The sequence below is a fragment of the Gobio gobio genome, assembly GCF_949357685.1.
Source record: "Gobio gobio genome assembly, chromosome: 8".
NCBI classification, from domain to species: domain Eukaryota; kingdom Metazoa; phylum Chordata; class Actinopteri; order Cypriniformes; family Gobionidae; genus Gobio; species Gobio gobio.
In genome coordinates this window covers 23,278,342-23,350,430 of record NC_137114.1, presented here as the reverse complement: position 1 = coordinate 23,350,430, position 72,089 = coordinate 23,278,342, and the positions used below count along the sequence as shown (strand labels likewise).

Below are 72,089 nucleotides of genomic sequence, written 5' to 3'. Positions count from 1 at the left end.
GCTCTGAGCAGGGGTTTAGTTACCCTTTAAGTTTGCCAATGACCATTTGGATGATCCAGAGGAGTCATGGGAGAAAGTCATGTGGTCAGATGAGACCAAAATACAACTTTTTGGTCATAATTCCACTAAACGTGTTTGGAGGAAGAAGAATGATGAGTACCATCCCAAGAACACCATCCCTACTGTGAAGCATGGGGATGGTAGCATCATGCTTTGGGGGTGTTTTTCTACTCATGGGACAGGGCGACTGCACTGTATTAAGGAGAGGATGACCGGGGCCATGTATTGCGAGATTTTGGGGAACAACCTCCTTCCCTCATTTAGAGCATTGAAGATGGGTCGAGGCTGGGTCTTCCAACATGACAATGACCCGAAGCACACAGCCAGGATAACCAAGGAGCAGAGGTGTCAAGTAACGAAGTACAAATACTTCGTTACCTTACTTAAGTAGAAATTTTGAGTATCTATACTTTACTGTAGTAATTATTTTTCAGCCTACTTTATACTTCTACTCCTTACATTTTCAAGCAATTATCTGTACTTTCTACTCCTTACATTTTAAAAATAGCCTCGTTACTCCTATTCCATTTCGGCATGTTTTAATGCTGCCTTCACGTGCTATCGGAAATTTCCTAATTCCCACTTTAGTAGTCGTGATTACGAGCTTGTTGCATTCAAGTGCTTTGTTGTCGGAGTGAACAGGAATCATGGTTATTCTTGCCTATTTATTGGGAAAATCTTATTAAAACCAACATCATATGTAGTCTCCCATGCACCGACAACCATATAAACATTCCAGATAGTCCGCTTTCTGCTGATTCTGTAATTTCAGTCAAATGCAGGCTATTTTCGCTGAGTACCAAACATACAACACGCTTCATATGATTATTCTTACATGTAAATATGTACTACATTAATGTCAAGACAAGACGACCTAAAAAAAAACCAATAAAACCACACCTGCCACAGCAGTAGTTCTCCCCGCCACCATGTTTAAAGCTTATGACACGCCCATCTCGGGAATTGGGGTATCAAAATTATTTCCGAACTTCCCAGTGGTAAACACGACATCAGAGGGCGTTCATGTGCAATTTTTACCTAGGAAACTCATATTTACGATAATTCCGATAGCACGTGAAGGCAGCATAATTCCGGCTTGTCATAAAAAAAAAAAAAAAACTATCCAGATTTGATTGTGGTTGGATGAGAAGGATAAACACAAACCATTCCGACACCCTATTGGGTTGTAGGCGATCAATCACGCCTGCACTTGCACAAATCACACACCATGTTGCCAGATAGGGCGGGTTCTCGCCGACGAGCACGCACTTTCAGCCAATCAGCGATCAGCAGGCAGACGTGCTCATTCATGACTTTAGCCGGGTTTTAGCGCGATAACTCGTAGCTGCAGGGGCGTAGCTAAGGGGGGGGAAAGTTAGGACGATTCTAAGGGCCCACACACTTTTGGGGCCCCCAGAGATCGGTTTTATTAGTAGTAACAGTACTAGTAGTAATGTATTATAAATGTATAATCTACCAAAGAGTTAAAGACTTTGCACACTGAGTCCGAAATTTTCGCATGCGTTTTTTTGTATTAGTGATCCGAAAAATTCGTCACGCACAGAGACCTTGCACACTGAGTCCGATGCGTATTAATGAATGCGTTACGAAAAAAAACGCAAAACAACACAAAATGCCGTCTTCAAGTAGTGAGGATGATTTTTTTTGTCCTCTCTCTTAAAAAATGAAAAAGAGGAAATATTGGGTCCATCCACTTCAGCGATCGCGTAGAGAGGAAGGAGAGTTCCTCTTATCAAGGAGCTGCGAGATTATCCAGACCGATTCAAAGTTTACTTTAGAATGTCAGTGACTCCGTTTAATGCTTTGCTAGCGATACTGGAGCCACATATTAAAAAGAAGACCACAAATTTCCGTGAATCAATTTATCCTGAACAGAGACTGACAGCCTATGTCTAGGGATCTGCGCGCGCGCCCACACACACACACACACACACACACACGGTTTACAGGGACTTTGTGTGCTATAATTATAGCTGTGATATAATAATATTTGTAGTATTTTTGATACAATAATATTTGTATATGTAGGTATCTGAGCACTGGCGATTCATTCACCAGCATTGCCAGCAGTTTTAGGTTGGGCATCAGCACTGATGGGAAAAACGGATGCGAAAAACGCAGAAAATCAAACCTGTTCCGAATTTTTTTTTTGACGGACGAAAGTTTCGGAGGCAGTGTGCAAACGTAATTGACATAACGTGAGGTCGAATTTATTTTTTCAAAAATTCCGCATGCGAATTTCGGACTCAGTGTGCAAAGGCCTTTACAAATATACAAAAATGATGGCGCATTTCCGGCAAAATCCAGCAAAACGCTCCACTCATGAACTGCTCACACTCACCGGTAAAACTACGTTCACTCATATCCCACTCTGACATGACGTGCTATAATTGTTGCAGCCATTAAGGTATTTATTTTTATATTTATGTTTAAATATTATAATGTGGGTTTTTTATGTCTATGTTGTCGATCTGTCTATCTATGTTGATTATGAAAAATGAACAGCATGAGATAGGACACATCATAAGATGAATGGAGTTGATCAGACATGATTCATTGACCACTTCATTAAGTTTTGGATAAATTGTATCTTCATTTTAATCAATGTTTCATCAGCCAATTGGGGCATTCTGGGTTGAGCGAGCGGAGCTTAATTGTTCAGTATTATTAAATTGCAGACAAAGATTTTGGATAGCTAGGTTGGTGTGGTAGAGGGCCCAAGATCATTTTCTTTCATAGGGCCCAAATTTGCTAGCGGCGCCCCTGCGTAGCTGTATATTCCAGTGATCGCTATACCAGTGGAATAAATATACAGTTGTATCTACAGTAAAGAGTGGGAGAGTGACTCAACTCTCAAACGTGACTTACACCTGTGACTCGAAGACTCTTTATAAATATAACCGTGACTCGTGTCCATCATCATATACACACTGGACATCTGCAACTAGCAACCCGACAGCTGCTGAAAGATGTTTAAATCAACGATTAATCCATTTTGACTGTGCTAAGTGCATGTGCCATGTACTTCACGAAAGACATACTGTAGTTTTGTCAAAGCAAAGTGCAACGCAAAGGTAAGCGCATTGTTGTTATTTATTTGTTGACGGATTATTGTACGAATTACGCATTCTGGCAGTGGTGTATATGCATTAACGTGTGAAATGCCTGTTTATTACATTGCTTTTTCCAATCTTTGGGCACTTTTTGCACGTAAATTGGCTTCTTACTGTTGACATTGAAAATTATGCATGTGTGTTTTTCTGAGGGATTGCCGTTTTGACAGTTTCTACCTGGACATATAGTCATATTTGATCCGTTTTATTGGGATTTTTTTTTTCTATTTTGTTTATCATCAATGCTATGTTTTAAGGAGATAAAATGGTAACTTACTTTCAACATTGATTGGTATGGCAATAAAATAATATCACATTATTTTGGCAGTTAAAGTTTTTTTTTTTTTTCTTGGAGTGACTAGCCTATAAGTATTGTAAGAGGTGCAAAATTGTTATCAATAACCAGGCATGATATCAATAACCATTTTTTTTTAATATAAATGTACATTTGGTGAGGATTTTGGGCTGGAAATTGTCTACCCAATCTGGCCACACTGATCATACATTCAAAAAATGGTTATTGATAACATGCCTCTAAATTTTGACTTTTTGCACCTTTAAAATATTTATGGGCAATTAGTCATCAAATCTTCCGCTCCATGAAACACGTTAATGCTCAGTAGTACACATATGGTTCTTTAATGTATTTGCATTGTCCTAAAATGCGTTCATTTTCAATTGGAATATATGCGGCTGAAACGCAAGTGCATCTAAAAATGTTCAACATTAACTTTTTAATATAACATTATAGTCATTATGGCCTTTAGAAAAATGTTTTTTTGAGGAGGTGGGGTATGCACTGTGGCGCGGCCTAATCTTTTGTCCTTAAAGGGATACTTCACCCAAAAATGAAAATTCTGTCATCATTTACTCACCCTCAAGTTGTTGCAACCGCTATGAGTTTCTTTGTTCTGAAGATATTCTGAAGAATGTTTGTAACCAAGCAGATAGAGCAACCATTGACTGCCATAGTAGGGGAAAATACTATGGCAGTCAATGATTGCATATAATATGCTTGGTTACAAACATTTTTCAAACTTCAGAACAAAGACACTCATACAGGTTTGGAACAACTTGAGGGTGAGTAAATGATAACAGAATTTTCATTTTTGGGTGAACTATCCCTTTAATGGCATTTTTTCCCCTTACATTACTTTTACTTTTATACTTTAAAGGGGCTATATGCGTTTTTCTGAAATTTAAACTCGCAACTGACACCTGTGGCCAAAAAACAGAACTGCTCTCATTTTCTGCTCGCTCTCGCAGCGGTGGTGACGTCACATCCGCAGACAGCGCGGGAAAAGACGACCCGCCAGAAAATAGGAAAAATAGGATACAGGCTTATAGGTGCACCCACTGTGAGCGGACAAGGTGTCAGTATGCTCATCAGGAGATGTTTGAGTCATAAATGGTAAAATAAAAAGGCTATTGTTACGTTTATTTTGGGGAAAAAGTTGCATATAGCCCCTTTAAGTAGTTTTGAAACCAGTACTTTTACACTTTTACTTGAGTAAAAAGCTTGAGTTGATACTTCAACTTCTACAGAAGTATTTTTAAACCCCAGTATCTATACTTCTACCTGAGTAATGAATGTGAACACTTTTGACACCTCTGCCAAGGAGTGGCTCTGTAAGAAGCATATCAAGGTTCTGGCGTGGCCTAGCCAGTTTCCAGACCTAAACCCAATAGAGAATCTTTGGAGGGAGCTCAAACTCAGTGTTTCTCAGCGACAGGCCAGAAACCTGACTGATCTAGAGAAGATCTGTGTGGAGGAGTGGGCCAATATCCCTCCTGCATGTGTGCAAACCTGGTTAAAAACTACAGGAAACGTTTGACGTCTGTAATTGCAAAAAAAGGCTACTGTACCAAATATTAACATTGATTTTCTCAGGTGTTCAAATACTTATTTGCAGCTGTATCATACAAATAAATAGTTAAAAAATCATGCATTGTGATTTCTGGATATTTTTTTTTAGATTATGTCTCTCACAGTAGACATGGACCTACGATGACAATTTCAGACCCCTCCATGATTTCTAAGTGGGAGAACTTGCAAAATAGCAGGGTGTTCAAATACTTATTTTCCTCACTGTATATATAGGCCTATATATATATAGTTGCAAGAAAAAGTATGCAAATCGCTTGCAGAATCTGAAAATGTGAATAATTTTAACTAAATAAGGGAGATCATACAAAATGCATGTTACTTTTTATTAAGTACTGTCCTGAATAAGATATTTTACATAACATGTTTTACATATAGTCCACAAGACAAATAAATAGCTGAATTTATTAAAATGACCCCGTTCAAAAGTTTATGAACTCAAACACAACTATTAAAAAAGGTCCACACTGTGGTCCAGGGGGTTAATAAAGGGCTTCTGAAGCAAACTGATGGGTTTAAAAAAAAACAAAAAAAACATATTTAACACGTTATAAAGTATAATAGCTTCTGCCAGACCGCCTCCCGTATTCAATTTACGGAAAAAGCGTAGCTGGCGCGACGTATGACGTCACACAGCGTAAGCATTTTAAACTGAGAGCATGACTGCGAGAGGCGTTACACACATGGGGTTACACACCTTCTTCTTAAGTTCTTCCCTTTTTTGTGTATGCCTTGGGCATGAATTATTTAAATGAGGAATATTGAGGCGTGTACATTCCTGGAAGAAAACTCAAGACTACAATGGAGGTGTTTCAGGGAGTTCATAAACAGTGTAACTTTGTAACTCTGCAGACCTTTTTCATGTTCAAACATGAAACAACATCATGTTCAAACAACATTGCACACCAAAGTAAGTTGAAAATGTAAAAAAGCATAATAGGTCATCTTTAAGTGTGCAGTCGAGCTTGTTTGTGTTATTATTGTTTGCTAATGACCTTTTAAAAGACTAGTGTGACTAGTCTTTTTATTTTAAAAAAACCTTTTATTCAGGTTTTTCTCTTGCTCAATCAGAGCAGAGAGTCAAAGTGTGTTGATAAGAGCTGAAAATAGCCTAATCCCTCTCTGTCCTGGAGCTTCACTCCTTCTCCTGCTGTACCAGCCAGAGGACAAACCAGCACATCCTCCCTGCAGAAGGGATTAACACTCACAGGCTATTTCAGGAGTTAAATCATTTGTGAGATTCATCCACATTCCTATAGTCAGCCCATGAGCTGAGAAACGTGCCAGCCATGTTCACCGCATCTGGAAGAAGAGGGGTTTGACATTAAATATTTATACTTTTGTATGTTGGGATTTCAGGTTATTTGATTCATTTATCACACTGTTCGTTTGTCCATCCATCCATCAATCTGTCAGTTCATTTGCAGGGAATCTCCTCTGAAAGTGTGTTCCTGTAGATTGCAACATTACAATAAAGCAATGACCTACCATATTCAGATACTCAGTACAACAGCATGATTTCTAACTGTCTATACTGGGCGAAAGTTTGGAATATTTAAGATTTTTATTTAAAAAAATGTTCTCCAGTAAAAACAGTAACATTGTGAAATATTATTACAATGGAAAATGTAATTCTTGAGCACAAAAACATACTGTGTATTATTATGTATATATAAATAAACACACATGCATGTATATATTTAAGGAAAACAATTATATTGCTATATACAATATTTATATATAATATAAATTATATATATATATATACACAGTATATACATGCAAATATTTCTTAAATATATACATGTATGCGTGTGTTTTCAAATATACATAATAATTATACACAGTACACACAATATGTAAACACAAACTTTTATTTTGGATGCGATTAATCGTTTGACAGCCCTAGTGTGTGTGTGTGTATATATATATATATATATATATATATATATATATATATATATATATATATATATATATATATATATATATATATATATATATATATATATATATATATATATATTATATGTTAAGTGATCTTGTGTGTGTGTATGTTACAGGGTGTGTTTGTATTGTATTACTCTGTTTTCTAATCTAAATGTTCTTACAATAAGCATGTGTTCACTGTGTTTAGGCTGAAGTCTTTGGATAAAGGCATAGATGGTCATATGAAGAAGCAGTTATCCAGCACCAAATGGATGCGGCAGCTCCTCAAACCCCTGCGGGAGGCTCACTGTCTGAGCTTGGCATGACATCTGCCGAGGTATGTGACTGACTGAATTATGTATACTTGTGTGACCATTGACAGTGTATGGGTGTCTGTTCACTCTACAAGTATTTGTACAATTTTCTTACATTGAAACATTGTGTACTTTTGTGAGAGCGAAAGAGATGTGCATATATGCTGGAGAAAGAGAGATTTAATAATTCAGCAGTGTTATAATTGGCTCAGTCTCACCTCCGAAAATCTGCTCTAAATCACGCTATCTGTACAGAATGTCTCCTCGCAACCCTGTACAATAAGTGTGTGTGCGTGTGCCTGTAGACTTAAAGACTTTAAATCTTAAGCGCATAAGGAATAATGCACCCCAAAATTTTCATTTGAAGTCATACTCATGATGTCATTTCAAACCCATATATAAATTTTTTTCCCCCACCGAACACACAAAATATTATTTTTTATTTATTTTATTTTAATTATTATTTGTGTTCCATTGATAAAGTGATAAAGTGTTCATTGCTGCTAAAACCACACACACTTCCCTCTTCCCTGTCTTCAATTGTTGACATAATCGGAACTCACTTTCAATGATATCTGACATCAGGGACATTTTATGTGTGTTATTTACAAAAAAAAGTGCTTAGAGCAGCTTTAACATGCAGCTACATTTTTTTTCTTATGAATATAAGTGCTGGTCTGTGCAGAACTTGCTACCACAATGCTAAGGTGTTCTTGGCAGTTTCCATGGCTTTGTGGTTGCCTGTTGCTATGCCAATTTCTTAGTGGTTGCTATGATGTAGCCCTAGTCAAAAGAGCCAATTTCCTATAGGCTAACTGGAATATTTCATCCCCTAGATATGGCTCTGGTCCTTCGTTCTATGTAACTATAATAGAGGGATGTAACTTTAAAAAGCTGCTCATGTTGTTTTATTGAATGGCCACTAGAGGCAGTATCCATTTTATTTAGTTCTATCAGAGGTCACTGTCCATTCTCTTGTATATCATTGATTCCAAACCAAGGGTACATGTAAAAATAGAAAGAGAAAAGCAGAAAAGAGTAGCTCTTGTGGGGTGTTCCCAGTCTGCACTCTACAGTTGTCAGCATCTATCAAAAGTGGTCTAAGGGAGGAACAGTGGTGAACCGGCGACAGGGTCATGGGCGGCCAAGGCTCATTGATGCACATGAGGAGTGAAGGCTGGCCCGTGTGGTCCGATCAAACAGACGAGCTACTGTAGCTCAAATTGCTCAAGAAGTTAATGCTGGTTCTGATAGAAAGCTGTCAGAATACATAGCCGCAGACCAGTGAGGGTGCCCATGCTGTTCCGTCGCTTACCTGGGGAACACATGGCACCAGTATGCACTATGGGAAGAAGGGAAGAAGACAAACCGGCGGAGGAAGTGATGCTTTGGGCAATGTTCTGCTGGGAAACCTTGGCTCCTGCCATCCATGTGGATGTAACTTTGACACGTACCACCTACCTAAGCATTGTTGCAGACCATGTACACCATTTCATGGAAACGTTATTCCCTGTGGCTATGGCCTCTTTCAGCAGGATCATGTATATATATATATATATATACAATTGACAAAATATTATTTAAAAAAATATTTAAAGGTCCCATGGCATGGATTTTTTATTTTATAATGTATTCTGAGGTGTACTTATATTGTTAGTATGATTTTTACATCATAAAATGTCATAATTTAAAAATAAAAGGCATTTTTTTCTATACTGCTGTTTGCCCTGTGGCTGAATGCCCTGTTTCAAGAGGCGTGTCTGCTGTGAGACTTCAGTAAAAACGCCCACTGTTGTGATTGGCTGACATCTTTGCATTTGAAATGAGCGGAGGGGGCGTGGTTTAACGAGGTCTACAAGGCACGAGCTGCTGCCAGAGAGACGGATGGACCGGAGTTCACTTCACATCAGTTCTCAGCATGTCTCAGTTCAGTGAACTGTTGTAGTTACTAGAATATACTTCAGGTTATTCGTTTATTTCTAGTCGGAGGGGCTGTCACTCTTGTCAGAAAGTTAGTAACTCTAGTAAATGATGGATCAGCGCTGACTCGAGACGCGAACCGTTTAGAACGATTCAGTACGATTTGGTGAACTGGTTCGACCGGTTCACTAAAAAGAACCGGTTCAAAAGAACGATTCGTTCTTGAACCGGATTTCACTATAGTGGACCAGAGACGGAGCGATTTCTAACAAAGTTATATATTGTAACTACTGAGTTGTGAGAGCGCTGGCAGCGCGAGTTTATTGTGTTTGTATCTGAGAGTTCTGAATAAACACGAGTCCCAGTCACACCGAGTCCGTCTTCATCATTATTCACCAACTTTGTAACTCATGTAATGAACCATTACAGCTGTGGAGATGAACGAGTTACGAGTAAGTGTTGATTATAGCAGTAATCGAATGTAATCCAGTTTATTGTGGGGCTAGGCTGGCTTGCCCGGATACCCTCACGCTTACCCCCCTTCTGCTTAATCTCGCCCCGCGTTTGGTGCCTCCGCTGTGGGCCAGAAGCAGAACTGGGGGTTGGGGATGTTGAAGGCCGAGTCAGTGCAGCCCGAGCAGAAACGACTGTATGCACATTTAAGAACCGATAGACGCGACGAGGACGTACAAAAGCACTGACTCACAAGATAGAAAACACGAAAACACCGTTCTGTCGGGAGAGAGAGAAGCCGCAGCGTGTGCACGAATAATAAATAATTAGCTACACATAAGAAATCACTGATCACAGATCAGAAGGAACTGAAAAAGACTTCTGTTTTCATTTGTACATCCAAACACTGAGAAACTGCCAGCATTCACTCGTTCACAAGCTATGATCTCTCGAGCGTTTGCATGGGCGTGCCAGATTCTCTGGGCGGAGGAAAGGGAGGAAACCGTTCCTGTGTGGACGTCAAACCAGGAGACTTCAGGATTGGCTCGTCTGGCCTGTCATTTTCTCAAAGGCAGAGAAAGACAGCCAGAACTCGGTTTTACACCGATCAACATTTCTATCCACTTGGGGACAATATTCAGGCTAGGGGAACTCATTTTAATGTTGAAATACCTCATAAAATGAAAATTTCATGCCATGGGACCTTTAAAAAATATATATTTTGAAGGCCTAGTCTCTATTTTAACCTGAAATACTGCAATAATTTAAAAAAAAATGTGTATACTTTTCACTGGCAAAAATAGACCATAATTATTGCATAAATATTAAAAAATACCATCAAATCATCTCAAAATACAAAATTAAAAAGAAAAAATATTATTGAAGAAAAATAAATTGCATTGGTTTTACTGGGGGGGAGGAAGTTAAATTTTTAGGTGTCTGGTCACTTATTAACGGGAAGACGACCAATGCAACCCCTAAAGGAAGAGCAGCAGAGGGTTAAACACTAATACTAGCCGGAAAACTCAAGCTCACTGAAGACAAGTAAACAGATAAAGAAAGAACAAAGACATCAGACACAACTGAAGAACGGCACACACACTAGAAATACCACACACAATGTATCAAATAATCAAACCTATTAAAACATGTCTCTATAGTGTAAAATTAAATATACATTTATTCTTATTAAAGTTACGAAAGTGATTGAGGTCAAGATCAGCGAGAGATTCTCTTTTGTAGTTGTTGGATTCGCATCAATAACAGCAGGTAAATGTGGATGCTGTCACTTTAAGAGCGACTGCACGGGTCCAGTATACTTGTGCGTTTTCTGTCTCAGAGGTTTATGTGCACCTAAGACATAAATGACTGCAAATACATAATTTCCCTGCAAATACATGTCACGTGTGTGTGTATTTAATCGTTCAAGCAGTGTTCATTTCGTTGACGAATAATTTGTGTCATAATATTCATCAACAACCTTTTTTCACTGACGAAAACTAGACGGTAACTAAATAAAAACTTGTGTGGGATGACAAAAACTATGACAAACTTACTGTCATTTTCGTCAACAAATAAAAACGAGAGGAGAATGTTAGTGAGGGTCGATTAGGGAAGAGATGGGGTCAGAACTGATGTCCTGTGTCACAGATGCACACATTTGATCTGAACTGATCTAACCGCCCAGTCCCAGTCACGCCGAGCCCGTCTTCCTCCTTATTCTACCAACTTTGTCACACATGTAATGTACAATTACAGCTGTGGAGATGAACGAGTTACGAGTAAGTGTTGATTATAGCATTATTTTTAAATATTTTCCTATCATATGAAAAGCGTCAGTGACGCGCATTGAGTACACAGCGCAAACAAAGACACAACAGCATTAATTGAATGTAATCCAGTTTATTGTGGGGAAAGCTGGCTAGCCTAGCCGGATACCCTCACGCTTACCCCCCTTCTGCTTAATCTCACGCCGCGTAAGGCGTCTCCGTTGTGGGCCAGATGTAGTACTGGGGGTCGGTGATATTGAAGGCCGACCGGTCAGTGCAGCCCGAGCTTCGGCGTGCGTGAGGTTTATCTCTAAAGATGTGACTCTGCCAATGTTGAGCAGAAACTCACGACTATATGCACATTTTGGAACAGATAGATCCGACGAGGACGTACAAAAACACTGACTCACAAGATAAAAAACACAAAAACAGCGTTCTGTCGGGAGAGAGAGAAGCCGCAGCGCGAATAATAAAGTTCTGTGTGAACTTGAATAATTAGCTAAACACCAGAAATCACTGATCACAGATCAGAAGGAACTGAAAAAAGACTTCTGTTTTCATTTGTACATCCAAACACTGAGAAACTGCCAGTATTCACTCGTTCACAAGCCATGATCTCTCAAGGACAAACAAATATGGCGCTCGCATGTTATGACGTCATAACAGGAGAATTCAAGATCAGCTTGTCTGGGCTGTCATTTTCTCAAAGGCAGAGAGAGACAGCCAGAACTCGGTTTACACCGTTCAAAATTTCTAGCCAGTTGGAGACAATATTCAGGCTAGGGGAACTCATATTAATGTTGAAATACCTCATAAAATGAAAATTTCATGCCATAGGACCTTTAACAAATATTTATATTTGTATCATCTGTCCTACAAGTCCGGTATATGTTAATAGTCAATAGTCATGTTTTTTAGTCATTGCTTTTTTCATCTCATATGTTTCTGTGCGTGTGCCTCTTCAGCGAGTCTCTACAAAGTTTTCTTGTGTGACGACGTACAGGAAGTGCACTTAAATTCTAAAGCGCTGACGTACAGTTCAGAACTGTGGAATGTGCTTCTTTGAACAGTTCTATTGAAGAATTATCAAGCAAGAAGTGTGTGTGCGAATAGATAACGTGGGTGTCTCGTTCCCCCGTTTATCCGTGTGCGGTCTTTGTCTCCTGCCTTTACTCCAGAAGCTAAAGAACGTGATCTGTTATCTCTATTCAGCTCCTAATGTCAGCTAGTTCTGAACACAAAAGAGACACATATCTACAGGAGAACTGTCAATGTGTGTGTGAATACAGGCATCAGCATATCCTGACCTTTGTTTATGTGTGTGTGTGTGTGTGTGTGTGTGTGTGTGTGTGTGTGTGTGTGTGTGTACAGTGCAGTTAAGGGGGGTTATGATGTCATGGGACGAGTGATTGATGGACAAAATCCCCCAGATGGACATTCATTCTATACACAGAAACAAACATACACACCTATAAAGAGATAAAGAGTCCTAGAGACAAGAAAAGACAGGAAGAAAGAACAGATGAGAAAAATTAGAAGATGAGAAGAGGAGAGGCAAGCAAAGATATAAAGTATCCTTACACAACATACAAAAATTACTATAGTAAAGCACATTTAGGGCATATTTTATAACAATGTTTTCAGTGGCTGTTTGTTTTTCCCGCAGAATTGGACTGTTGTTTTTCTAGTCCACGGGTCGAAGCGACCCTTTGTTTCGCCAATGGAAACTTTTTTGAAAATGGCAATTATTTTTAGTGTAGAAAGAACATTACGTATTAACACCAAAACACATACACTCATATCTGACTGCCTTTGAGTGTTTTGCATCAGACAGTGTAGTTGCCCTGGTGATAACATTGTTGTACGGGCAGAGGTCATGCCCTCAAGAGAGGATCGCCACACACACAACCATTCTAACTCACACTCTCTCTCTTTCTTTCAGAACCATGGACAGCTCTAAGCGAGCAACACGATTGGTTGAGAGACATAGGGGCTGCAGAGAAAGAGAGAGAGCGAGAGAGAGAGAGCGATCACCAGGGGATGGAGTGAGTAAGCAGTGAGGGTTGGAGAGAGCTGGAGGGAAGGAGATCAGAGAGCAAAAAAAGAAGGTAGAGAGAGAAAAAAAGGATAGAGGAACTACAAGAAAAGACAGATGCTATAGCTCGTCTCTTTGCCTGCTGACGCCTGAGCTGGGTTCATCGTTGCGTGTGTGTGTGTGTGACGTGCACGGGGGTGTGTGTGACGGCAGCCGCGGCGGCAGCAGCAGGGGAGGACGGATCAAAGAGATTGTAGGACACGATGCATTTAGCAGCCTAACGTCTCTACGCACACACTGCAGCCGGCAAAAGGAGAACACGCTCACACTACGCGCATCCACACGCAACCCACCCCACACACACACCACGCGTGTGTGGGGACAGTGCAGATGAAGCAACCACCAAAGGGAGGTGTGGATATTACCAGAAGCGTTTGGTAGGGGAGGGGACAGCCTTGGTGGCCGTAGCCCAGCAGGAGCGGTCGTAGGTGGGGAAGGGTCGGACCACTGACCGCGGACAGTTTTCTTCAGAGCTCTGGAAACGGCAAAGATGGACATGTCCTTCGTCTCTCTCTTCCTTATGGCAGTGTCTGCATCCTTCGAGCTGCGTCGCTGTCGCCGGGCTTGTCTGTCAGCCGTGTGCATATCCGCAGGGGGATTCAATAACATGTGGTGTTGAGAAACGCACACGCAGAACATACCTGGAGATCAGCTGTTCCGATTCACTGATAACGTGAGTGTAACCATGTGTGTCTCCATCCAGGTGTCCCCCCCCCCCCCCCCCCCTCATTTCCAGATTGTCCTTTTCCTTATTTTCATCAGTTCTTCATCGTCCGTGTGACAGGAAGATTCAAACTGAACATCAACGGATTCCAAATCACCATATTTCCCACAATTCCCATCTGCATCTTTAGATTCATTCATGATTCATCATTCAACCTCTTTTTTAGCATCTGTACAGCATGAGGTCCATCTTTACACAACAACATTTCAGTTAAATTACTTAAGAAAATTCTCTTGTTATTTACTCACCCTCATGTCATTGACCTTCTTTATTCTGTGGAACATAAATTAAGATATTCTTAAAGTGTTTTTGGTCCATACAATGAAAGTCAATAGGGGTCCAATGTTGTTAGAACCTTAGTGTTCTTCAGAATATCTATACAGTCAAATAGGTTTGGAACGACATAATGTTTGGTTGAACTATCACTTTAAAAGAGTGTGTGCTGTGTGAGAATTGATCTGATTGGTTATTGGTGTATTTTCACGGTTCCAGTGACTGTCTTGTGTTTTAATGGTCCTGAATCTACTCATATTGGGTCTGTTGAGTGTGTTTGAAGGATATTTCGATGCCTTGGTTATGAAATGGCACTGTTAATGCTGTGGTGGTGAATTACAGGTTAATGGAATGAATAAGGAAGCTAAACTCCACTCACCAAGATCCATTGAATGTGGTGCTGTGGTCTCGCTGACCTATTTTGTGTGTGTGTGTGTGTGTGTGTGTGTGTGCGTGCCAGCAATAGAAATATGGCATCTTGCCACCTCATCACTCTGAAAAAAAGAAACTTAGTATTAGATGTTTTATTAAAATACATACAATCACATACACAAATGGTGATAACATATATTCGAGAAACATGATCCATCTGCGGCAAACATCTACAGAGTAGAGGAGAAGAATATCGTGTTTCATGCTTTCGGCATTACATCAGACACACACACACACACACACACACACACACACACATGGTAGGGATATCACGCCTGCCAGTGTAAAGCGGAACTAATGCATCTTCAGCACAGAATTAGGTTCCCAGCTTCCTGCATTATGTCAGCGCACTAGGATACTGTTGCCTGGAAACCCACAGTTCCTTCTCCTCAAATTCCATTTATAGAATACAGCTGTGTTCCTGTGTAAGTAAAAGTGTGTGTGATGGCATCTATGGGCTTGTGCAGGTGTGTGTGTGTGTGTGTGTGTTTGCTCTCATGGGTTTTTTACAGAACTGTGTGAAAGATGTTAAATGGAGGAAAGGCAGATGAGTAGGTGGGATTGTGACTGAGGAAGGGATGGAGATAAAGTGAGACAATCTGAGTTCAGAGTCTATATTAAGACATGCTGAATAATACAACAGAGAACAGAGCACTGGAGGACATCTTCTCAAAGTTGTAAAAATAAACATGACATACTCTCTCTCACACACACACACACACACACACACACACATGTTGGGTTTTCATGTTTTATGGGGACTTTCCATAGGCGTAATGGTTTTTATACTGTACATACCGTATATTCTATCCCCCTACACTGCCCCTGCCCCTAAACCTAACCCTCACAGGAGACATTCTGCAATTTTACATTTTCAAAAAAAACATCACTTAGTCTGATTTATAAGATGTTTTCCTCATGGGGACCTAAAAATGTCCCCACAAGGATGAGGATTTCGGATATTGCTATCTTTGTGGGGACATTTTGTCCCCATAACGTGATGATTACCAGTCCACACACACACACACACACACACACACACACACACACACACACACACACACACACACACACACACACACACACACACACACACACACACACACACACACACACACACACACACACAACCACAGGCTGAAAATTATTTCTATAGTATACAGTGTTCGAGAGCATGTCGGAAAAAAAAACAGTAGGATGGAATAAGACCTGTAAGTGGCACATAATGTCTGGCACATAATGCCAGATGTTACCACTGTTTGCATGTAATGTTAAGTAACTGACTGATCTTACTAGTCTTGACCGGTTTATATACTTGTATACTTAGTGGGAAAAATTATCCCCAGAAGTTAGTGAAAGATAGACAGACAGACAGAACAATCAATGGATGGATGGATGGATGGATGGATGGATGGATTTACTGAACAATAGATGGATTTACTGAATAATAGATGGATGGATGGATGGATGGATGGATGGATGGGCTGACTGAAATTTAGATAAATGGATGGATGGATTGACTGAACAATAGATGGGTGGCTTGATGGATGGATTGACTGAACAATAGATGGATGGCTTGATGGATGGTTTGAACAATAGACGGATGGCTTGATGGATGGTTTGAACAATAGATGGATGGATTGATGGATGGTTTGAACAATAGATGGATGGATTGATTGAATAATGGAAGGATGAATGGATGGATTAATTTAACAATTGATGAATGGATAGATGAATTGACTGAACAATAGATGGATGGAGGAATTGACTAAACAAAGGATGGATGGATGGATGGATTGACTTAAAAATGGATAGATAGATAGATGGAGGGATGGGTGGATTGACTGAACATTGGATGGATGTATGAATGGATGGATTAATTGAACAATAGATGGAGGGGTGGATGAATTGACTGGACAATGGAGGGATGGATGGGTTGACTGAACAATGGATGGATGGAGGGATGGATGGATAGATTGACTAAACAATGGATGGATGGATTGACTAAACAATGGATGGATGGATTGACTTATTAATGGTGGATGTGATGGATGGGTGGATTGACTGAACATTAGATGTATGGATGGATGAATTGACTGAACAATAGATGGATGGATGGATGGATTGACTGACTTAATGGATGGATGGATGGATGGAGGGAGGGAGGGATGGGTGGATTGATTGAACATTGGATGTATGAATGGATGGATTGACTGAACAATAGATGAATAGATTAATTGAACAATGGATGGATGGATGAATTGACTGAACAATAGATGGATGGATGGATGGATTGACTGACTTAATGGATGGATGGATGGATGGATGGAGGGAGGGATGGTGGATTGATTGAACATTGGATGTATGAATGGATGGATTGACTGAACAATAGATTAATAGATTAATTGAACAATGGATGGATGGATGAATTGACTGAACAAAAGATGGAGGGATGGATGGATGGATTGATTGACTGAACGGTGGATGGATGGTTTGACTAAACAATGGATGGATGGATTTACTTAATAATGGATGGATGTAATGGATGGGTGGATTGATTGAAATTTGGATGTAAGAATGGATGGATTGACTGAACAATAGATGAATAGATTAATTGAACAATGGATGGATGGATGAATTGACTGAACAAAAGATGGAGGGATGGATGGATGGATTGATTGACTGAACAGTGGATGGATGGTTTTACTAAACAATGGATGGATTTACTTAATAATGGATGGATGTGATGGATGGGTGGATTGACTGAACATTAGATGTATGGATGGATGAATTGACTGAACAATAGATGGATGGATGGATGGATTGACTTAATGGATGGATGTGATGGATGGATGGAGGGAGGGATGGGTGGATTGACTGAACATTAGATGTATGAATGGAGGGATTGACTGAACAATAGATGAATGGATTAATTGAACAATGAATGGATGGATGAATTGACTGAACAAAAGATGGAGGAATGGGTGGATGGATTGACTGAACGATGGATGGATGGATTGATTGACTAAACAATGGGGGTATTGGTTGAGCAATGGATGGATGGATTGGCTGAACAATAGATAGATAGATAGATAGATAGATGGATGGATGGATTGACTGAACAATGGATGGAGGGATGGATGGATGGATTGACTGAACAATGGATGAATGGATGAGGGATGGGTGGATTGACTGAACAATGGATGGTGGGATTGATATATTGATTGATCAATGGATGGAGGGATGGATGGATGGATGGATTGACTGAACAATGGATGGAGGGATGGATGGATGGATTGACTGAACAATGGATGGAGGGATGGATGGATTGACTGAACAATGGATGAATGGATGGAGGGATGGGTGGATTGACTGAACAATAGATGGATGATTGGATGGATGGATTGACTGAACAATAGATAGATAAAGTAACTATCAAGTATAAACTCAATGACTAACTAAAATATATTTGAAGGGTAAATACTGTATATCAGACATACATACAGAACGACAGACAGACCAACAGACAGACAGACCGACAGATAGTTGTATATATAACTAATCTATCTCTCTGTCATATCCTCTATCCTCATTTTACATAGCTAAGATAAACATGTGTGTTAAACATGCTAGCTCTTGCCCTTTCCCTGCAGTGAATCATGCTCTTCAGTGTTAAAGGATATTCCTCAGAGAACACCTTTGTGTGTGTGTGTGTGTGTGTGTGTGTGTGTGTGTATTCACAGCCCACCTGTACCTCCAAAGTTCATTGTGTTTTTTAAAGAAAGCTCTCAAGAGGACAGTATGCCATTGTGTGTGAGACACTCATCTCTCTCTCTCTCTCTCTCTCTCTCTCTTCATCTATCTTTCAGGCAGTCTCTCTGCTGTGCTGAAGGATGGATTCAGGGGAAGACGAGTGCACCCGTTTCCTACAGTACGTGGAGGACAGTGGTCTGAGGGCGTATGACGAGCTGGTTATCCAGAACGCCTCCGACATCGCTCGAGAGAGTGACCGCGTCCGCAACCAGACACAGTGGACATACTTACAGGAGAAAAACCAGAAGAAGAGACGGCAGGAGGAAGCTATCAAGAGGTACACATGGCTAGAGATAGACGGATGTAAATGTGAATATTGCACAGAATAAATGATATTGGCTATTACTATTGTTCATACTTAGGGATTTGAACAAACCCCTAAATCAAAGTATTTATAATTCAGCCGTCGTTCTGCACTCTTTTTGCTAGCTATTAAAGTGATCAAACGTATCATTTTATTTTATTATTAATAATAATTTAATAATTGAAATATTTTTAAGTAATCCTGAGGCCCCCTAGTTGGCCCCGGCCAATTGAGAACCACTTCCTTAGCAACCAAAGAGCAACGACATGGCAACCATCCACAATACCTCGACATCATGGCAGTGAGTTTCTTAACGAAAATGTAAAAGTCTAGTTAATATTAATGCCACTTGTATGTTGTGCTCTTTAACATTTGTTAGTCGGCCACGTGTGCAAAGAGCGAGAGAGAGAGAGAGAGAGAGAGAGAGAGAGAGAGAGAGAGAGAGAGAGAGAGAGAGAGAGAGAGAGAGAGAGGCAGGGAGATAAAGGTCACTGGTCCTAAGCTCATGAAGTCAATGAGGAAATAGCTTTGGCCATTCTGATGTGCATGTGTGCGAGCGAGAGCGACAGAGAGTAATTTAGAACAGACAGTTCTGCCAATCTAATAAAAGACAGACACAAAAGGATGCTCTGATCTATCTAACAGCGGCCCGAGGTGTGAGTTGGTGTGTGTTATAATATTCCACTGCATTTGTATTCTCCTTTGTTGTTATTTTGACTTCTAAGCAGCTAAATTTGGATCCACAAAATGCTGTATGCAACCCATTTTACTTCAGTAGTGATGTATTTCTGAGGGAAAAGGTATATAAAATGATAATAGCTGATATCCAAATAATATGTAATAAATCGGCTGCATGATTGTTTATATCGTCACAAAATGCAAACTGTTTTATCTCACAGTGATACATAGATGCATACAGTACACTCACATAGCAATATGTACTAGCAAATAATCTCAACAGCCTGATATTTGGGATACAAGTAGGATATCTTTTACGAGAAGGAAAGCGAGGCTGTGAGGGATAGACGTAGATCTCAATGGGATATACTGTTATTTAATGTGTTTTTGGATTGTTCTGCTGTCGAAAAACTGCAAATAAATATATTTACAGTACATTTCAGTAGACAAAAACTGAGCAACATGAGCAATGGAAAATTATAAGTTATCTAGGAGCTTTTTTTTTTACAGCGGATGCCATTGAAAACACGTTCAGTCTATCCCTCGCAGCCTCGCATTCATATCTGTCATGGCGCTGCTATAAATAAGGTCTATACAATTATGTTCAATTTTATCTGCATACATACAGTGTACTTACATAAGGCGATATATATAATATAGCATATCTCAACTGCTTGATTGCTTGTGCCGTCACAAAATGTAAACTATATGTCAATGTGACTATAAAACTATGTGACTATGTCAATATGGCAACATGTAAACTATATGTCAATGTGACTCTAAGTTGTTTATAGACCTACCAGAAAATCTTCAAACATTAGATAGTCCTTTAAATAGGCTACTACATAAATTGTATAAAGTAATCAAATATAAAAAACACTGCATAGTCTTCACTGTGTAAACTAAATAATCAATTTTGTAACTTTGATAAGAATAAATGTACAAATGTAAGTCAAGAGCAATGACATTATTGCCAAAGACAGCAGGAGATATATTAGGCTGCTGTCACTTTAAGACCGAATGCACTGATCTAATTTAGCCTACTGGTACACATACACTTTCTTTCTCAACTGTTTACATTCACTTAAGACATAAACGACTGTTTACAAGGATATTCGCAAAGACAGGCATTTTGACATGTAAGTGTGTGTATTTGACTGTGAACTCCGTTCAGTACTCACACGCTGTATGAGCAGTGTCTTATGTGCGCACGTTTCAGGTGTGTGTGATCCGAAACAGTCTCTGGGACAGCGTGTGCATATGCCAAAATGAGTCCTCTTTCGCTGCTTATTGTGCTTGAACAGTTTAAAATCACTTGTTTTTAAATAGCAAGGCTTAATTCAACTGATAAGCTTTCGTGGTAACGTCACGTCTGCATAACCCTGATGGACTTTAGTCCAAAATGTCTACCGGTTAATCGTGTCTACTGGTATATCGCCCAACCCTAATAAAGCATGAAGATATTAAGATATTATAAACAACATCATGATATTCTGTAAAACTGCTTTGAAACTATTTGTATTGTAAAGCGCTATATAAATTTGACTTGACTTTCATTTCACATTCCTTTACCCTCTCTGCCTGCTTCATTCCACTTTTATCCTTCCACTCTCTCTTTGTAAGCAACTTGTCCTCTCAACCCCCTCATTTTCTCTTCTGCTGCCCCTTTAACGCTATATTTCCCCTGTTTGTACCCTGTAATCGAACCTCAGATTCTTTCCTCCTCTTTAGCATCTCTCTGAGAGGTCTAAGTGGTGGGCCCCCTTTTCATCCAGCGTGGGTCCTCTTACCACAGTAATGGGGCGTAAGTAGGGTGTTCTTCATGAGGAGAGGAGGTCAATGACACACACACAGAGTGATCAAGTTCATCTGTGGTTTGTCTCTCTCTTGGAGGCGTTTTAGTGAGATTAAACAATCAGGATTACAGAATGCAGATGAAATTTCATTAATATAACTCATGAAAGAGGATCAAAACACACACGTATAAACACTGATGTGGGAGGGCCTAAAGTCATACCTCCTCAGCCTAGAGAGGGAAAAAAACAGGGTCTGTCACCATGGAGACAGAGGGGTGAGTTTCTATGGCAACAGTGGGCTTGGTCCTCGTCTCCCTCTCGTCTCTAAATTTAGACTGCTAGCCCCTGAGGACACATGCACACACTCCCACAACAAAAGGCAGGTTTGGATGTGTCACTCAACTGTTATCACACACATAGAGAAACTCATCCAAGGACACACACACAATGGAAAATCTGGATCTGGTGACCTTATGGGACCTACATAATACCATAAATCCTGTTACACCTCACCTCACCTCACTCTAATATATGAGTGTGTGCATGTTGGAGAGGCTTAAAATGAATTTGAATATGATTGGATTGGGAAATGAATATGAATTTATATGCACAAATGTTCTATAGATGCACCTACGCATGTTTCTCTGTATATAAGTATATATATTAGGAGTTTTTCTATACCATACTTCAATTTAGACAAGGAAACTTTCTTTATTGTGGTGTTAAATCAGGTTGGTAAATCTCACAAAGAAATGTCCAGGTTATATTTCATTTCCAATGTGACATTATTTTCATAACATGAACACAATTTTCAAATTACTGTTATAAAGTAAACCCAAAATAATTATATTAATACGGAGCAATATGAAACAAAACATCAAATCAAAACCCAAAAAGTCCAGGATGGTGGTGGAGTAGTGGCGTGCCAGGGCCATGGAGGAGAAGCGGGCCAGGGCCATGGAGGAGAGGAGGGCCAGGGCCATGGAGGAGAGGAGGGCCAGGGCCATGGAGGAGAGGAGGGCCAGGGCCATGGAGGAGAGGAGGGCCAGGGCCGTGGAGGAGAGGAGGGCCAGGGCCGTGGAGGAGAGGAGGGCCAGGGCCGTGGAGGAGAGGAGGGCCAGGGCCATGGAGGAGAGGAGGGCCAGGGCCATGGAGGAGAGGAGGGCCAGGGCCGTGGAGGAGAGGAGGGCCAGGGCCGTGGAGGAGAGGAGGGCCAGGGCCATGGAGGAGAGGAGGGCCAGGGCCGTGGAGGAGAGGAGGGCCAGGGCCATGGAGGAGAGGAGGGCCAGGGCCATGGAGGAGAGGAGGGCCAGGGCCATGGAGGAGAGGAGGGCCAGGGCCGTGGAGGAGAGGAGGGCCAGGGCCGTGGAGGAGAGGAGGGCCAGGGCCATGGAGGAGAGGAGGGCCAGGGCCGTGGAGGAGAGGAGGGCCAGGGCCATGGAGGAGAGGAGGGCCAGGGCCGTGGAGGAGAGGAGGGCCAGGGCCATGGAGGAGAGGAGGGCCAGGGCCGTGGAGGAGAGGAGGGCCAGGGCCATGGAGGAGAGGAGGGCCAGGGCCGTGGAGGAGAGGAGCGCCAGGGCCATGGAGGAGAGGAGGGCCAGGGCCATGGAGGAGAGGAGGGCCAGGGCCATGGAGGAGAGGAGGGCCAGGGCCATGGAGGAGAGGAGGGCCAGGGCCGTGGAGGAGAGGAGGGCCAGGGCTGTGGAGGAGAGGAGGGCCAGGGCCAGGGCCGTGGAGCAGAAGCGGGCCAGGGGCGTGGAGGAGAGACCGCCCAGGGCCGTGGAGCAGAGGCAGGCCAGAGCCATGGAGGAGAGGCGGGCCAGGGCCGTGGAAGAGAGACAGGCCAGGGCCGTGGAGCAAAGACGGGCCAGGGCCGTGGAGGAGAGACAGGCCAGAGCCGTGGAGGAGAGACGGCCAGGGCCGTGGAGGAGAGACAGGCCAGGGCCATGGAGGAGAGGCAGGCCAGGGCCATGGAGGAGAGGCGGGCCAGGGCCGTGGAAGAGAGACAGGCCAGGGCCATGGAGGAGAGGCGGACGGGGCCGTGGAGCAAAGACGGGCCAGGGCCGTGGAGGAGAGACGGGCCAGAGCCGTGGAGGAGAGACAGCCAGGGCCGTGGAGGAGAGACGGCCAGGGCCGTGGAGGAGAAACAGGCCAGAGCCGTGGAGGAGAGACAGGCCAGGGCCGTGGACGAGAGACGGCCAGGGCCGTGGAGGAGAGGCAGGCCAGGGCCGTGGAGGAGAGGCAGGCCAGGGCCGTGGAGGAGAGACAGGCCAGAGCCGTGGAGGAGAGACAGGCCAGGGCCGTGGAGGAGATACGGCCAGAGCCGTGGAGGAGAGGCAGGCCAGGGCCATGGAGGAGAGGCGGCCGGGGCCGTGGAGGAGAGACAGGCCAGAGCCGTGGAGGAGAAGCGGGCCTGGACCATGGAGCAGTTGCGGACTAGGGCCGTGAAGCAGTGGCGGGCCTGGGCCGTTTAAAAATGGCGGGTCTGGACCATGGGGTGAAGGACCACATTATGGAGGATCATGGTCGAGGATCAGGTGGTTGTGGTGAGGCCAGTAGAGATGGAAACGTCCAGGCCGGTGTTGAACAAGAACCTGGGCAGTCCTTCTGGCAGTGACATGGGGCATAGACAGTTCATGATCGACCCCCTATGAGCGACCATGATGCTGGGACTCTGGCATGACGGCCATGACGTGAAGAGACTCTGGCGTGACGGCCATGATGTGACAAGACACTGGCGTGGCATTTACTGAAAGAGCATTGAGCTCCTCCTCAGCCACTCCAGCAGTAAATGATGAACCGCTCAGCAAAAGGGCAAAGTCAATATACTGCACCAGAGTCAAGTGAGAGGTATGGTGAGGCATTAAATAAGCTAGGTGCTCATTTAGTCCACAATGGAAAATGTCCTTGAGTGCCTTGTCATTAAAATCCACAAACTCCTCAACATATTCTACAATGGCGGTCACCTTGATGAAGGCGCAATAAACAAACTGCTGGGTTTATTGATATAGGTCTAGCTTTCTGTAATCAATCCACTGGAGGCAAGTTGAACTGAACCCATGTGCAGATTTATTTAACAAAACTGGATCAAAATAAATGCTAGATAAACAAAGACTGACTTGTCTAGAACCATGAAATAAACTTGAACAAACACAAACTGACCAACAACGGGAGGCAGAAAGTGTCTGACTTCTCCCCGCCTGCACGCGGCTACTCTCGCCAATCAATTGCATCCAGCCACAGTTGATATCGAACACACCTTAGAACAAGCAATGAAAACAGGTGTGTTGGTCATGAAGCGGCACTGTGGTGTATAACATCAAAGTACCACAAGAGCAATTCGAAGACATATGGCCTGATCTCTAAATCGCTCTTGCGATAATTTGATGTCATACATCGATTGGTCTTCACAGTGCCGCTTCAAGTCGAACACACCTAACATAACACATGAAGCAAGGGGAGCACATGACACAATCTCATAAGGAGCAAGGGAAACACATGACATGACTAAGAGATAGTAAGACAAGAAGACATGAACAAAAACAGATGTGACACTAAATAGTTCATTAAATCATAAAAATAAAAAACATGAAAGTAATAATAAATATAAAATACACAAATAATAAGTATTTACTTTACAAATGTACTATAATTTACAATTGAACTATTATAGCATTATTTTTTTATTAATGAATGGTCATTGTTACACATAACAATTGGCGAATAAGAATTGGGGGAGGGGTGGATGTGCTTAATTATCATGAAAATAATGCAAAGAATCTTGTTATATTTCACTCATTTGAAAACCATAATACATTATATTTTGAATAAAGAAAATTTAATTAGGGCCATCAAGCTTTTTTTTTTTTTTAATGTGACATTATTTTCAAAATATCATTTGCATGTCATACAATAATGAAAACAATTATGTCCAGGCGCTATTTCACTTTTTGTAAACTCAAATTGATAACAATAATAAATAAATCATAAAAATATAACAAAATATATACAAATAATAATAAATATTATATGATGCAAAAAGTATTCTATAATATTTGATATATTATATGGAGGTGCTCTATTGTCATGAAAATTATGTCCTATGCAGATCTTGATGGTTCTTGTTGTGTATTTACAAAATGCAAATCGTCCTTTCTGTGTTTCCATACCTTCCTTTGTGTTACGTGATTGGTATGGTAAAACTGCACGTTTGTTTTGTGTGCCATTCAGGGACAATAAAGCCTGGTTTTCAAGCTCCCTTCTGTATTTTTACAGAAGAATATCAGTAAGATATTGCAGTTCTAAAAAAAATAGGCTTAATTTTCATATAATGTCTTATTTTTTACTTTTTTATTTAGGGATAAAAAACAACCTGGACATGTCTTGACAGTTGTTATATTCATCGTAGTAGTAGTAGTAGTAGTATGTGTGTGTGCGTGTGGTGTGTGTGTGACTGTGTGTACATGTTTGCATCTTTACTGTATAGTAGAGGGAGGAAGTGAACTGTCTAACACAGATATTAATGATAATTCATGTTCGATAAATTGCCTGGAAATAGTTTTGACATGGTTGCCATAGCAGCAGCCAGAAGCCCTGAAAGCAATTTAGTGTCTAACGCAAACCGCAGTCAATGGTATCGTCTACACTGGCATAAACAGTGTCACTACGACCTCTTGTAAACGTCAACAACACAAACAAATGAGAAATGCTACAGAAGGGCGGTCTTTGAGGAAAAAATCTACACATCCTCAGATCAATAACATGGGCATTGACATATCAGCGAAGGTCAAGAAAAGGTCACTTTGATTGGTGCATTACCTTGGTAGAAGGATGAGAGAGAAAAACAGTCATATTACTCTAGAGAGCTGTCTGGATGAACAGACAAGACAAAAGGGGATGGGGATGGAAAAGAAAGAGGCTGACAAAAAATATTTTAAAATGACAGAATGTAAGGGAAAAAATAATGCAGGATAAAGATTGGAGACTAGGATGATAGGTTGATGTATTAGAGCAGGGTTGATGGGTGTGAACTGCTGGACAGGCAAAGACAGAAGTTTATTTACTGAGCTCTGATCAATACAGACAAACATAACACGGTACTGCACACACACACACACACACACACACACACACACACACACACACACACACACACACACACACACACACACACACACACACACACACATAGACAGCTTACATAGCGGCTTCAGGCATACCTGCTTCTCCATACACTCTAAAAAAAAAGGCTCGTAATCATAGGGGAACCTTTTTTAGTGCTATATAGCACCAATTTTGGTGCTTCAGTGGTTCTTCAGCGGTTCTTCAGAGGTGCTATATAGCACCTTAGTCAAAGAACCGGTGAAGAACCTCTGAAGAACCGCTGAAGAACCACTGAAGCACCAAAATTGGTGCTATATAGCACTAAAAAAGGTTCCCCTATGATTACGAGCCAAGAACCATTTTTGGTGCAATATAGAACCTTTTTTTTTTTAGAGTGTAGAGACTAGTTTGTGTTTGAAACAGGGAGATAAAGTACAAAACCGTGCATGTATGTGTGTACAATATTTCACATATTTTGATCATATTTCACGTTCATCCTCTGTATCTACGTATACAGGCAAACTAATCACTGCACATCCATTAGCTTTAGAAATCCAAGCTCTGCCCTACTAACCGCTATTCTCATGACCTTTAACCCATCACATACACGCGTTTGTTATTCTATCATGGAAGAGACTTTCCATATAAATCCATCTATTGAATTGTACTGAGCGGATGATATGTTATGTCCCCAACCCGACCCTTAAACCCTCACACAAACCTTTCAGCATCTTCATTAAGACATTATTTAGTATGTTTATCAAGCTATTTTTCTTCTGGGGGCCATTAGCTGCTCCCCACAATTTAACTGATTTCCGTTTTTACTACCATGTGGGGACATTTGCTCCACACAAACTAGGCAAAACCTGACACACTTACACAAACAGGCAAGCACCAATCTAGTCAGCATAAACTAGCCTGGACCAACATACTGTAGTACTTCATGCTGGTCTAAGCTGGTGTTGTCAGCAGGAATAGTAAGCACTACACTAGTGTGCTAATGTGAACATCCATCAGCGAAGTCACCATAATGAGCTGGTCTCCTACTGAAATGATGCCACATTATTTTCTGAGGATAAAATAAATGTGGAGGGGGTTTAAATGACAACACATTGAACAAATTTTTTTTGTCACTAAGTGCAAATAGCGATAGATGCTATTTATACCAAGTGTAAATACCATATTTTCATATTTTTCATACATTAAACAGTAAGCAATAATAAAAGAGTGTAAATGATTATATTCGTTAAAATTATTAAATGAATGCAGCCTTATTGGGACAATAAAGCCCTCACTAAACACTAACCGATAAACGCGATAAACACACGTTAGACACTTTTATTTCGAATATTTTCTTCATTTTTATTGAAAATAAATGCCTTTCCGATCTGATATGTGATGGGAAATGGGATTAGAGCGAGTTCGGCAAAAGGCGGAATCGAACCTTGGATGGATTTGCGTCAAAACTTTCTGCCAGGCTTTTTACCTTATTGCTGCTGTACACAAACCAGTGTCTTCCGTCCTTTTGTCTGGCAAAACCAGACGTCAGTGGGCGGTGTTAGTGCAAAAAGCATTTGCCAACAATTTGCACTTGTATATATGTGTAAATATATGTGTAATGTGCAGTGTAAATAGACACTCAGATTTTTTTAATGTTTTTGAAAGAAGACAGTAATATTTTAAATGATTATTACAATTTAAAATAACCATTTACTATTTTAATATATTGTAAAATGTAATTTATTCCTGTGATGACAAAGCTAAATTTTCAGCATCATTAATCAGTGTCACATGATCCATCAGAAATCATTAGGCAAGGCACGGCACACATAAAAACAGCCAGTGCTGACCATTTTAATATACTAAAAACAGTTGCGCTGCTTAATATTGTTGTGAAAGTTCAAAAGAAATCAAAATATTTAGTAATATTATAAAAGTCTGTACTGTCATTTTTGATCGATTTAATGCATCCTTGCTGAAGAAAACTATTAATTCCCAAACTTTTGAATGGCAGTGTAGAAGTGATTGACAAAGAAAAAAAACGAGAAGGTAAGAGACTACATTTGCTGGCGATTTAGGCTTTCAACTGAAGCCTCAATTTGTTTTTCTGTCTTGGGCATTGCAATGTTAATTGTTTTACCATTTGGTAACATAATTTTGATGTTATGTGAAAAAAAGGTGTGACTACAAATGACTGGCAACACACGACAGTGTGAAGTGTGACAACCGAGAGGGAGGGGGAAATTGCAGACTGTACAGGAAAAACAAGACAGATGACAAAACACGTGGATGAAAGGATGGAAATAGAGAACGAGAGAAAGAGAGAGAGGATGTGGAGAGATGAGGGACGCTGGTGCAGTGAGGTTGGCAGACAGACTCTCAATCATTCTTTATGATCCACCACAGCACCACACCCTCCCCTCTGATTACACACTCACAGTGCGTGTGTGTGTGTGTGTGTGTGTGTGTGTGTGTGTGTGTGTGTGTGAATGGTTACTTAAAGCCAACGAGAGTAAATCCTGTCTGCCCTTTAGTATGATTAGTTTTTCTCAGAGAGAGAGAATTTGAGAGACAGCATTTGAACTGACTGCCCCCTTCTCTCTCTCTCTCTCTCTCTCTCTCTCTCTCTCTCTCTCTCTCTCTCGCACTTTCTCATGAACAAACAGATGAAAGTAACTCAATTTTTATGGGATATTTGATGCAGAAATCATCGTAAAATCCAGCCAAATTGCTCCAAATTGGATTATGCAGAAATTACTTTTAAGCTAGATAGATTCAATAAGTTATGAGAGAACAGATAGATGGATGAAGTGAATTCGCCTTTCCTCAGTAGCATTCTTACATTTCAAACGTGGAATATTTTGACACATTTGTATTGCTTAATGCGATGGGTAAGATTTTCTTAGTCTCTTATGCTCATCAAGACTGCTTATATTTAATTAAAAATACAGTAAAGTCAGTAATATTGTGAAATATTATTACAATTTAAAATAACTGTTTTCTACTTTAATATATTTAAAAATATAATTTATTCCTGTAATGCAAAGCTGAATTTTCAGGGTCATTATTCCAGTCCTCAGTGTCACATGATCTTTCAGAAATCATTCTAATATGATGATTTGATGATCAAGAAGTTTCTTATTACCATCGTTGAAATTTCAGACTAAAAGTACAAAATGTATTCGAAAGAGAAAACATTTGTTACATTATAAATGTATTTATTGTAACTTTTGATCAATTTAATGTGTCCTTACTGAATAAAAGTATTAATTTCTTTAAAGAAAGCTTACTGACCCCAAACTTTTGAACAGCGGTGTATACATATGTATATATTGTATAATACTAGTTCAATTTTGCTCTATTCAAGAACATTGGTCTGATCTGATGGATGCTGAAATCCATCCAGGTTTCTGGAAGTATATGGGGTCAAAGGTTCATAGTTCAAATTTTAAACTTTGTGAAATGCTAAAGTAAATTCTCTTTCTCTCCTCAGGATCGGCGAGGATGTGGCCCGTGCGACAGAAGGAGGAGGATACGCAGGCAAACACTTTCGTATGGGCTTCATGACGATGCCGGCCCCTCAGGACCGCGTTCCTCCTCCCTGCGGCCTGGGCTTCACCGTACGCTCGCAGTCTCTGCACTCGGTGGGAGGGGGAGATGAGGAGGGGAGTCCCACCTCACGAAAACAGCCCCCGCCCAAACCCAGACGAGATCCCAACACCAAACTCAGCACTTCCTCTGAGACCGTCAACACTGGGCTCAGCACGGGGAAGAGCGGGAAGGAAACAGAGAAATGTGACGGTAAATATTTGTGTAATATGTTAACATATTAACAGCTTCTAGCTGCTGTATGCAAGCTTGATTTCGCATTTGGAAATGTGTCCGAATGCAAGTATACTGCAAGATACTTTTGGTACCTTTTTGTTAGTGATTTGATCTCTCTCCTCTCTTGTTCTCTCACTCTCAATTAAACATCATATAAGCACATTGACCATATAAGCATCACAGTAATACTGTGAAATAAGACAATATAAAATTACATATTTTTAAAGTTTTATTTTCGTGATATATTATTTCAGTTTAAAAGAACTTTTTTCTATTATTTTTTTCCTGTGATTCCTCATGATGTCACATGATCCTTCAGAAATCATTCTAATATGCTGATTTGGTGCTCACGAAACATTTATTATTATTATCAATGTTGAAAATTGTTATGCTGCTTAATGTTCTTATAAGCACATCATCGATGTCACCTATTTATAAGGTTTATTGTGAAATATTACTACAATCAACATTTTTTCTAAAGCAAAAAAACAAAAGACACAAACACGCATGCATTACATGCATTCACTTTTATATGCAAATCCCCTCTGTTCTGCCGTCTCTTTCATGCATGCCTTATTCTTATGGATCATTACACATGCAGGACCTCCTTTGAGCTGCACACACACAAAATCCTCTTGCTTTCTGCACTCCACATCACACAGAAGAGATAGACAGGAAAAATGGTAGATATTTTTATAAGAATGATCGCTCACTATATGAACATATGCATACAAATTAAAGAAATGCACCACACACCTACAGACAGTAGAAGCACAAACAAAGAAATCATTCAACTTGTTGACAGTAGTAAAGGACATCTTGCTTTTTTGCTTTACGTTAGGCTTTATTCTAGAAAAACCAGGCATATGTATGTATATATATATATATATATATATATATATATATATATATATATATATATATATATATATATATATATAAAATATATAATATATATATATATATATATATATAAAATATATATAGCTTTATAGCCTAATCTGACATGGTAAAATGTATGTATTTGTATAAGATTTTACATGGCATTTTATAAAAGTGACATTAAAGACTTTTAGATTGTTACAAACAAATATTTTTAAATGCGGATCCTTTGAAGCTTCTGTTCATCAAAGTAGTGCCTGCTGAAAATTCGGCTTTGCCATCACAGGAACAAATTATATTTTAGAAAACAATTATGTAGAAAACAGTTATTTAAACACACACACACATCGATCAAGCATAACATTATGACTTAATGAGGGGAATTGAACAACACTGATTATCTCTTCATCATGGCACCTGTTAGTGGGTGGGCTATATTAGGCAGCAAGTGAAAATTTTTCCCTCAAAGTTGATGTGTTAGAAGCAGGAAAAATGGGCAAACGTAAGGATTTGAGCGAGTTTGACAAGGGCCAAATTGTGATGGCTAGGTCAGTTAGGGTCATCAGGGTGCCCATGCTGACCCCTGTGCACCGCCGAAAGCACCAACAGTGGGCATGTGAGCATCAGAACTGCACCCTTTCATGGAAACGGTATTCCCTGGTGGCTGTGGCCTCTTTCAGCAGGATCATGTGCCCTGCCACAAAGCAAAAATGGTTCAGGAATGGTTTGAGGAGCACAACAACGAGTTTGAGGTGTTGACTTGGCCTCCAAATTCCCCAGATCTCAATCCAAACAAGCATCTGTGGGATGTGCTGAACAAACAAGTCCAATCCACAACTTACAGGACTTAAAGGATATGCTGCTAACATCTTGGTGCCAGATACCACAGCGCACCTTCAGGGGTCTAGTGGAGTCCATGCCTCGACGGGTCAGGGCTGTTTTGGCAGCAAAAGGGGGACCAACACAATATTATGTACCATATTACACATAATGTTATGCCTGTGTATATTGGTTTAACCTTTCCTTTAAAAAAAGTGCACAAGTATATTTTAATTAAAAAAAAACACTTTAAAACATAAAAATTGCAAAATTGCATTCACCCAGAGCTGACATAAACATATTTAAAAGGTAGATCAATGATATCAAACATTATTTTAGCATTTCACATGCTCTTATTAAGAAAACAAATCAAGTGATGGACGTTTTTACTCAAAACCCCATATTAATTAAGCACTAATCTGAATACATATACAGTATATATACTTTTAATCTGAATATTTAGGTATAAGTGCTCATCTTCGTGTCTATGACAGTTACAGCAGAAAATAGCATTACCGAGCTGGCTGTCGAGTGGACTGAGCTGCTTTGAGAAGGACTTGATACACACTTAACTGTAGCACTGCTCACTTGTACACTGTAATGAGTCAGTGCAGTCTTTTTACATAACAGAAAATGGCTGTTAACATCCCCGCACCGATAAAAGGTCACCTCATATTCACTTTCCCAGACACCTGTAAATATACTCAAGTATCTTTCTAAGAACAAGTGACATCAACTCTTTCTCTTCCTCTGACTGGTCACCCTGAGCCAGCAAAACCCTCTCATTGGTTGCCCGCTGACTGCAGTGTCATACTAACAGGGGCAACCGTTGCCATGGGCAACATTCCGGGCCTAAGTGTTTTACTGGTGGTGACAGCTTCAGACAGAATCAACCAAAACACAGATGATGCCTTTTATAAACAAGTTCACGGCTACAAGGTCGACAAGCAGGAGACTTGAGTCGTGATGGCCGCCATACACAACATGCACACAAAGATGTGATGTAATGTTCCACTGGTGGATGCACATTTTTCTATTGTAAGCTTATGTAGACAACATTTTCACACACATCCTGCAAACTAAATGTGCTGGTCTAGGCAGTTTTATATGATACAGTGAACAAATGCCCCAACGGACTTTACTATTCCAATCCACACACACTCATTTCCACACACATTAGCCTTCCCTTAACCCTTAACTTGATCTCACTCAGAGAGCTGAGCTTTCAAAGTGCTTTTCTTTCAAATTCAAAGCTGAAGCGCACATTACAACATACCTAACCCCACTCGAGCACTTGACCTCATTTTGCAATGTTCGCAACCTCATTTAGAGTACATTAACCCTAAAAACATCAACCTGCACTTTGCAGTGAAATTTGAAATGCAGCCAACCTCACTGTACTACATACAGCACATCATCCTTTTCAGTATATTCAACCTCAAACATACGCAGCCTCATTTTGTATTCTGTTCGAAAGTCTCTTATTCGCAACCAAGTGTGCATTTATTTCAGCGTCATTACGCCAGTCTTCAGTGTCACATGATCCTTCAGAAATCATTCTAATGTGCTGATTTGCTCTACCACTTCAAACACATAACCACCCTTTCCCCCCATACATTTGTTCTGCTTTCATATCGTGCCCAGAGCATATATTTCAAATCATACAGGATCATGATGTCTTGATGTACACAGACACAGAGAGATTGTGTTTTTGAGTTTGACACACTTAGCTTGAGGCTTTGTGGCATTTCCACCACACCAAGGGGCCACAGATAATTCCTCCAGAGGAGCCTCAAAGAGCTCAACATCTCTCCTCCTTCTCTTCTCTCTCTCTCCCCTGAGCTCCCACAGTACACTTCCCCCATCTCTCATCCCTCCTTTACTCTCGTGCCTTCCTTTCCCACCCCACTTTGGCACCATTTCTTGTTTTGCTCATTACTATTCTGTCTTTTATCTCACTTGTTTACGTATTCCCTTTCTCGTAGACCCACCCTCTTTTCTTCTTCCTGTTTAACTTCCAATTTCATGCTATAGAAAATCCTCTCTCCATCGGACTCTCCTTTTTCTACTCTTACTGTGGCGGTACCATGGTACAATGAAGGTATTAGATGATAAAATCATGGTACTTTGATATATATCATACTGATTGACCCAATGATATATAAAAGGTATTTCAAAGTATACATGGAATTACAATGTTAAACGGTATGACCATGGTACGTGTACATACACCCTCCATATGATTCCTCATCCAAAAAATACCATGGTTTTGCCATGATAGTATCAGATGGTAAAATCATTGTGCTTTGATAAATACCACAGTACTGAATGAATACCATATTCATATACATATACAGTCAATACCATGGCATAATGTCAAAAAAAAAAACACAGTAGTATAGAAAATTCTCTCCATCTTTCCCTTTTCTACACAAATTATGGTGATACTGTGGCACAATCAGATGGTGATACCATTGTACTTTGATATATACAGTGCCCTCCACTAATATTGGCACCTTTGGTAAATATGAGCAAAAATATGTATTATTAAAATAAATCTGCATTGTTTATCCTTTTGATCTTTCATTCAAAATTCGAACCTTTCATTGAAGTAAAACAATTGAAAGTGCGGGGGAAATATGTTTTTCTCTAGTTCACGTTGGCCACAATTATTGGCACCCAATTATTGCAACCTCCTTTTGCCAAGATAACAGCTCTGAGTCTTCTTCTATAATGCCTGATGAGTTTGGAAAACACCTGACAAGAGATCAGAGATCATTCCTCCTACAGAATCTCTCCAGATCCTTCAGATTCCCAGATCCATGTTGCTGCTTCTCCTCTTCAGTTCACCCCACTCATTTTCTATAGGGTCACGGCCATGGCAGAAGCTTCATTCTGTGCTCAGTGACACATTTTTGTGACCCCAAGACTCAACTAATCTCTGCAATTCTCCATCTGTGATCCTTGGAGAGTCTTTGGCCACTCAAACTCTCTTCACCGTGCAGGATGATATAGACACATGTCCTCTGCCAGGCCGATTTGTAACATTAATTATTGCCCTGATGGTGGAAATAGGAATTGCTTTAGCTATTTTCTTACAGCTACTTTCTATTTTGTGAAGCTCAATCTTTTGCTGCACAGAACTATATTATTTGGTTTTACTCATTGTGATAAATGATTAAGGGAATTTAGTCTTTGTGTTTCCTCATACAGTATTTATACTCATGTGGAACAGGAAGTCATGGCTGGACAATTTAATGGTCCTAGTCACCCTGGAGTGCTATTATTTTTTTTTTTATAAATGAATGGGAATATACTTCAGAGATATTTTACTCATAAGAATTTCTAGGGGTGCCAATAATTGTGGCAAACATGAACCAGAGAATGTTTTTTAATTTATTTTTATGTCATTTTCCCCCCACTTTCAATTGTTTTACTTCAATGAAAGGTTAGAATTTTGTCAATTTTTTGAATGAAAGATCAAAATGATAAACAATGCAGTTTTATTTTCACAGCCTTCTTTGCTCATATTTCCAAAGAGTGTCAATATTAGTACAAAAAAGCTTGTTGAATTGCACTACTTGAAAAAAATATGCATTTTAATTTGTTGTATTTTAAGGGCTTGCATTTTTATGGGCTGAAATTTAACATGGTTGTATATTTAAGATGTGAATATTTCAATTAAAAACATTTCACACATTTTCATTAATATCAGGCAATTTTCGGTCCATTTTATTTCGCTTTAAAAAATTAGCTTCCACAAATTCAGTGGTTCAAATTCGACAGAAAATTCAATAGTTCACATCCGGGAACTGCAGGAGTTCTTCACCAGTTCCGAGCCCGCACTGGTGCGGGTTACGCAGCGGACTTCTTCCCGGCAGTCAAAGCGGCACTACGTCGTGAAAGTGCGGACTCAGAGGAAGACCGTGAGGGTTTAGGGTGCTATTTTGGACAGGGCCAGAGAGTCATTCATTCATTAAATGGATTTACAGAAATGGAGCAAGTGATACATATTTGTGATGATTATCAGGGTCAGTATATATTATACCATGGTAGGCTACAATGATGATATCAGATGGTAAAACCATGGCACTTTGATGGTATTATTTGATACATGTTCAAAAACATGGAAATGTAGTAGTATCATTTTTTTAAGAAATTTGGTACTCTACATCTATTTGATCCCAGCTTGAGCATGTGTGATGGCTTTAATGTTTATATCTTCCATGTTGACCTAGTGTCAAGTGAACATGTATGTCCTATATAGCACTAATAGAGAGACAGAGCTAGTGCCATACATGCAAAACCTTAATAAATCATAACCAGTGTTCTTTAAACAGCATCGTATTAAACTTAATGACATCTGGCATCTGGCGTCCCTATAGGCGTATATCTGCAGTATATCTCATTGGCGAGGACTATTTCACATCTAATTTAGCGGTAAATCAATATAAGTGCATTATCGTACTCATACAAACACAGATACACATCTATATTAAATCAGCAGTGTAATACTAGATAAGAGATGGAGCATTTGCTACATCTTTTGATGGGAAACAACATCACAAGACGGTTTCTGCTTCAAAGAGAGAGTGTGTGTGAGAGAGAGAGAGATGGATGTGCTGTGAGAGGAAGGTACATCATGCACCTGCTGTCCTCTGGAACACAGTGCCCTATATTTCGCCATGTCACAGTCATCAAATTCACTTATAACACACACACACATATACACTGGTTTCCATGTTTTATGGGGACCTTGCATAGATATAATGATTTTTATGCTGTACAAACTGTATATTCTATTCCCCAATCCCAAACCTACCCATGCATTTTTACATTTTCAGTGTAACTGTTTTCCTCATAAAGACATTTGGTTCCCATAACGTAGGGAATACCAGGTGCACACACACACACACACACACACACCAGACATAATTCTGCTTCTGCAGCATGGGAGCATCGGCACCAACCATAAAACTTCAGACTAACAATTTTCTAAACAATAGCAGTACTATTTTCCCAAACATGTTTTTTATGTTTTAGTTAAAATACCATTTAGTAAAACCATTACTAACAAAAAACTCTGAAACACTGTATCTTTACACACGTTGGCAGTTGCAACATTGTGTTTCTATGCATTGGTATGAATGCCATTTTCTACAGAGCCCTGTATGACATGCGGGGGAAAACATATATATATCAGAAATGTATACTGTAAAAAAACTATATTTCCATAAAACAAAGATTATTAGAATTTGTTTTACAAGAAAACACTATTCAGTCTTTCTTCTTCTAAATTTCATGTTTAATTCAATGTGTTAATTGGTGTTTTGCTGATTTGTAATTATCTGTGAAATTTACTAGCAATTTATGAATATACTCTATTCTTATGAATAAGAATATACTGTAAAGGTTATCCTACACCAAATTTGGGGTGGAATATATATATAATTTGTTCCCACGTATTAATACATGGATATGTTTTATATTGTTCCCTCATTTTAGTTAAATCTTGCCAACTATTCGCCTAAAATGAGGGAGGAAATTAATAAGTTGTGGGAACACATTTTTTATTTGTGACTATGATATCTTGTGTTCTTCCCCCTTCATGTTGTGTGCAGGATTTCATTCATTTCCACCTCTGATAAAAAAATAAATAAAAACAGTCATCTTGCGATTTTATATTTCACAATGTGACTTTATATCTTACAATTGCGTTGTACAATCGCAATTTTATATCTCAAAATTGCAATTAGATCTCTGACAATTGTACATTTATTACTCACATTTGTGATTTTCTATCTCACAAAAAGTATATAATTAACTTATTATATATCATAATTCATTTGCAACCTTTTTTATGTATCTTACCGTTGCTTTTTATTTAAATTCTCTGCATTACCAATGGTCACTATTGCTTATGTTACTTTAAAAAGTGCTTTTATCGAAAAATTATTGAGTTATGGATTTGTGCTTTGTCTTTGTAAATGGTTGTCAGTGTGAACACCCATTTAGAGTTAGGGTACAGTAATTATAATCAACTAAATTTATAATAGAAGTAAATGGGATGTGCTTGCAAGGTGTACACGTTTGTGTGTAAAATTGCTGAGAGAATGCGAGCCCCTCTGTCCTCTTTCTGTCACTTGGGTGAGGTGCTGTGATCTTTCTCTGAATGAGAAGTTAAATCATTTTGTCATTCTTGCTGACTTTTCATCTGTGTATCACAGAGTTCAACCACAAAGCTGATATAAACCCCTGTCATGTCCTTTATATAACAAAAAGCCATCCACGCACACACACACAGGGATCCAGAGTCTCTAGAGAATGACGTAATTATAGCTTCAGCCAGCTTTACGGGAGATTAAAAATTAGCATACATCCCATGCTGCCCCATTAACTATTACTTGTGCTTGCTGTTGGCAAGAGACACACTAATAGACACAAATACAAACACACACACCGCCCTGCCATTGCTGGAAGAAAGGGGTCAGTCAAGTTGCCCTTCACTGAGCCCAGCTGAGGTGATGTGGGGAGAAATGACAGAAAGATGGAGCATGAGCGAGTGAGTAAACAAGAGGGGGAGGGCAGAAGAGAGATTGAAACAGTTGCTTTCCACTAAGTTGACTAGTCAGGAAGAAATTCATTCATGAAGTTAAATGACCTAGTTTTCTCCACTCTAGTTCTTTCTCACTGCCCTCCAGTGTAGGAAACTGCCTGTTTGATCATTCCATGAACTCCTCCCACCACATTCAGAAAGCGAAGCCTAGCATCTCTACGAGCTAGCATCACCAGTCACTGGCAGCAGCACACACTAACTGCACAATATTGCCCTGCAAAGTGTACTTCACAGGGTATTCAGCATAGGGAATACGTGTACATTGATCACTTCACATGCAGTGGAGACTTTATCAAGACTATACATATCATAAATAAACCGCACCACATTTATTTTCAATATAAACATTACAACAGCCATGTATCTATAAATAAATATAGATTGTAAATAAATATATCTAGATAGATATCTAGTAGATAGTTACTTTATTTGGTTTTCAAGGACTACAATCAGAGATCTCATTAACAAACAACATCTTTATTATCTTTCAAATTCTTAAAAAGGTGGATAGAAAAATAAAAATTAAGTAATAAAACTAAATGGTACAAATAATGTGCAGCACATGCAATGAATGTGGTAACTTTAACCACTGAAAGGATATTATGACAAAGTTTCCTTATTCAAACAGATTTGTTCCCTTTCAAAAGCTACACTCAATGCTGCATAAGCTTATGCAAATGGGAAATGTCTTTGACATAACCAGCTGTGAAAATAGTGTGAAAACACGTCAATGAAATTGACCCGGAGGTATTTATAGCCTCGGACGGTGACGTCATAGGCGCACCTGCTGCACGAGGCTATAAATAGATGAGCTTCAGCTGGAGCAAACCAGGTCTTTTTGTTTTCAGACCAACTCTGTGTTATGGTGTGTTACAAAGTCTCTGAAAAAAAAAAAAAAAATCTCTCTCTCTCAAGACTCAACTTGAGATCTTTGTTAGGAGTTAGTTTTCAACATGGCAGTGTGCAGATTTTTCTCTCTCTTTCTCATCTCTGTTACAAAGAAACATTAGTGGAAAGAGTTCTAGTTAAATATAATCAGTTGGAAACGAGTCAGCAGAGTAAAACGCTGTATATCCATGTTCTCTTTCAAATAGAACTGGATGTGCACGTTTATTGCTGTGTGTGTTTGGGGAAGAGCATGCGGTCGCTGCATTGAGTCAGACGAGTGCGAGCATTGCAAGCCTTTACAGTTAGAATGCTTTATGCTCGTCTGGGCTACTTTCAGTCCGCACCAGTTTTCGGAGCTCTCGAATGGGTTTGTTGACGAGCAAGAGACGGGTCCGTCCCTTTCGCTTGCTCGCTCACCAAATGCATGTTCCCCGCGTGATCCCGAAGCGCGCACCGGCGTTTCTTTGGCTCGCGCGGGGAATGATGATGAATCTCTGGGTCCGCGGACCTGAGCAGCCGCTCGTTCCTCACATGATAGTGAATCCATACAAGGAATTTATCGAGGTGGTTGTTCGCGCGGTGGCCAGGGCAGTTTGTCTGGTACCGTGAATGAGAGATCCCCGAACGCAGTGAGCTTGAGGTTTCTGTCTAGAAAGCATTTACTTCACGTGTTTTTGTACCCTTGACTTCGACATTTTCGACTATCATGGGTGCGAAATCGCGTGGATATGTGAGAATACCCCAGGTGGGAGACGCTCACGAGCTATCTCTCGCCTGGGTCTGCATTTTCATTAAAGAGACATACCTCCCCACAAAGCCATGTAGAAAATAAACGTCGGCTGTCATGGGCAAAGCTTATATATATGAATTATATATTGTATATTATTTTATATGGAATAAATATATATATAATATATTATTTTATATGGAATATATATTGTATATGATTTATATAAGAATAATAAATATAAAGGGACAGGCTGGTGCTGCGCTGCACACTATGGCTGTCTTGCAAGCATATCAGGCTGACCTTCTGAAGGATTTGAGTGGTTCATTTGGTGACTCAGTTAACTCTGTAGTGGCCAGATTTAAAGGAGTGGAAGAAACATGAAGTGTTCACTCAGTTTCTTCCTCAATGCACTCAAGGGGAGGGGCTATCAGCCACATAACCTCTCTTCAGTCCTTCAAGATTTAGGGGGGTAATAAGCAGAGTGTGGCGAGTCGCGCTCTCCCTCGTAAAGACTGGAGACCGGCTCGTCATCCTCAACAACCTCCCAGGGCAGACCTCGGGACTGTCATCAATATAAGAAGTCCGGTGGTCTGGTGCCCAGTCTGCCCCCACGGGACAGGGCGTGTCAAACATTTGCTCGCCCCACCCCGTTATCCTTAAAACTACTCCATCCCCGCCGCCTCTGGTGATTCGGGGGGGCAGTGGTTTCCAGTGAAATGTTAGACGTTCAGTGTTTAAATCCTGCTATCATCCAGGACATAGAACGTCTAACATCCCCTCAACAGGAAGTGTTAAAATTGTCACTCTCAGAGTCTCAGGCAGCGTGTGAACTTCTGTCAGGCATTTCTGCATGGGTGTTAAGCACGGTAAAAATTAGTAAACTAGTTTATTTGTCATCCTCCTTGTTTGAACGGCGTGGTCTCCACTTCCGTGAAGGCGGAGTTGGCGTTCGTACTGTCAGAAGTGACAGCAGTTACTTCCTGGTCCCCAGTAGGGTGGGGGGGGGGGGTGTGTCCAATCTCAGATCTTCGAGTCTTAAACCGTGAAGCAGTTAAAGTACTCAAGGTCAAGATGTTACAGTGAAGGCGGTCGTGTCGCATATTCAACATTGTGATTGGATTCGGCACGATTGATCCGAAGGATGCATGTATTCGCATATAAAGTCTGCCACAACACAGGAAGTTCCTGAGGTTCGCTCTTGGGGGCAAAAGCTTACCAATTTCGGGTCTTCCATTTGGCTAGCCTTGTAACCGCACGTATACAAAATGTATGGATGTATTACCGGCTCCATTGGGATTCCGGGGCATTCAAATTTTGAATTACAAAGGCGATTGCTTAAATTAGCACAATCACATGATGGTGCTTCAACACAGTGTGTTGGCTCATCTAGTTTCTCTAGGGTTGAGACTCAATACCAAGAAAAGTGTTCTTTCTCCTGCCCAGAGAACGACTTATCTAGGGTTTGTTCGGTTTTTGGTCACAAGGTGGGCACAATGGTTTCCCGCTTGAATCAAGACCATTCAGTATTCCCTGAGCAAAGTCAGGCTAGACCAAGATCTTACTAATCATCAGCACCAGAGTGTTAGGTCTAATGGCATCAGCATCCACGGGTTTCCCTTTGGGGTTGTTGCACATAAGACCGTTTCAGTTGTGGCTCAAAGCCAGAGGACTTAGGGCCAATCCTCAGGCAAATAAAGTGGCGTGCCATGTGGCTTCGTACACTAACTATGTGGTTCAGACCCCGGTTTTTGCCTTGGGTCCCACTCTAGGCGTACCTTGTCGTCGCAAGTTGCTAACGACGGACGCTTCCCTGACGGGCTGGGGTGCGGCCTTAAGTGGTCGTCCAGCCCAAGGGAAATGGGAGGGTCATCAACTCAGTTGGCACATCAACTGCCTCGAGTTGACGGCTGTATTTCTGGCCCTGAAATACTTTCTCCCCCAATTGAGGGGCTGTCATGTCCTAGTGCGGGTGGACAGTACTGCTAAATATCTCGTATATAATCACCAGGGGGGTCTGTGCTCACGTTATCAGAATAGCGAGACAGATTTTTCTCTGGGCTCAGAACAAGTTCCTGTCACTCGAGCAGTGTACATTCAAGGGGCGGTTGAATGTGGGAGCAGATTTACTGTCCAGACAGAGTTACAGATGGGGGGGTGGAAACTCCACCCAGAAGTAGTCAAGCAGATCTGGATCAGATTTTACAGAGCTGACCACAGGGAGTGGACCTCTTCGCCTCTTCTCAGACAGCGCAATGTCCCTGCTTCTCTCTGTCACCCAGCCCCGCTGGGTCTGGATGTGATGGTTCATACATGGCCCAAAATGTGTCTGTATGCCCTCCTTCCAGTCGCTCTGCTCCTGGGAGTTCTAGCCGGGGTTCGCCAACAAGGGTCTTGCTTCTTATCGACAGCGCTGCGTTGGTCGAACAGGGTTTGGTTCTCGGAGATAGTGTCTCTCCTCAACGGCTCGCCTTGGGCGATTCCGGTGAGGAGGGACCTTCTGTCTCAGGCAGAGGGCACAATATTCCATTCCAGGCCCGACCTGTGGAACCTTCATGTTTGGCCCCTGAAGGGCACCAACTGAGGGACGGGGCTTTCGCCTGCAGTTATTGAGACCATCCTAAGTGCTAGAGCTTCCTCCACTCGGAAAGTTTATGCTAATAAATGGGGTGTCTTTGAAAGGTGGTGTACGACACAATGTAGATTCAGTCAACTGCCAGGTAACTTCAGTTCTGGATTTTCTGCAAGAACAGTTGTCATCAGGCACCTGCCCCTCCACTCTCAGGGTGCATGTGGCCGCTCTTTCGGCTTGCCACGCCTTGGTGGATGGGGTGCCGCTCGGGAGACATCCTCTACTCGCTCGCTACATTCGTGGGGTAGGCGGTTGAGGCCACCTGTTAGAACCAAGATCCCTTCATGGGACTTAGCTTTAGTCCTCGAGGGTCTGGTTGAGACCCCCTTTGAAACATTAGCTTGCCCCTCCACTCTCAGGGTTTATGTGGCCGCTCTTTTGGCTTGCCATGCCCTGGTGGATGGGGTGCCGCTTGGGACCTGGTTGAGACCCCCTTTGAACCTCTAGAATCAGCGTCTGACGAACTTCTGACTCTAAAGATGGTTTTTCTTATGGCTATAACTTCTCTGAAAAGAATTGGGGACATGCAGGCTCTGTCAATATCGCCATCCTGCTTAGACTTTGCCCCAGGTTTGGTGAAAGTGATTTTGCATCCCCACCCTGTCTACCTGCCTAAGGTTCCTTTGTCGACTGTACATCCTGTCACTCTTGAAACCTTCTGCCCTCTGCCGTTCACAACGCCGGATCAGGAGAAACTTCATAGACTGTGTCCAGTCCATGCTCTTCAGGCCTACGTCCACCGCACTAGCCAGTGGCGTAAGTCAGAGCAACTGTTTGTTTGCCATGGGGGCCGTAACAGAGGTTCTGCCACCATCAAACAATGTCACATTGGGTCAGGGATGCTACTGCTCTTGCCTATGAGGTGCGCGGTCAAGCTTCACCTATAGGATTAAGGGCTCACTCCACCAGGGGAGTCGCCTCTTCTACTGCGTTAGCAAGGGGTGCTCCCTTACAAAGTGTTTGTGATGCGGCAGGTTGGTCCTCTCCGCACACATTCTTAAGACTTTATAGCTTGGATGCTCATGCCACTCTGGGCTCTCATGTCCTTGAGTCGACATCACACGCTAATGCCTGAGGCTTCTTGCATTCTTGTGCACACCTACACAACCGTAAGGGGTCCAGGCACCATCAAGCACGGCGGCGTGGGTATTCTCGTTCCCATTTGCATAAGCTTATGCAGCATTGAGTGTAGCTTTTGAAAGGGAACACTTGGGGTTACTTGACTGTAACCCTGTTCCCTGATAAAGCGGAACGAGATGCTGCATTGCTAGGCCGTGCTGATGATGCTTCAGGACTGGTCTTCAAACAAAGAAGATCTGGTTTGCTCCAGCTGAAGCTCATCTATTTATAGCCTCGTGCAGCAGGTGCGCCTATGACGTCACCGTCCGAGGCTATAAATACCTCCTGGTCAATTTCATTGACGTGTTTTCACACTATTTTCACAGCTGGTTATGTCAAAGACATTTTCCATTTGCATAAGCTTATGCAGCATCTCGTTCCGCTTTATCAGGGAACAGGGTTACAGTCAAGTAACCCAAAGTGTTTTTCATGAATACATGATTGAAGAATGAGCTGTATCATATAATTGGATGATTATGAATTATGAGTAATATTACACTCAGCCATGCAAAATAGCTCTATATCTATATCAGATGGGCTGCAGCGAATTTTGCATGAAAATATTTTATCAATAAGATTAAACACTAATTTAACATATGTGACCCTGGACCACAAAACCAGTCATAAGTCGCACGGGTATATTTGTGGCAATAGCAACAACACATTGTTAGTCAAAATGATAGATTTTTCTTTTATGCCAAAAATCATTAGGATATTAAGTATGTTTTATGAAGATATTTTGTAAATTTCTTACTGTAAATATATTAAAACATTATTATTAGTAGTAACATGCATTGTTAAGGACTTAATTTGGACAATTTTAAAGGCGATTTTCTCAATATTTAGATTTTTTTGCACCCTCAGATTCCAGATCTCTGCAAAATATTGCCCTATCCTAACAAACCATACATCATTGAAAAGCTTATTTATTAAAGTACTTTAAGCAGATTGTATGAACCCTGTATGTATTATATATATTATATAATTAAATTCAAATAATTTGTAATATATATAGGATATAATTTTAATGTATTAATGATAATAATATATGTATATTACATTATTTAAAAAATAAAAAAATGATATACTATAAATTACATATACATATATATATATATATATATATATATATATATATATATATATATATATATATATACAGTATATACAGCTCTGGAAAAAATGAAGAGACTACTTAACATTGAGAAATCAATGTTATATATATATACACAGATACATACATAAACTGTATATATGCATATACATGTATACATACAGTATATTTATAATCAATATTAAATCGCCATCTTGGATAAATGCATTTTGAGATACATGTTTTGATGAAGAACAGGTTCCTTTAGCTCTATAATCATCTTATGTAGTTATAAGTGGAATTCAGCATAACAACTAATATAAAGTAGAAGTCTAAAGTAGCAGAAGCATAAAAGTAAAGTACTGCAGTATAGTAAGGTGTTAACATAGTTTCATTGTGGCCATGGCTTAGCAAAAGGGTAGCCAAGTCAGCGTGTATTAGTATCTAATGTCAGTGCAAACCCCCAAAGCCGTATTGGGGCTGCGCAGGGCCATTACTGTTCTATTGTGCATGTGATAGTTTTTGATGCTTCACGTTTTATTCGTTCTGCTCGCATCCCGTCCCACCACTGCCCTCTCAGTACAGTCACTAATCCTGAATGTGTGTGGTTATGAAGTGAGTTAATAGGCTTCTCCAAGGAGTTTTTAGTGAGAATAGAGTTTAACACTCTGCTTGAGACAGGATTAATTATACACAGTAGAGCTACTAGTGCTGAGGAACGAAAGAAACAGGCCGTGCTCAGTGCGTGTGTTCTGGTTCACAGGCTTGCTGCACACTGAGAAGGAGATATATGCAGAAGATCATTTTTTAGGATATCATGACAATACTGTATATTTATTCTATGCTATTGTTATGTTATGTTTTTTATATATATATATATATATATATATATATATATATATATATATATATATATATATATATATATATATATATATATATATATATATATATATATATATATATATATATATATATATATATATATATATATATACACACACTATATTGCCAAAAGTTTTGGGACACCTGCCTTTACAAGCACATGAACTTTAATGACATCCCATTCTTAATCTGTAGGGTTTAATATGGAATTGGCTCACCCTTTGCAGCTATAACAGCTTCAGCTCTTCTGGGAAGGCTTTCCACAATGTTTAGGAGAGTGTTTATGGGAATTTTTGACCATTCTTCTAGAAGAGCATTTGTGAGGTCAGACTGTGATGTTGGACGAGAGGCCTGGCTCGCAGTCTTCGCTCTAATTCATCCCAAAGGCATTCTATCGAGTTGAGGTGCAGGCCAGTCAAGTTCCTCCACATCAAACTCGCTCATCCACGTCTTTATGGACCTTGCTTTGTGCACTGATGCGCAGTCATGTTGAAACAGAAAGGGGCCATTCCCAAATTGTTCCAACAAAGTTGGGAGCATGAAATTGTCCAAAATGTCTTGGTATGCTGAAGCATTAAGAGTTCCTTTCACTGGAACTAAGGGGCCAAGCCCAACCCCTGAAAAACAACCCCACGCCATGATCCCCTCCACCAAACTTTACACTTGGCACAATGCGAGTCCAGTGGTGGCGTGCTTTACACCACTGCATCCGACACTTTGCATTGCACTTGGTGATGTAAGGCTTGGATGCAGCTGCTCGCCCATGGAAAACCATTCCATGAAGCTCTCTACACACTGTTCTTGAGATAATCTGAAGGCCACATGAAGTTTGGATGTATGTAGCTATTGAGAAAGTGGGTGACTCAGCATAGGCTGACCCCACTCTGATTTTACGTAGCCTACCACTTCGTGGCTGAGTTGCTGTTGTTACCAATTGCTTCCACTTTGCTAAAATACTGTTAATATAAATGGTATCAATACAACAGTTGACCGTGGAATATTTAAAAGTTAGGAAATGTCACGAATGGACTTATTCTACAGGTGGCAGCCTATCAGCATAAGAGACTTCTTTTAAAAACATAAAAAATCTTTTAACAGTAGTGTATATACAGTTTTGTTATTAGATATGTGTCTATGCAAGCAACATTATTTTTCTACCACCATTTTAGAATGGTAAATTGTTTTCTTTGAAATGCTAAGAATTAGGGATGCACTGATATGAAAATTTTGGCTAATACCAATGACCGGTAATTCTTTCAATTTGAAAGCCAATAACAGATATATTGGCCGATAAATATAAATCCAAATAATTTTTGAGAGCCTGTTTACAAAACAAAAGTCTCACCATTAAAAGCCATGTTCCAAGCACCCAATTATAATGTTCTCATTATAATTTGATGTAGCCTATATGACAGACTTGTGCTGCACATGTTGCACTTAACGTTATTTTGCTTTTTGAAGTGATTCCAATCATATTTCAAGCAATTCAAAACCATCATAGTGAACAGTGTGCATCTGAAGAGTCTCAGCTGAAGAAAACAATATATTACTTATCAGCTTTAATATATTGGCCAAATGTTCTTCTCAGGCCGATACCGATATGGTGGCCGATATATTGTGCATCCCTACTAAGAATCCATATTTCTAAACATTTCTGTTCTCTTGACCACAGCATCTAAATCCCGCCCCTGCAGTGAGGAGTATCGTCGCATGCCTCCGCCAAAACCCAAACGCAACCCCAACACACAGCTCAGCACATCCTTTGACGAGTCTTACATTCAAAACCACAGCAGCAAGGTTAAGTCTGCCTCTTTGCCTCGACAACACAAAAAGAAGTCAGCGTCTCAGAATCAAAGCCCCGCCCCTGCCACTGACGATGAGGCGGAGCCTGTTTATATAGAGATGGTGGGGAATATCTTACGAGACTTCAGTCGAATTGCCGGAGCTAATGGCGATGATGAAGAGGATGACCAAGGTGAAAGTGTGTACGAGGAGATGAAGTATCCTGCCTACGACGATTTGGCTTCATCCTTAGACCATGGCCAGTCACGATGGGATCAGTGTCCCACTCCTTTGGTGCCGGAAGTAGAACTTACACGACCCACTACTCCACGTGGTTCACTCTGTGACATTCCCGCCCCGTTCCCGAATCTGCTTTCCCACCGCCCTCCTCTACTAGTGTTCCCACCTGCACCAGCCCAGTGTTCCCCCAACTCTGACGAATCTCCACTTACTCCACTGGATGTCACCAAACTGCCCGTGTTGGAGAACGTTGGATATGTCAAACCTGGTGCATCCCCGACTAGCGCTGAACCTGGACAACAGCTGGAGGCACAGCAGGTGTCTGGTAAACACCACCATCACCACCACCCCCACCATCATCATCATCATCATCATAAGAAGAAGTCAGCAGAGACTAAGGAGCAACAAACAATCACAGCATCAGGACGGTCCTCTGCTCCACCCCTGACATCTGCGCTGTACAAAAGCGGTGGGTCGTCCTCGGCGCACGGGTACCCACGGAGCCACTCCGCCTGCCCGTCCCCCGTCAGTATGGGTCGTGCGTTAACGCCACTCACCCTGAAGCGCCCCCCGCCGTACGATGCTCTCATGACCGGGACGATTCCTCGCAGCGCTTCCGGCGTTCCACATGGATCACGTGAAAGCGGGCGGCTCTCGAATTCCTCTAGTGTGCACGGGGGCTCCATGCAAAATGTCTCCACTGCTTCGGGTTCCAGCTCAGGGTCGGGAGGCAGAGGCTGTCGTACACCAACCAGTCCTCTGGATGAGCTCAGCAACTTGTTCTCTTCCGGACGCAACATGCTGAAGAAAGGTTCTGGAAGCCGCAAGAACAAAGACTCAGCAGATGGTGAGTGAACATTTTATAAATGCTCTAAATGTGTTACCAAAAAAAGTTTGAAGTCGGTTTTTCGAATGTTTAAAAAAAAAAAAACTAGCTTAGCACAAAGACTGGAGGTAAATGGCTCCAGCTAGCCTAATGCTCAATAAGTGACAAAATAACACCAACATTTTAATATTTACATGTTGTGATGTGTATAGTTACATCGTGTACTAAGACCGACAGAAAATGAAAAGTTTTCTTGGCCGATAGGGCTAGGAACTATACTCTTATTCCTGCGTAATGATCAAGGAACTTTGCTGCCATACCATGGGTCCAGCAGGCGCAATGATATTACACAGCGCCTGAAAATAGTCCCCAGCACGCTCTCTGTGCAAACAGGTTGTCACGTTGGTTATGTTGATGGAAGTTAGGCTATTTTCAGGCGCTGTGTAATATCATTACACGGCTACTTGCCACATTAGACATGAAATATTGATCTGAGTTGCAATATTTTATTAGGTCTTTAAATGCAATGCTTCCACGGAAAGAGCAGTTGCTAGCAAACTGTACGTTCAAACTAAACGGACATTTAAGGGATATAGTACAGTCATACCACTTATTACACTGTATTTTGCCTTATAAATAATTATGGGGATAAGTGATATTAATCTGAGATTAAACGAGAGAGTGAATCCCCAATACAGGATGACAATTAAATAACTGCACAAAAAATATTGATTTTGGGAGTTAATATTTTATTAGCTCACCAAACGCAAAACTTTCAAGAGGAAAAAAACGTTCCTAGCAAGCGTAAAACACGGACTTTAGTTACCCGGGTTAGCCTGTGTTATCTGTTTTTAGTGGTTGTTATCGGGGAATAACTTACCTCTGGATGGCACAATTGACCAATCAGAATCAAGTATTCCACAGAGCCATGTAATAACAGAAATTAAAAGATTGAAGCTTGTTAGCAGCAGCAGTTTACCAGCTGGATGATAGAGTGGTGCAGGTATGACATCACTTTGTAGGCCAAGCGGCAGTTAGCATCGCACTGGTTCCCTCGAGAAAAACCCAATGGGATTTTCCCATAGGCTTTTGGATTATAGCTAAAAACAAGCTCTGTAATCAACAACAACAGTTTATGATACTTACACGTTTTGTCCATCAAGATAATTATCACAGATGAACACAACGTTTATGAATTTTGAAGCCTAAATGCAGTCGCCAGAAGTAAAAGGCTAAAGGTAGGCTATAAACGAACTACACCACGGTTCCACCATTTCAACGTCACCATCACTAAGTTTCAGTGTTTATCTCAAAGCATTTTCCCAGAAGGTTTGAGTAGAATAGTTTATAAGAGCACAATTATAAGCAAAATGAGGCTGTAAAAGCGGACTGAGCTTACGTTTTCGGCATGATGACGTTTCATCTCCTCGACCGACTCTGTTGTCCCATTTAGTCACTTGTTAGCAACCACCTTTTTCAAGACACGTAACAGCTTAAAAAAATCATGAGTGGGGTAATAGCGATGTATTTTATATCATAGAATAAAACATGAAAGTGTATTGAGCTTGTGTTCACCACAGACCTTATAGCCTATCAGCCATTTAACCAAAATCCCATTCAAAAAACCCATAGACTTTGGGACGAGGGAACTCGCTTCCGCGTTTTGGCCTACAAAAAGATGTCATACCATCACCACTCTATATTAAAGGGTTAGTTCACCCAAAAATGAAAATTCCTTCATTAATTACTTACCCTCATGTCGTTGGACACCCGTCAGACCTCCGTTCATCTTCAGAACACAAATGAAGATATTTTAGTTGAAATCTGATGGCTCTGAAAGGCCTCCATTGGCACAATGCACGGTTCACTCTCAAGACCCTTAAAAGGTACTAAAGACGTCGTTACAAAGTCCATCTCACTACAGTGGTTCTACAATAACTTTATAAAGCAACGAGAACAGTTTTTGTGCGCTAAAACCCCTGAAATAACGACTTATATAGTGATGACCGATTTCAAAACACTCGATTTATTCGGTTTGGATCGCCAAAGTCACGTGATTTCAGCAGTTTGGCGGTTTGACACACATCCGAATCATGATTATACTCGCTGATTTATAACGCTTCGAAGCTTCATGATGCAGTGTTTTGAAATCGGTCATCACTATATAAGTCGTTATTTAGGTTTTTTTAGCGCACAAAAACTATTCTCTTCGCTTTATAAAGTTATTGTAGAACCACTGTAGTGAGATGGACTTTGTAAAAACGTCTTTAGTACCTTTTATGGGTCTTGAGAGTGTAAAGTACATTTTGCTAATGGAGGCCTTTCTGAGCCATAGGATTTTCAACTAAAATATCTTCATTTGTGTTTCGAAGATGAACGGAGGTCTTACGGGTGTCAAACAACATGAGGGTAAGTAATTAATGACAGAATTTTCACTTTTGGGTGAACTAACCCTTTAAGTAGATAATAATATATACACAATATACTGGTACCATAGTGGTTACTAGGGATGCCACAATTCTCAATATAATATTGAACCATTCGGTACGGCATTCACGGTTCAATGCGCGCTTGTGAATTGCGTTTTTTTTTGTGTTTTTTTATTGAATTAATTATTTTCTACATATTCTATCATTTGCTTCCATCCCAATACTGAAAAACGCGACACACATTCACATCACACGTTAGTGGTAGAGTTATACTCACGAAACACTATAGTTATTCACAATCAAGAAAGTTCCTTATTTGCATGCGTTTTAAAGCCTTGCCGGCTCATTCGCATGCGCGGTTTTAACATGCGCTTTTCCGAGCGCGCGCACTAAACGCCTGTCAAACACGTGATTACTGGACTAAGTAGTCGTCTTACTGCGCTAATACTGTCAAATACACACAAGGTTAACATAAACACAGTCGGTTATGTCTGAAGTGAAAGTAAAATCGCATGTGTCTGTATATTAGATACAGAGGTCTTAAATTGACAGCAGTGCAGTAGTGAACACGCGGTCCTTAAAGGGACAGTTCACCTCTCAAATTATGTCATTATTTCCTCACTCTAATATTGTTCCAAACCTGTATTCATTTCTCGATGACAGAATTTTCCTTTTTGAGTGAACTATCCCTTTAATGTTAATACAACAAAAGACAAAGAGAAAATCACTCACTGATCTTGACTGAAAAACTAATAGGCCTACAGTATAGCTTTAATAAGAATCAATGTTTAATTTATAGTGAAGTATATGTAGTGTTTTATTTTTTACATTTATTCATTCAATTTCATACTTAAATGCTGCTGTACAGCTCTGAGCTGCCAGTGTAAATCTTTAGGCCTATATTTATTTTATGTTTTACAATACACTAGGAATGTGTACAAGGGTTTTTTTTTAAGTAAAGTTTTAAGTTTGAGTAAGGGTTTTCAATTCTTTTATGTAAAATAAATAAAGAGTATTGCAATAAAAAAATAGTCTTTTTTTCTCATTAACCTCTTGCTGTTCCTGTCGCCTAAGAATAGAATAACAAAAAACTAATGTGACAACTGACAAGCCATCAGAACCGAACCGAACCGAACCAAAAACCGTGGTTAAAAACCGAGGTATGTATTGAACCGTGGACTAACTGTATTGTTGCATCCCTAGTGGTTACTGAGATTTTTGAAGTGGTTGATATTGGATACAGCAAAATAGGATATTTAATTGTGCATTTACATATTTTCATCACACCTTACTTGTAATGACGATTAACGTAATTTGTTTTAAAAAAATTCTTTCAAAAATAAGGAATCTGGGTTGCAGTGAGACACTTATAATGATGGTAAATGAGCTGTCGGTTAAGCTTAACTTGTATTGAACCTGGAATATTTATAATGAAATAAAAGTCAGCTGATCAACATAGGCCATCATTTTTATATTAGTGTATCCCCAATAGAAAACAAATCAATAAAAAATACTAAAGCCTTTAATTAATTAGCTCCACACATTTTAAACCCAGCGAATACTGAAATTGTTAGGGTTAACTGTGAGATGTCTGGAGGCGATTGGTAGCCATATCAGTAACAACTTCAAAGTGAGGGATGTTGTTTCATAGAGCAAAGCCTGATTGGGTTTAAAAAGCGTGTGTAATCATCTTTAGAGCTGCAGCTAAGGACTTTTTTTCCAGACTGTTATTTTTTCCCGTGTGTGGAGGAGAGATGACTTTCATGTCCTATTTCCACGGTCCACTTCCATCACCGCAGGTGTGTCTGTGTGCAAGTGTGTGTGTGTGTTTGAGCCCATTCAGAGATTAAAAATTGAGCGATCATCCTACGCACAGACTATTGAACATGCTTATAGTGTACAGCACAGAGAGCGAGAAAATGACCCAGATTCATCCATACCAAACCGATCCTCTTCAAATCAAGCTCACTGTTGATTGCGAAGGTCGCTGGATTGCAAGGGTTGTTGAATGGCTTTCTCGTGAGCCGATCATGATTAAAATCATTCTAAACACTTGACAGACTAACGAGTCAAGGTTTTCATGTTGAACCCTCAACACACACAAATACACATTTATAATTTCATACAAAGTCAAACCCCACCTCACTTCAATATAAGTATACACTGCACACGCACAGGTACACAAAACACACACATACACACTGAAGCTGGTCAGTCTGTCCATCACAGTCAATTTTACGCTACCCAGTCCAGCAGAGAGACACAAACACACACAGGCACCTCCTGTCAGTATGTCTTCCACGGATCTGTGACTTGGGCTTCGTGCCTGACAGAGTGTGGAGGTGTGTGAGATTAACAGGCTGCCGGCATTAGTATGTGCATGTGTGTGTGTGTTTGACTGACACAGAGAGGGAAAAGACAGAGAGATAGTGAAGAATCTGTCACATTGATCCAAAACACACCAATATCTATTTGCAGCTCAACATCACTCTGCTAAGATACACGGATGTGGTCGCATGTAACAGAAACGGATGAGTGAACTCTGATCATGATCTCACATTCAGATTTAGTTTTATAAGTCAGTCAAAAACCTTGCAGATGTTCTAGCTTCAAACTTTTACTATATATAAAATATATATTTTTTTATATATAAGTGAAAGTCTCTTATACTCACCAAGGCTGCATTTATTCTATCAAAAGTACAGTAAAACAATAATATTGTGAAATAGTATTACAATTTAAAAGAACAGTTTTCTATTTTAATACATTTTAAAATTATGGAAAAAGCTGAATTTGTAGCATCATTACTCCAGTCTTCAGTGTAACATGATCCTTCAGAATAATGTGATTGGTGCGCAAAAAAAAAACACATTTCTATTAACTATGTTGTGCAGTTTTATTATTAAACACTTATTATATTATATATAATTATTTACTATCTGTATTTATCTGAGTTAGAGATATTTTCAGAAGCCAATAATATAATGTATTTATTTTAATAAAAAAAAAAAAACAGGTTTGCAAAGAAAAAGTTATTCATTGGTTATCCAATAATTGAATAAACCTTCTTTCTTCATCTCGAATCTCATATAAAAAGCTGCCAAGTCAGTCTTAAACTTCACATTTTGGTTGTAATTGGGTATTTTCAGAAATGCCCATTTAGAGATAAAACAATCATAGACCGAGCTCTTCCCGTTCAGGCCAGTTATCCTGGTCCAAATCCTGTTAGGGAATTCTATTACAACTCAGCATGACACCATTCGGCGCCAGAAAGCCACACAGAGCCTGTGCCAGTGTCAAGTGGCACACAATAGTGTTTGTGCTTTAATCTGTCTTAAGGATCAGTCTAATTTAAATGTGATATGATTGTGTTTTTACTATGCCCTACAGTGCCCATAAATAGCTCTAAATATGCCTTAACAGACAGCAGTCGACCGTTATGCCTTAATGTATGCAGCTGTATTTAAATCCAATAGTGCTTTCCCTGCAGCACGGAATAGCTTAATCGTTCCTAAAATGTAAGTGTCTGAGTAACTTCACATACTCTAAGGTTACATTAGCATATACTAATAATGATCCCACACATTTAATATATTTCCTCATCATTATAGCTCTGAGGTTGGCATACATTAGCATAATTTAGAGGCACAGAAGTGCTTACATTGTGCCCTGTTGGGACTTAGAGAGCTGATCTGGCTGAGTAACACGAATCATAATGGCAGATCAGGTTCGCAGTCAGACTGAAAACAGTCAGTATGATTGAGAAGAAATTCTGATCAGGATCTTCCAAGAATGTGCCATTAAACAGCGACACACTGGCTCCAGTGCAACAAAATACTGCCATACACAGTATTATAGTTTCCATTATGACAATTTAATTCTGGCAGTTTCAGAGCTCCTTCAAGACATCACTTTCTATTCCTTCCATTCTGCCTCTATGGCATCAACTGTCACTTCCATAACTTCTATATATCGCTAGCCCTGTCTACAGCTTGTATTACTGCCTGATTCAGGTGAGCCGATCACAAGTGGTCAGTCCAGACGTATTGCTTTAACATAGACTTACACTCATTATCTCACAAAACCACAAAAAGCTGTTTCTTAAATATGTAACGTGTTCGAAATCTAATATATATATAGCTGTTTATATACAGTCAAACCAAAAATTATTCAGACACCAGATATAATTTTTTACTAGCGGGTGCAGGACACTATAGTTCATTTATTTAAGTGAGGGTAGCAAAATAAAGTAAACTGTGAAATATTATACACAAAAATGGACTACCAGTAAGTGTTGGTAAATATTGTGTACTTAAAGTGAACAGCTGACAGCTGATTGGTTGATTGTAATCCATTACATACCTTTCTATCAAAGTTATCTGACATTATCAAGATGAATTTGTTCTGACACAGTTTAACTCTGAGTTCTTGACATATTTTATTACCATTTTCTAAACCATAGCTAATAAACTGTGATAATGTGAGAAAATAAGAGTCTGAATACATTTTTCTTTGACTGTATATATGTAGCGGTTTCACTTTCGGTTTATTCTCACTGTAAATAAAATAAAATAAAAAGTTATTGCAACTTTATTCTTCCCAGTTGTAACTTTATGGGCCCTATCTTGCACCCAGCGCAATTGACTTTGTACACCGACGCATGTGTCATTCCTATTTTGCACCCTCGCAAAGCGCGCTTTTCCCTCCACAGAAGCACGTCGCTAAACTAGTGAATGAACTTGCGCTACCTGGGCGGTTCAGCGCAAAAAAGGAGGCGTGTTCCGGCGCAAACAATCCCTGGTGCTATTTTGCTGTTCCATTAAACAATTGCGCCACTGACCAGAAAAAACCTAGTCTAAAGTCAGTGGCGCGTTGCGCGTTGTTCATTATGCTATTTTAAGGGCGCATGCTTGACCATAATGTATAGCGTGCACAACGCGCATACGTTGCTCATGTAGCTAATCTACACAGATGCAACAGTTATTTTTGCAAATCATAAATTGTTACACTAAAAATATTAACACATGAGATGACGGAAATCATTGTGGTGTGCCACGAAGATGTGAAAAAATAGGCATAAATCTAGCTTACAAATTATTCAGGCTAATTGTAGTCTAATAATTAAGGAGACCTGTTTGCCCAATAGTGGCAACTTCTGGCAAGACATATATGTAAGGACATCTAACAAATTGGTTTGTCCGTCAAGAACCAGGAAAAAAAATCGGTGAGGGTGGACGCAGCGATGTCCTCTGCTGGCGTCAGGTCCTGAGTAGAGGCAGATCCACCTCCCGTTACACGGCGTGCCTGATTGATGCTGGCAAGCTTGGACTTTCCCCGTCTTCTGATGTCATTGTAGCGCTTGTGGCACTGGTGCGACGTCCTGGGGATGCCAGCTGATGAAACAATTGTGGCTATTTCCTCCCACGCCTGTTTAACCGACGCTATTTTGGGTGGGTTTCTCCCATTCCCATACAATACAACTTCTCTGTCTTTCACTGCTCTTACAAGCACATCAGTCTCCTCGGCTGTGAACCGCTCCTGGCGTGCGCCTGGTAAATACGCCATAATAATAGCAATCCATAATGGAACTTGCGCACCTGCTTTTACAGGGAATGTTGGATGACGCTCTGATTGGTTTATTCACGTTACGCCCAAACCACACCTATGAATAATGAAGCTACTTCAGACCAACCCATTTTAGATTTGCGCCGGGCGCAAGAGCCATTTATCCCGCCGGGAAAATAGCAACAGCGCCGAGACCCGCCCACAAAGTTACTTGCGCTTCGCGCTTTGACACTTGCGTTTCAGATCGTTAAAATAGGGCCCTATATCTTGCAAATGCTACTTTATTTTTAGGGTAATTTCAACTTTATATATTATCTCACAATGTGACTTTATATCTTCAATGGGACTTTTTAATCTCACTTTTGCAACTTCATATCTCACAGTGTGACTTTATTTCTTCTGTTTCTCCAGCCTCTGGGCCCGATTGCAACAAACGCCTTAAGCTAAAAATAAAAAAAAGCGCCTTAGTTGTACTTCTAAACAAATGATCGCTAAACTTCGTCTTAACCCAAGAGGTTTGGTGCAATCTTTAGATTCCTAACAAGGAACTGACCTTGGAGATAAACTACAACCTGTCTCTTGTTTGGCTCTCTCCTGCTATGCCTTTTAGTCTTGTTTCAGTGGTCGTGTTTGTGTCCATTACCTCTGAGTGCCAAAAGGTATTTTGGCATGGCATTTCACTCTAACTGGATGAGGAGAACATGTTTCTATGTTGGCTGCTGTTAGCCGAGGAGCCTTGTAGAACAATCTGACCCTGTGAAGACTGACAAGAACACAGTCCTGCCAACACACACCTCAGATTCCCTCCGCTAATGGACTCATATTCACACACACACACATATGGGCAGAGGAGTGTTTAAGCAGACTATATCCAGACACTGACTGTGTGCATGTTAATAAGTAAATATGATAAATTTGTCACAGTCTTAGCATTAGCGCCCAACGCTAATGACAGTGGACACTAATTAAATGTAGACTAATGGAGCAGGACACCACAGACTAATGGGATTTCAACAGACGTGGCCAGACAACAGAGCGTGTGCGTGTGCGTGTGTGTGTGTGTGTGTGTGTGTGTGTGTGTGTGTGTGTGTGTGTGTGTGTGTGTGTGTGTGTATGTTTCCAGAGAGATAAAGTATGGTAAATAAGGTTTTTGAGGAGCTATGTGTGACCAGAATGCAAAATTAGCAAACATTACCAACGTCAGCAGAGGATATCAGGGACACTCTCAGTTTCTTTTATGATAATAACTATTGTTTAAACTTTTCACTACACACACACACACACACACACACACACACACTGTACATGCATATAGGAGTCAGACTACACTGTTGCATTGTACTGTATGTTGATTCACTAAAAAGAACTGGCTTACAAGGGTAATTCGTTCAAGAGTCGGACTACACTGTCTGTTTCACACTGTAAATTCAATAATGGAGAATGCATGTATGAGAACCGTTAAAATAATGTCAATTGGGTTTCTAGTATTTTTTAAATGGATATGGTTTAATCATATCTAAAAAATAAAAAATAAAATGTATGCAGAACAGTATAATGGAAGCTTGTTTCCACCACTGAATAAAACAAAAATAAAAAAAGCGAATTGGTAAAAAGGTAAACAAAATTGGTATCTCACAATTCTGAATTTTTTTTGTTATTGTAACCACGAGTTTATACTGTATCTTTATCTATATATATAAATCTTGGAATTGAGAGAAATAAAGTCAGATCGCAAGTAAAAATTGTGAGATTCAGATAAGGCCCTGAAAGAAGTGTGAGATATAAATTTGCAATTGCAGGGGGGGGGGGCTGATTTTGTACTATAGACCTTATTCACAGCAGCGCCATCTTTGATTTTTAACGGGAATGAAAGTGAGGCTGTGAGGGATAGACATACATCTTTTCAGTGGGTTGCACTGCTATTAATGTGTTTTTTGGATTGAACGACTGAGAAAAAGTATCTTTCCAAGACATTTCAATAGACAAAAAAACTCTAGACAACATAAGATGTGGAAAACTATAAGTAATCTAGGAGCTTTAAACAGGTTTTTACAGCGGATGCCATTGAAAACATGAGACAGTAAGTCTATCCCTCATGGCGCTGCTCTGAATAAGGTCTATACGGGACATTTTGCAACCCTAGTTGCAATGCTGCATGAACTGAAATGAACTGAAGTAGCTCATGACTTTTATTAGCATAAGGCTTCAGTCATTACACACACACACACACACACTGATGACATAGTCTGATGTCACCTTCAATTCATACGCCCATAAGTGTCAGACGATATAGCTAAACACACGTCTATATGGACGATACAGATACGCATTCAGATACTCTTGCCAGCTGAAATAATTGAAAAGCTTTCATCTGTTAGTAAAGCAATTTCCCTAATGTCTTCAGAGCCAGTGAAAGACGTGATGAATGTGACTGCTAATGGATCCCCTGTTAGAGGAGAGAGATTAAGAAAGAAATGCAATGGAAAATACAAAGATAAAGGGATTGATTGTATAAAAGAGGAAAGGATGGAGTATAAAAACAAAGAGAAGTCAAGTTTAAGCGTGGAAATGTGTAAAACATTTTCTCTTTATTTACAATTATTGTATACTAACAATGTTCAATACACAAGCATCTATGCTATGCTAAATTGAACTGAATACTAGCATACTACTTGCCTATTATCAGGGCCGTTTTTAGGCATAGGCAAACTAAGCGGTCGCCTAGGGCGTCATCAGTGGGGGGGCGCCAATAGCACATATCTGGCACTACATGTTTGTGTGTAAAGGGTGTCACGGCTACCCTAAAATGTTGTTGCCGCCCCCAGTAGTTCCCACACTGGATCAGAGTACTGTCAATCTGACGATTCCTATATGCCATTGGATCAGAGTGAGTACTGTCAATTACTGTTAAAGGTCCAATGGCATGAAATTCTCATTTTATGAGGTATTTCAACATTAATATGAGTTCCCCTAGCCTGAATATTGTCCCCAAGTGGATAGAAATGTTGATCGTTGTAAAACCGAGTTCTGGCTGTCTTTCTCTGCCTTTGAGAAAATGACAGGCCAGACGAGCCAATCCTGAAGTCTCCTGGTTTGACGTCCAAGCAGGAACGGTTTCCTCCCTTTCCTCCACCCAGAGAATCTGGCACGCCCATGCAAACGCTCGAGAGATCATTGCGTGTGAACGAGTGAACGCTGGCAGTTTTTTCAGTGTTTGGATGTACAAATGAAAACAGAAGTCTTTTTTCAGTTCCTTCTGATCTGTGATCAGTGATTTCTTATGTGTAGCTAATTATTTATTATTCATGCACACACTGTGGCTTCTCTCTCTCCCGACAGAACGGTGTTTTCGTGTTTTCTATCTTGTGAGTCAGTGTTTTGTACGTCCTCGTCGCGTCTATCTGTTCTTAAATGTGCATACAGTCGGGAGTTTCTGCTCAACATCGGCAGAGCCACATCTTTAGAGATAAACCTCACGCACGCCGAAGCTCGGCCTTCAACATCCCCGACCCCCAGTACTGCATCTGGCCCACAGCGGAGGCACCAAACGCGGCGTGAGATTAAGCAGAAGGGGGGTAAGCGTGAGGGTATCCGGCTAGGCTAGCCAGCTTTCCCCACAATAAACTGGATTACATTCGATTACTGCTGTTGTGTCTTTGTTTGCGCTGTGTAAGTTACTCAATGCGCGTCACTGACGCTTTTCATATGATTGGAACATATCTAGAAATAATGCTTTAATCAAACTTACTAACTCGTTCATCTCGCTGTAATGGGACATTGCATGTGTTACAAAGTTGGTAGAATAATGATGAAGACGGACTCGGCGTGACTGGGACTTGTGTTTATTCAGAACTCTCAGATACAAACACAATAAACTCGCGCTGACAGACAGCGCTCTCACAACTCAGTAGTTACTATAAATAACTTTGTTAGCAATCGCTCCGTCTCCGTGATGTCCGGTTCGCGAACGAATCATTCTTTTGAATCGGTTCTTTTTAGTGAACCGAACCAGTTCACCAAATCGGACTGAATCGTTCTAAACGGTTCGCGTCTCGAGTCAGCGCTGATCCATAATTTACTAAAGTTACTAACTTTCAAAGATGTCAGCCAATCACAACAGTGGGCGTTTTTACTGAAGTCTCACAACAGACACGCCTCTTGAAACAGGGCATTCAGCCACAGGGCAAACAGCAGTATAGACAAAATGCCTTTTATTTCTAAATTATGACATTTTATGATGTAAAAATCATACTAACAATATAAGTACACCTCAGGAAACACTATAAAATAATAGAAAAATGCCATGCCATGGGACCTTTAAAAAAAAAAAAAAGTTTGCGTTTGGAGTGCTCAACAACACCATTAGATAAAAGAGAGGTGTTGCCATACAACCAAACAATAAAGCTAAATTCAAACTAAAGGCCAATTTAAAAAACAGGTACAGTAAAAAGTGCACAAATCTGTATTTTGTCAGGGCAGTATTTGTGGTAGTCGAGAAATCAAGCTGTGATAGCATTGCTCGATGTGTTAGAGGCAAAATATAACTGCTGAAAATATAACACTGTTCACTTCAGCATTTCATGAGTGTGCAGTTATATTTTGACTCTATAAAGCTTTCTTCTCTTACTTGCACCTCCAAAAGTTTTTTGCGCCAATGCATTGTTAAAGGATCAGTGCGTTTTGTAATTGTCCCATACAAGACTTTAACGGCCAATTTAAAAATGGCATAATATGTGCTAAATCACAACATTAATACATCCTCTTTATTAAATCACTATGTCGAATTTAACAAATCTTTACGGATGGTGTTGAATGCTGAATCGATTCATTCAGTTCTAATAGTGCTTAATGCCTAAAGGCCTAGGGTTATACAGGCATCTGGCTACACAATGGTATTACTGGTATTAATTTGAATCCTTATTAACAAATATAATTTGGTATGTATGTATTTGTTAATAATACTAGTAATACCAATGTTGGTTTTTAAAATTTTACTGGGGCCACCAATAAGGATTTCGACTAGGGCTTCAGAACGGCTAGAAACGGCCCTGCTATTATGCAGTATAAACTATAGGGTGCTGCAGTGAGGACATATTTTTGCCAAACCAGAAGTTAACATCACCCTGTTTCCCTTGATTTTTCCATTTGCACTTCCATTTGCACAGATGGGCTTGCACTCAAGCCCATCTGTTCACCCATGGGCGTGCTCGTCTGAAAACGAGTTGTGTGTTCAGGTGTTGCGGTCACTGAAAACGACTGCGCCAGTCAATAGTGCAGTATTTTTTGTGTTATTTAAAGGGTGCGTTAGTAATATGCGCCTAGGCGGTGCACAACGCGCACACACTCTGCTTGTTATACACACAGGGACGTGCAGCAGCACACAAACATTTTTAAATATAAAAAATAAAAGGATTCCTCTCTGGAGAAGCATTCAGTCTTTCCACTCGCAAATTCCGCCATGTACATAGCGAATCCGCCATGGTGCGAGCCCTACTGACTTTTAAAGGCAGGGCTCGACATTAACGCCTGTCCGGGGCAAGTGAAAGATAATTTTACTTGCCCGACCGGACAAGTAGTCTGATTAAAACGTCAAAAACAAAAAAATATCTAGGGAATCACCAAAATGCAAGAATGATTCTGCATATATGATAATAATATATAATGTATTGACGGTAACATGGTTGCGCTGTTGACGATTGCGCAGCCTCTCGATGAGGAATCAAAACAAATCAGCGCCGCTCAAACAGAGAAAGTCAGTTAATATACTGTGGCAAAAATTCAAAATGTGGAGTTTTTATATTTATAACTTAAGATACAGTTAAGCAACACCACACAAGCACAAGTGCTGTTTTCCTGAATACCACCATGATTGAAAATGTGACACTGATTTCATATGACAGTTCCATAAACAATTAAATAACGTCAAGTCACTTACATTTTAGATGCAATATTGACTGTTTTTGTTCTATTTCAGCAGCGAAAATAGTTCCAAACAAAGATCACAGGAGAACCATAACGCATCTCACAGCAACAGTGTGTTACTGAATGATTCAGCGTTTTGAATGAATCGGTTGAATCAAATATTCAATTACCTATTCATAAATGACCGCCTATTTCTTGAAAGAATCAGCCGTTTGAACGAATCGACTCAATGACTCGCTCATTAAAGGCCTGTTCACACCGGGACGATTTTCGCACGCGTTTATCGCCGACGTTTAACGCCTCGGGACTAAATAATGGGCGCCAATGTGAGTGTTCACACCGACGCGCAAAACGCCAGGCGTAAAAGCGTCATTTTTAAAAAAACGCCTCAGGTTCGTTTTTTTATTTTGACGCGGCGCGTAAAAAACTGGCCGACCAATGAGATCAGCGCTTTTGTTCACGTGCCTGGAGCTGCTGAAGTGACAGTAAAACACGACTTGGTGGCGCTCAAGCACAAAACGCTCTTGCCGAGCACACATTGATACGACGAAGAAGTAGTAAGTAGACAAAGAAGAAGATGAACTGCTAATGCTGCTTGCCAGTTAGCAAAAAGTGTGTGAATGGTTTTGTCCAAATACATAATATGTCTATGGTTTTGGCAAGCACGTAAATACTGTCTCTCTTCTCCTTCTGTGTGACAAGCGAGTGTCAGAGGCTTAAAGTGCCGCAGCACCATCTTGTGTACCGGGAGCGCATCGACTGAATGTGCACGTTCACTCTGCGCAGCGCCAGTGAAAATCGCTTGGGTGTGAACACTCAAGACGCGCCGAAAAACGGCACGAAAAACGCTGGCGATAAGCGCGCGCGATATTCGTCCCGGTGTGTACAGGCCTTAAGACCTGCCGCCACCTACTGGCAGTTTAGTTTCTTGTTTAAACATTCTTTCCAACATTTCTTATTTGAATATTCAAAAAATATTTACAACAATCTCATAACATTATTTAATACATTTGTAATTTTCCAGTATAAATTATTTAATTTGATTGGTAACAGCCCTATAGTGTCTTAATCTAGATTAATTTATTGATCAAATTTAAGAATATAAATTTAAAGCTGAACCATAGCCTATATTTAATAAGATTAGGGAAAAATGTCCTTTATAAAAGGTAAAAATATCACAAATATGCAGATTTAAAATATGTGAAAGCTGATTGAACACTGGTGAGAAAATTGCTTCAGAATAAATTACACACGCACACACGCACACACACACACACACACACACACACACACAAGTAATAAAATAAAATTTCCGGACAAGATTTACTTGTCTGAAGGACAAGCACGGTAACAGGCTTAAAGGGATAGTTCACCCAAAAATGAAAATTAGCCCATAATTTACTCGCCCTCAAGTCATCCTAGGTGTATATGACATTCTTCTTTCAGACGAATAAAATCTGAGTTATATTACACAAATCCAGGCTAATCCAAGCATTAGAATTTGATTCATAGTTGCTCTGTTTTTGAAGTCCATAAAAAGTGCATCTGTCTGTCAAATAATGTGCTCCACGCGGCTCTGGGGTGTTAATAAAGGCCTTCTGAAGCGAATCGTTGCGTTTGTGTAAGAAAAATATTCATATTTAAAACTTTACCAAGTAAACTTTCGGCCGACCGCCTTTCATGGAAAAGTGTTGAATGTTGAAAGTGAAACTCAAGATGCGTACGTGACGTCATGACGAGCGGACCTGGTCGTGTTAGTCTTTCGATCGGCAGTGGAACTTTCAACAATTTTTCCATAAATTGAACAGGGAAGGCGGTCGGTCGAAAGTTTACTTGATAAAGTTTTAAATATGGATATTTTCGTTACACAAACGCATCGATTCGTGGAGCAGTTATTTGATGGGCAGATGCACTTTTTATGGACTTCAAAAACAGAGCAACTTATGAATCAAATTCTAATGCTTGGATTAGACTGGACTTTTGTAATATAAGTCAGATTTTATTTGTCTGAAAGAAGAATGTCATATACACCTAGGATGAGTTGAGGGTAAGTAAATTATGGGCTAATTTTCATTTTTGGGTGAACTATCCCTTTAATGTCGAGCCCTGAATGGGAATGGGAGCTGAGACTCTGGTTATTGCACGTTCCGCCTAAAACACACTCATGACTCATTAAGAGACTAGGTACAACTCTTGGACCATGCGCCTGGCGTGCCAACCATTTTTTCTGTTGTTAAACTAGGACATGTATTAAGTGCACCTGCGCCATGTGCTTCAGACCATGTGCTCAGATAGTTAAAATAGGGCCCTGTATGTTGATGAGTTGAATTTTGGATGCTGAGGCTTTTTAGGTCAAGTAGAATCAGCGATCTCTGATCCAGTTTGTTTGCTGGCTTCGATGGCTGCAATACGCTGTGTTTTCCACCAACTGGCAACCTTGGGTGTCTAAATACTATTGGGTAGACCAAAAATTGGGACATTCCAGCAACGGACGCACATTTCAAAGTAGAATAACTGGCTGTAGCATTATTTTTCAGAGAAACAAGTATGTGAACTTGCATCTTTCCTAAATATCTGCAAACATATTATGGTATTTTTATGCTTTAGAGTGAAAAAGTTACATACAGCACCTTTAATTACGTTTCACGTTTAATATAGTGTCCAGTTATTTTATAAAAATATATATATTAAATATAATAATTATGTGTAAAAATGGCAGTGTGATCAAATGATAAATAAAAAAGATAATGTAAAACAATTACTGTAGATATAATTTCTGGTTTATCACATTGTAAATGTAAAAGTGCATTATATTGTTGGATAGTATGCTCTACAAATTCTGCATACATTTCATAGCATGCATTCTACATACTGCAAAAATAGTAATAGCGATATATTTTGCTACACTAAGCTCAGTAGTGACACCTAGTGGTGATATATTTGTACTGCAGCACTATTTATTCATGAAACTGCAAACAAACATTCTCATAAAAACAGAAAGCTCAAGGTACATAGACATTTACTGAATACTTAAATCTCTACCTCTTTTTCTCTCTTCTAGGTGAAGGTAAAGGCAGAAGTGACAGTAAGGACAGAGCCCTTCGTAGCTCTTCTCCGAAATCACAGGATTGGGAAACGCCCACAGGACAATCAGCCACACCCACAGCCACACCCAGTCGGTTTGGCCGCTCTTCCATCAGCCCGACCACCATGCTCGGGGGTGGGTCCTGTCCATGTGACAGATAATCAGACAAAAGCAAATAAGGATGGCGATTTTAGACACTCATATAACATACTCTCTTCCTTTTTAGAAGCAAAAGCCGGGTGTAAACTTGGCCGCTCCGCATCCACATCAGGAGTCCCGTCCCCTGTGGGAACGCCCCAAAGACACCCCTCCGATGCCTCCGCCCCTCAGTGCGGGACACCGTTCCAGGTACAACCCCCTTATTCCTCAGAATGAGCGAGAGATCGCATGCGTGTGGAGTTCGGTTCCTGTCTCCGTGTCTGTCGATCTGCCCGGCAAAAACCTTCATGTCTTTGACCTTTGACCCCACTGCTGTGTGTATATCCTATTCTGTCTGCTGCTTCCGATGCCGTGCATTTCGTTTGGCTCACGGCATTCATCGCCTGTCTACGTAGATGCGTATGTGTGTGTTGTTTGTGTTCGGTCCAGATCAGGGCTGCCTTCCCATCGTGCTCTGAAGAGGCTCTCACATTTAATTCGTCCTTGGTGAGCTTATGCCAAGAGATCCACAATCAGGGTTTTATACATTCAGGCAGTTTTAGCACTCGAGAAAAGGTTTAACCGATCAGAATCTGAATGAGAAGCTCTTCAGAGCGCCGGCGGACAGCTTTACTCTCGACCGGCAGCATCCTCAGTCTGTGTCGTCTCTATCACAATGTTTCAGACGCTCTGGTTGGGTTCCTCGGATGTACAAACATCAAACACAGAAGCTGATAATGATAAAATATGGCGGACAAAACTAATTCTTAAATGCAAGATCCCGAATCCACAGCATAGACATCATTGACAACTAATTTATTGAAATATTGACAGTTAAGGCACTGCCTGAAAACTTATATTAAGGCTGTCAAATGATTAAAAATATTTGATAAAAAGAACACCAATATATTTTTCCTGTTTTCATTACATTTACTTTATATAAGATTGATTACATCTTTAATAGAAAGAGCCATGAGTAAAGTACCACTTTAAATTAAAAACAGTTATACAGTTAAAAGATGTTTGATGTGTGTACATATGTATCTAGACATGGCATTTATATCAGAGTCACGTGTCATATGCTCTCTTCTGTTCGTCTGTGTGGCCTTTTTTGAACGGGTTTTTAGAGCTACATTGTATTATGTACAAAAATCCTGTAATAACGATTCTGTTTTCCACGTCAACATGAGACTGGGGAGTCAGTTACACAACTCACTACACAAACATACCAAGGCATGCTCTTTATATCACAACTGATGAAATCCATTGTGAAAACACCCGCTCTTTTATAGGGACACAGTAATCTTCAATGCAAAACATACACACATTACACTCAGAATGTTATAACATAAATCAGAAAACACATTTAGTATGTTTAGTATGTCTGATCTACTCTCACTCCCCAGTTGTGTGTTTGATTGTTAGCGACTGTATTTGAACTAACCCAAATAAATCTTAAAATCGAGGGATAAAACTAACCCCAACAAAGCAGAGATCTAAATAAAACCTTGTCAAAATGATGTCTTTTCCGCGTCCACTGTACTTTCTGTGTCTATCTGCTACTTCCTTCCTAAAAAGCACAAATGTGTGTGTGTACATGTGTGTGTGTGTGTGTGTGTGTGTGTGCATGTCTGAAGTATATGCTCTGTTACAAAACCTAGTCAGTAATACCTCATTTTATTTAGGCAACTTTACTACGCTTTCTCCTAAAACCTTGTTTTGACCAAAATTTAAGGCAGCATTGCATGTATCCTAATTATAAATAACCTCTAATCTGTGATGTTTTAGTATTTTTTAAATACAAATATACTGGTAGTATTTATTGATATTTTGAATTAGCTTTTATTTTTATAGTTTCAGTTTTCATTTTGGTTAAAGGTTTAGTCATTTTATGTGCTGTTTTGTAATCTGTAGTGTAAAATGGGCTACATAAATAAAGTGTTTTGTCATTTTTATTATTTTTTAAATATTTCTAAATAGCATGTTATTTCTAAATTTATGTTTATTAAGTTTATAATCTAATATTTATATTTAATTTTATTTCAGATTTATTTCACTTGCATAAAGCAATTTTTTATTGTTTTAGTTAACAATAATAACACTGCCACAAATGGTGATCAAAAATAGATTTTGAGTATGCATACTACTCTTTAAAGTTGGCATGAAACGGAAGTTGTCTTTTCTTCCCTATTGTATGGAAGCCTGTTTCTGCCACAGAATAAAAAAATTAAAAGGTAACTGCGACTTTAACATCTCGCAATTCTGACTTTATATCTCGCAATTCTGACTTTAAATCTCGCAATTTTGACTTTAAATCTCGTAATTCTGACTTTATATCTCACAATTCTGACTTTATATCTCGCAATTCTGACTTTAAATCTCGCAATTTTGACTTTAAATCTCGCAATTTTGACTTTAAATCTCGCAATTTTGACTTTAAATCTCGTAATTCTGACTTTATATCTCACAATTCTGACTTTATATCTCGCAATTCTGACTTTAAATCTCGCAATTTTGACTTTAAATCTCGTAATTCTGACTTTAAATCTCGTAATTCTGACTTTATATCTCGCAATTCTGACTTTAAATCTCGCAATTTTGACTTTAAATCTCGCAATTCTGACTTTAAATCTCGCAATTTTGACTTTATATCTCGTAATTCTGACTTTATATCTCGCAATTCTGACTTTAAATCTCGCAATTCTGACTTTATATCTCGTAATTCTGACTTTAAATCTCGCAATTCTGACTTTATATCTCGCAATTCTGACTTTATATCTCGCAATTCTGACTTTAAATCTCGCAATTCTGACTTATATCTCACAATTCTGACTTTAAATCTCGCAATTCTGACTTTATATCTCACAATTCTGACTTTAAATCTCGCAATTCTGACTTTAAATCTCGTAATTCTGACTTATATCTCACAATTCTGACTTTAAATCTCGCAATTCTGACTTTAAATCTCACAATTCTGACTTTATATCTCACAATTCTGACTTTATATCTCACAATTCTGACTTTATATCTCACAATTCTGACTTTAAATCTTGCAATTCTGACTTTAAATCTCGCAATTCTGACTTTAAATCTCGCAATTCTGACTTTAAATCTCGCAATTCTGACTTTAAATCTCGTAATTCTGACTTTATATCTCACAATTCTGACTTTAAATCTCGCAATTCTGACTTTAAATCTCACAATTCTGACTTTATATCTCACAATTCTGACTTTATATCTCACAATTCTGACTTTAAATCTTGCAATTCTGACTTTAAATCTAGCAATTCTGACTTTAAATCTCGCAATTCTGACTTTAAATCTAGCAATTCTGACTTTAAATCTCACAATTCTGACTTTATATCTCACAATTCTGACTTTAAATCTCGCAATTCTGACTTTAAATCTCGCAATTCTGACTTTAAATCTTGCAATTCTGACTTTAAATCTCTCAATTCTGACTTTAAATCTCGCAATTCTGACTTTAAATCTAGCAATTCTGACTTTAAATCTCGCAATTCTGACTTTATATCTCGCAATTCTGACTTTATAACACGCAAATGCATTTATATCTCACAAATCTGAGAAAAAAAATGTCAGAACTGTGAGATGTAAAACAAGTGAAACAGCTCCTCAAACAAGAAAAAATGTAGGGCGGGACTTGATTCTGTCCATGGGCATTTGATTGATTGATTGGATGTTTTTAGTTGGCTATTGCTGTGATGTCATGTGAGTGACAGATTGTCCCGCCCTCACACCAGTAAACACATCATCAGAGAAGAGATGATGCTGCAAGAGGGAAGGGTTATTCAAAGTTATTTTAATTAAAGATTATGAGGAAACATGAATTTTCCATGGCTCATCAATCAATGCTAAATAAAAAAAATGGTCTTATTTGATTTCATGGTTTTAAACTTGATTTTAAATTTATTAGAGTATCGCTTTGTTAGCTTAACAACATTACAACAAAACTAAAGTAGAAGTGCTTCACATAAGGAGTGCCATTAATATGACACATGAAGTTGCTTAGTCAAATCAGAATGCTCACTAGGTATTGAAACAGAGCTCTGGTGTGCGCTCATGAGATTTTGTTTTGCCTATATAAGTGTTTATTGTTTTAATCTGTGTTTGTACAGGTGCATGAGCAGTTTAATGTGCGCGTACACGATTAAGATATTGTGGTATGTGTGTGCGAGAGAATTAAACTAAATGGCAATACATTCCGACTGCTCCGACTTTAAATACAAATTAATTATTAAACACATCATTTATTATTAAGGAGCACAGTTAACGGCTTCACTCTTGAAAACTGAAAAAATATATATGAGGGCTATATAAGCCAGCTCTGCATGCACCAACATTGTCTCACCCTTGCCACCCATTAGATGCCCCCAATGCCCTGGGCATGTGGGGACAGCACCATGATGGAGATGATTGAGAAGAAACGTCACCTGTGCAAGGAGATAAAAGCCAGACAGAGACCTCCAGACAAAGCCCTGTGCAAGCAGGACAGCATGCCCATCCTGCCCAGCTGGAAGAAGACCAACGGGGGCAAAAAATACGGGCCCCCTCCGTACTCCACCCAAACCACTGTCTTCTGGGACACCGCTATATAAAGGGTGACCAGCAAACTACAGCCATGGAGATGAATAGACTGAGGGAGGCGTGTCCAAATATTGATTGACAGCTAGCAGGAACCAGGACTACGTGACATGCACAGTGAAGGATCCTCAAATCTCCCTGGTTTCCTATCGCGGTTTATATTTGATATTTTTATATTGGAGATAACTGTCTTAATATTAAATATGATTAATATAACTAGCGGTTTTATAAAGAGGAACTCTCTAAATGAGATCTAAGAGTGAAAATAGTACACTTTTAACCCATGAGATGATATTTGTCCTCTTCTAAATGGTATTTCTATTTATTTTCTATCCTTTTTTTTGGGGGGTGTTTCTATATTTGGCACTCATCCGTGTGTCTGGGGAAATTAAATTACCTATAATGTATGGTGAAATATGTGCAGTAATTCCATTGAGAAAACACCGTTGTTTTTGATGCCTATGCATTTGGTTATACGGCATGGACGGCGCTTTTGTTCATTGTCTGTTTTTCATATGGAGAGTTTATTTGAAAATAATATATTTTTGGTGTCTGTACTTTAAATGTGGGATTGTGAGTTGTCAGGCTGTTGTTCCTATGACTTCTGGGTTGGACTTGAAGGCGATCGGCTGTATTGTGATATATTAGGTGAGTTTGATTTCGTCGGATTGGCTTATGAGATAACTGGGCTATTAAAGTATGGATCGGGCTGTTTTAGAAGTTGTTGGTCAGATATTAAGTGTGCAGTCAGATAAACTGTGAGGGCACTTTCTGTTTTGTGAGGTCAGCTGGTGCATTTCCATTGTGAGCGCTGTAAACTCACAAACACACACTAATCTCAGCTGCTTTATAGCCTAACATTTGGTGCTGTTCAACTCCTTTCTTGAATGTTCAACCTTAACAGCTACATGTCAGTCATACACAAAATAAAACTTGCAAAGAAATTAGGGTGGGCGCATTGCGCATGATCAGGGATCGAATTATGAAAATTCATAAATCCGGTCCTCTAACATGTCAGATAATAAATCTCGAATACAGACACCATCCTTTTATGAAGCACTATGCAGACATACTGTCAGTTTACACACTCATATATCATTGTGACACGAGTCAAGGGCAGGCAAGAGGCAATATCGTAGTGAAAAGGCTCAGAAAGTAAAGACCAGGCCTTCATTTCCTCTGATCAGATGCTGTGCATCCAGGCTACACCCATAGCTTTACCACGCAATCAAAAAAAGCCATGCCGGTGCATTCAAGCACACTTGACTTGATGTGAACTAGTCATCATAAGCACTTAAACACTAGGATGTCGAGCACGGTCTTAAAATGACA

General features: G+C 40.0%; 1 protein-coding gene across 1 annotated transcript; it reads left to right on the top strand.

Annotated features, from left to right (window-relative positions):
• Window positions 1–13,791: 13,791 nt before the first annotated feature.
• On the top strand, window positions 13,792–70,771 carry nyap2a (neuronal tyrosine-phosphorylated phosphoinositide-3-kinase adaptor 2a; the record flags this gene model as incomplete). The annotated part of the gene is made up of 7 exons (XM_079823722.1): window positions 13,792–14,232; window positions 18,858–19,078; window positions 30,176–30,483; window positions 47,841–49,037; window positions 65,994–66,167; window positions 66,247–66,365; window positions 70,541–70,771. Exons 2-7 carry the CDS (start codon window positions 18,882–18,884, stop codon window positions 70,769–70,771), a joined length of 2,226 nt encoding a protein of 741 aa, XP_079679848.1. The 5' UTR covers window positions 13,792–14,232; window positions 18,858–18,881.
• Between the last annotated feature and the right edge of the window lie 1,318 nt (window positions 70,772–72,089).